General features: G+C 29.3%; 2 protein-coding genes and 1 long non-coding RNA gene across 3 annotated transcripts; 1 reads left to right on the top strand and 2 right to left on the bottom strand.

The window, feature by feature from the left end:
* Positions 1-9,091: 9,091 nt before the first annotated feature.
* On the bottom strand, positions 9,092-13,320 carry LOC110634799 (auxin transporter-like protein 2). The gene is made up of 9 exons (XM_058144141.1): positions 12,558-13,320; positions 12,056-12,270; positions 11,793-11,978; positions 11,528-11,640; positions 11,242-11,425; positions 11,051-11,148; positions 10,410-10,617; positions 10,071-10,328; positions 9,092-9,587 (listed from the first exon to the last, which is right to left on the bottom strand). Exons 2-9 carry the CDS (start codon positions 12,221-12,223, stop codon positions 9,348-9,350), a joined length of 1,455 nt encoding a protein of 484 aa, XP_058000124.1. The 5' UTR covers positions 12,224-12,270; positions 12,558-13,320; the 3' UTR covers positions 9,092-9,347.
* Positions 13,321-22,727: 9,407 nt separating this feature from the next.
* On the bottom strand, positions 22,728-23,656 carry LOC131178538 (uncharacterized). Its single transcript, XR_009147453.1, has 2 exons — positions 23,568-23,656; positions 22,728-23,122 (listed from the first exon to the last, which is right to left on the bottom strand). It is a non-coding gene; the product is annotated as an uncharacterized LOC131178538 (long non-coding RNA).
* Positions 23,657-56,229: 32,573 nt separating this feature from the next.
* LOC110652397 (glycerol-3-phosphate 2-O-acyltransferase 6) lies at positions 56,230-59,530 on the top strand. The gene is made up of 2 exons (XM_021807979.2): positions 56,230-56,991; positions 58,507-59,530. Exons 1-2 carry the CDS (start codon positions 56,368-56,370, stop codon positions 59,392-59,394), a joined length of 1,512 nt encoding a protein of 503 aa, XP_021663671.2. The 5' UTR covers positions 56,230-56,367; the 3' UTR covers positions 59,395-59,530.
* Positions 59,531-64,036: the final 4,506 nt, after the last annotated feature.

Below are 64,036 nucleotides of genomic sequence, written 5' to 3'. Positions count from 1 at the left end.
TTTTTTTTTTATATATAATATTTATATATTATATAAATTATAAAATTTTTTAATTATTTTTTAAATTGTGTAAATAATTAAAATTTGAAAATTTTGCTTATGTAATTTGAGAATGTTTACATATGAATTGAGTATGAATGGAAATGATTATGAAATTGAAATGTATGGATGAGATTTGAAATATGAGAAAATTATGAGAATGAATGATGAGATAATTATGATTAGCATGGATAAGATTTTATTTTAGAAATATTGTTGAATTTCAAACAGTGAAATATTGAATAATAAAAAATAATAAAAAAGGGAAAACTCCACTGGTTTCTCGTAGAAAAATAATTGATATTAAATTAAATGAAAAAAAAAAAAAAAAAAAAAAACAATAAAATAAGTTATAGGTAGTGAACCGAATGTAGCGCGCCGCTTGCTCGCTACTTGTAAGTCGAGTGAGGGTGTTCTGATTAAGATTTGAGAAATGTTGCGTTGTTTATTAATTTTGTGTTGTGTTTTTTTTTTTTTAAATATATAAAAAATTATCATATAAGTTCGCGTGTTTTTCAAGTTAGGTCCGTAGGTTAAGTTTTTGATAAAAATATATCTCGAGCTTATGCGCAGTTTGTAAAGAGGAGAAATTACCTAAATGGCGTTAGGATCAATTATAATTTAATCCCTAAGGTTTAGTAAAACTTATATATTAGTTCTTATATTTTTAAAATTTACTTATTTAATCTTTACTATTTTAATAAACCTACATATTAAGCCCTGCTTGGATGAATATAGACGTAAAAGTATCCATATTATTTTTTTTATTTTGTATTATTATAAAATAATGTAATACAATAATAAAATTTCTAATTAAATTATTTAAGTTGAAATATATAACATGCTTAGAATGATAAAATAAAATAATAATATTTAAACTAAATTAATAAATATTATAAAATATAAGGATTATTTTATAATAAATTTTATATTATAAATTTATAATATTGTTTTGATATTTTTAGTATAATTAATGATAATCTAGATAAAAAAATTACATAAAATGATCAATATATAGATTTATTTAAATGTCAAAGGCTAAATAGACGTATTTTATAGAATTACAAAAATTAATATGTAAGTTTTATTAAATCTTAAGAACTAAATTATAATTTATCATAACTTTTTTAATTGCATTTAGGCAATATCTCATCTTTGTAAATGTTAGCATAATTACAGCAATTAGCATGATTATAGGAGATTTATATAGCATAATTACAGTAATTATTATTCTTGTCTAAATTAGCTCATATTCTCATGTATAAATAGATGTAATATCTCTGTAAATAAGACAGAAAAATACACAATCATGTCCTTCATTATTTGTATTCTTTCTTCTACCATGGTATCAGAGCCATAAAACTTTTATTTCTAGTTTCTGGGGTCTCTCTTCTCTCTCTATAACCTGTTCTGGTTCATTCTTTCATTCCTGTTATTATATCTTTTTTTTTTTCTCCTCATCTTGTTATCAATGGAGAAATCTGATATTTCAAAACCTATTGCAATAGTGTTGACTAGTTCCAACTATAATATTTGAGTTCAAGAAATGAAAAGTTTTTTGATAGGTCGCAAGCTTTGACGTATTGTTACCGGAGATATCACTACGCCGACAAGAGAGAACGATGAAACTGATGCAAAATTTGCTGACCGTATTGAGGATTGGGATAGTAAAAATCATCAGATCATCACCTAGTTTCGCAATACCTCTGTCTCGTCCATCCACATCCAATTTGCTAATTATGACTCTGCAAAAGAAATCTGGGATTTTTTGGCTAATCGATATCAGACCACTGGACTTTCCCACTATTATCAGTTGTGGACTACTCTTCATAATCTGAAACAAGAAGCAGGTCAATCTGTGAATGATTTTCTTGCCCAGGTCCAACCCATTTGGAATCAAATATCTCAGGCCAAAATCAGTGAAGATCATCTTCATCTCATTCAAGTTCTAATGGCTCTTCGATCAGAATATGAGGCTGTTCGAGCGTCCCTGCTACATCAAAATCCACTCCCATCATTGGATACTGCTATTCAAGAGATTATTTTTAAAGAGACTCGTCTCAGTTTGGATAAAACTCCTCAATTTGAAACTGCTCTTGCAACTACTCAATCTTCACAACAGAAATTTGGCAATCAACTCTGTAAGAATTGTAATCAAATTGGTCATGCTTTTGCATATTGTCCTACTATAGAATGCAGATATTGTAATGGTTATGGTCATATTCTTAAACATTGTCCCACACGCCCTCCAAGACCAAAAAGAGGGCATTCTAAATTCAAGAATGTCTCAAAGCCTGGATCTTTCTCTATCACTGCTGTTGCTGCTACTGAGGGTTCTACTGCCATCACCATGAGTGATCTTGAGGCACTATTCAAATAGGTTATCTCTTCTAATTCTCCTGCTGCCATGTCTACCACTCCGAATAATTCTTATTGGCTTTTTGACTCAGCATGTTGTAATCATATGACCACTAATCTTAAATTCTTGTCTTTTGCAAAACCTGTATCTTCCTTACCACCAATCCATACTGCAAATTGTACTAAAATGAACATCACACATACTGGTCATGTGTCTACCTCAAATCTTCATCTCCCTGACACCTATTATATCCCTAATTTGGCACTCAATCTTATTTCTGTTAGTCAGTTATGTGAAAAAGGAATAAATGTTATTTTTTTTCTCCCCATGGTGTCCAGGTACAGGATCCACAAACGGGACAGATTCTTGGGGAGAGTCGCAGAGTGGGTCGATTATTTGAGCTTGCATCTTTGCATCTTCCTCAGAGATTTGTGTCAGCAGCTACAATCCCTAATTCCTCTATTCACCAATGGCATCTTCGTCTTGGTTATACTTCTGCCAGTAAAATTCAACCTTCAATTTCTCGTGGATTATTAGGATCTACTAAGTTTGAGTCATTTAATTGTTTAAATTGTCAGCTTGCAAAACAACCTGCATTATTTTTTTCTCATACTAATACTACTTCAGACACTCCTTTTGGTTTAATTCATTCTGATATTTGGGGTCCTTCTCCTATTTCTTCAACAAATGATTTTCGTTATTTTGTGATAGTTATTGATGATTATTCTCGGTTTACTTGGATATATTTTTTAAAATATCGATCTGAGAACTCAGTTCTCTTGAGACATTAAAATTCTCCGAACAAACAATGCCATGGAATATCAGGATTCTTCTTTACTTCAGTTTCTTAGTCAACAAGGCGCCATTGTTCAACGTTCTTATCCTCACACCTCTCAACAAAATGGGCAAGCCGAACGCAAGCATCGCCATATTCTTGATTCTGTACGTACTCTTCTTCTTTCTGCCTCATGTCCAGAAAAATTTTGGGGAGAAGTAGCTCTTCATGCTGTTTATATTATTAATCGTCTTCCTACCTTGGCTCTTCATAATTTATCTCCTTTTGAAAAGTTGTTTGGACAACCTCCTGACTATTCCATCCTTAAACCTTTTGGATGTGTTTCTTTTGTTCTTTTACAACCTCATGAACATACCAAATTAGAACCCTGTGCTCGTCTATGTTGTTTTCTTGGTTATGGCATTGAACACAAAGGGTATCATTGTTGGGATCCTGTTTCTAATAAGTTACGCATCTCTCGTCATGTTACCTTTTGGGACAATACTATGTTCTCTTCTCTTTTCAAATTTCATCACTCTGTCAATACTGACTCTCTATTTTTCACTGACTTCTCCAAAGAGCTGTTTCCAAGTCCTGATCCAGGTGATTATGATGTGCTTAATATTAGCCCAACTACACCTGCCCTTGATGAATCTGCACCAGTTGTTGATCCAGTACCTGCACCTGCGTCTCCTCCTAGCACTACTATTCGTCGTTCTACCCGTGTAAGAGAAACTCCTCATTATCTTTTTTATTTTTACTGTTACTCTACTATTGCAACCCTTCATGAGCCTCGTTCTTATCGTGAGGCAAGTACTAACCCTCTTTGGCAGCAAGCTATGACTGAAGAACTTCAGGCTTTAGAGAAAACTCATACTTGGGATTTAGTTGATCTTCCACCAAACAAGACCCCTATTGGTTGCAAATGGATTTACAAAATCAAGACCCGTTCTGATGGAACTATTGAACACTACAAAGGTCACTTAGTAGCCAAAGGGTACACTTAAGAGTATGGTATTGACTATGAAGAAACTTTTGCTCCAGTGGCCCGATTAACATCTATTCGCAGCCTCTTAGCTATTGCTGCAGTTCGTAAATGGAAACTTTTCCAGATGGATGTCAAAAATACTTTTCTTCATGGTGATTTAACAGAAGAGGTTTATATGCATCCTCCTCCTGGTTATCATTCTCCTCATAAGGTTTGCAAACTTCAGCGAGCCTTATATGGATTAAAACAAGCTCCCAGGGCCTAGTTTGCCAAATTTAGTTCCACTCTTGCTCAACTTGGTTTTCTCTCTAGTCCACATAATTCTGCATTATTCACTCGCTGAACTAACAGTGGTATTATTCTTCTGTTGCTTTATGTTAATGATATGATAATAACAGGAGATGATTCATCTGGTATTTCAGAGTTACAACATTATCTCAATCAGCATTTTGAAATGAAAGACCTGGGTTCTCTCAGCTATTTTTTGGGTCTTGAAGTTTCTCAAAATTCTGATGGCTATTATCTATCTCATGCCAAGTATGCATCTGACTTACTTTCTCGAACAGGCATCACTAATAGCAAAATAGTATCAACCCCATTGGAGCTCAATTGCAAACTTACACCTCTTGATGGCACTCCTCTTGATGATCCTACTTTATATCGACAGCTTGTCAGGAGTCTTATTTATCTCATAGTTACTCGACCTGATATTTCATATGTTGTTCATCTGGTTAGCCAGTTTATGTCTGCTCCTCGCTCAACTAATTTCTCTACAGTACTTCGAATCCTTCGTTATATCAAAGGCACTCTTTTTCATGGTTTGCACTTTTCTGCTACCTCCTCCCTAGTATTATCTGGCTACTCTGATGCTGATTGGGCTTGTGATCTGATATATCGTCGCTCTACAACTGGTTATTGTTTCTTCTTGGGTAATTCTCTTATCTCTTGGCATAGCAAAAAGCAAACTGTTGTTGCACGTTCTAGCACATAATTTGAATATCGTGCTCTTGCTGATGCTACATCTGAATTACTTTGGTTACGGTGGTTATTAACTGATTTGGGTGTCACTCAATCTTCTGCTACAATGCTTCATTGTGATAATAGAAGTGCCATACAGATTTCTCATAATGATGTATTTCATGAGCGTACCAAACACATCGAAATTGATTATCATTTTGTACGTCATCATGTTGCTCATGGCACCATATGTTCGATTCCTGTCTCCTCTGTCAGCCAAACCGCCGATATATTCACCAAAACGCATTCTCTCGCTCGCTTTCAGGATCTTTTAAGCAAATTCAAGTTGGCACATGTGCTATCACCTTGAGTTTGAGGAGAGATGTTAGCATAATTACAACAATTAGCATGATTATAGGAGATTTGTGTAGCATAATTACAATAATTATTATTCTTGTCTAAATTAACTCATATTCTCATATATAAATAGATGTAATATTTTTGTAAATAAGATACAGAAAAATATACAATCTTTTCCTTTATTACTTGTATTCTTTCTTCTAACAGTAAACAAAACTAAAATTCAAGATACCCTACAAATTAGCATTAAGATATTACCTACAAATGCGTCAAACCACAATATAATAAATTGTAATTTCATTTTTTTTGTTTTCCTAACAAAACCAATTGATTACATACTCATGGAATTCAGTATGGCCTATGAGAGAATCAAAAGAGGCCTAGGTGACCAAGCATAATGGGCTTGGAATAGAAAGTTTTGATTTGGTTGTGGGTGGATCCAATTCTATAATAATAATAATAAACAAATCATGCTTAATGATTACAAGCTATTGAAATAACTGTAGCTCCAAGTAATGAGGTAAAAGAATAACATCTCAAACATAATTACAAGCAACGTAAGAGTATTTAAAAATGTGATAAATAATGTATCAAGATGCAGATTTCCACGTGCTTGTGCATGATCTCGTAAGAAAAGAACAATCTTTTCTCAGTATCTGCGAATATAATATAGAAGGAAGTTTGTACGGTCAAGTTGCCATTTTCCTTCTCGTAGTCATACATTGAGATTAGATGCAATGGAACTTCCTGTAACGCTCATTGTAAGAATCTTTCCCAACAATAATCTCTTTTTTTATATCAACTTATTAATTCAAGCTACCTTTTCGAGGAAGATGGCCTTCTCAAATCTCGAGTCTTAAGTTAGCTTATTTTATTTTTAATTTGAGTTAAATTAGTGAAAAGAAAAATATAACACTTTGTTTTATAAATTTTTTTTTATATATTTTTTTAGTGTTTAAAATATTAATTAAATGAAAGAAAGGAAAATAAAAGAATATAATGATTAGAGAAAAAATAATATTTTCTTTTTAAAAGATACTTTGAATAATAAAAATATAATTTTACTTCTAAATATTAAAAAAACATAAAAATATAAGGATATTTTTATAATTTTAAATATTTTTCTCACTCTTTTTTTATTTTGGAGAAAAAATGATAATGGAATCTAGTATTTATTTTTCTCTCAAAATTTTCTTCTTATTTTTTTTTCTTAATCAAACGTAAATTGAGTAGAAAATAAAATTATTTTTCTTTTAAATTTTTCTTTCTCATTTATTTTCCTTTAATCTAAGTGAGTCGTTGATATTACAATTAAATAATATAAAATATTTTTATAAAAAATATATTTAATATATAAATTATTTTTTATAAAACAAATGAAATTTTAATCTTAATATAAAATTTCAAAATAACTTTTTAGTATATTGAAAACTTATATATATATATATATATATATATATATATATATATTGATTTCATCATTTCACTTCAGAATTTGGTTGATAATAGGCATTAATCTATAAAATTATTTATTAACATTTTGTTTGATAAAGGGCTTCTTTTATTATATTAAAGCATGTACGTGACATGCGTCCTTTTTATTTAATAAAAAAAATAGAGATTACTATTTAAGCTCTATTTATTTCACGAAAATATTTTTCATGAAAATTTTTTTTATATTTTTTAATATTTTAGAGCATTTAAAAAAATTAATTAATAAAAAATATTTTTCTAATTAAAGAAAAAATTAAGTCATTTTAAAAAAAATTACTTTTTTTAAAGAGAAACTAATTTTTGTTTTTTAGATTTTAATAATTTTATTAAAGTATGAAAATATTTATACATATATGAAATAAACATAAACTATTAATTTTAAATTGTAACATGAAAAATATTTTTCATATACAAGTTATTTTTTTGTGAAACAAGTAAAGTCTTAGTTTGAAAATAATTAATTTAACTAATATTTATGCTCCATTTATTTTACGAAAATATTTTTCCTGATCAAAGGAAAAATTAAGTATTTTTAAGAAAAATACTTCCATTTTTCAAAAGAGTAAGTCACTTTTTATTTTTTAAACTTTAACAATCTTATTAAAATGTGAATACACTTATATATATATGAAATAAATATATATATCATTAATTTAATATTATAATCAAATAAAAAAAAATATTTTTCACGTACAAATGATTTTTTGGTAAAACAAACGAAGTATTAATCTGAAAATTTTATTATTTTCATTATTGTTTCATTGATTTTTTTTTAATTTTAATTTACAGTGTCAAGATTTAAAATAATAAGAAAAAAACATCAAATCAAACACTTCTTCATATAGATGGTGTTTTCCAAACCTAATATCCATGTGAAGAAGTGCTTGTTTAAATTTTACTTTACATCTTCATCTTTACATTGTATAAGCAATGTCAAAGCTAGGGGTGAGCATTCGGTTCGAACCGAACCGAACCGAATTAAATTATAAAAATCGAATTGTAAATTTTAGAAATCGAATCGAATCAAAATAGGCAAAAAAATTGAATCAAACCGAACTGCTCTATTTCGGTTCGGTTCGGTTAGGTTTAAACCGATCGGTTTGATTTTTTATTGATTTTTTAATTTAGACTTGATTTTCAAGTTATTTAGTCTAATTTTAACTTTGGCTTGAACCTAATAACCATTAATCAATTAAATTAAACAATTAATATATATAAAATTAAATATAATTCATAAATTTTCCATAAAAATAAATCAATTCAAAAATTAATTCGATTTGATTTAGTTTGATTTGACTATATAAATCACTATTCGGTTCAGTTCAGTTCAGTTCGGTTTAATCGATTTTTTTCTCTTCAAAATCGAACCGAACCGAAATATCGAAATTTTTATAATTTAAAACTAACTGAACCAATTGAATTTTAAAATAAAACCGATTGAACTGAATTGACTCAATTCGATTTGATTTTTCGATTTGAACCGAATTCTGCTCAGCCCTAGTCAAAGCTTAACGACCAAATAGCATTGAAAAATATGGGCAGTCAGGCAATTGAGCAAGTGGCTTGACAACCAACTAGGTATTTATTTTTGTTATCGTAATTTTTCATTAAAAAAGGAAGAAAATTGAGTAATCCCTAATAAACATTTACACACATTCTGCACAAAACTTGAAAGGAAAACAACACCACCACACCCCAATATAAAGATACTTGTAAAATAATGGAATTAGAGTATTTATTAAGAAGATTGAATAACATATAAATATGATCGAGGTTTGTTCATGAACATTATTGAGTTCCCATGTGAGAAAATACTTAGGAGTAAAGATAGGCACGTGACAATCAGGTGAGACAACGTGCAAACCATGTGAATGTAGAGATGGGCCCACGGCCCACTATGAGAAAACAGAATCTATGGTCAAAAGGGCCACTAAACCATCTCTCACACATGACCTTTTAAGACCAACCCATGTTACGTTGTTTAAAAAAAATAAAATATTGGGCAGGGGAGACACACCCATTCCCTTTAAATTTATTTGGGAACGTGCCACTTGAAGCTATCATTACTCCCAACAGCAAAAATTGTTTTATAACATTATCCCAAGTGAAAAAAGAAAGGTGAAGAACACTATTTATATATTATATTAATTTCTGATTTAATTAGCCTATGCTTTGATAGCAGAGGAATCATTACAAATTCAACACACTATTTTATCAACTAATTTAAGGAAAGTGAAAAAAAAATAAATGGAAAAGCAAAGAGAAAGAAGGAAAATCCAGCACACATGAAGTGGAAGGGAAAGATACTGCAATCTCCCCATGTATGATACAAAATAAGAAGAGAGAATCTGATTTTCAGGTTGAAGAGCTTAGTCTCAGCGGTGATGGGTAGCAGCAGTAGTTGTAGAATTTGAAGTTGGTGGAGGTAGTGGAGGCTTGCATTGGTAGCATTTGGCGAACAGTCCAAATGTGTCTACTTGCTTGACAAAGTTGGCCATACTAGCCCATCCACCGAACCCAAAACCAACCACCAAAACCCACACTGCCACGAAGGTGTTTAAGATGTACATGGCAGCCCAGCTTCGTAAAAAGAAAGGAGGTTTCTCTGCTGCGTTCTGCAAGAAAAAAGTGAGAGAACAAAAATTAACCCAATTGAAAATGAACTTGGTTGGAGAGTTTCTTGACAGAATCTATGTGGTGACTAATTGGAGGATTTTGAAAAGGAAGCAGGAGAGATGGGCAATAGCAATATCCAGCTCATTCGACTGTAGCGTATAACTAATTGAAAACGACATGCCAACACCCTCAATATTTCCAAATCCAAGCCATAAATGGCCAATCTGGTACAGCTGCTACTTCCCTCAGTCAGGCTCTTAGGACACACTGCCACTGTGGAAGGTGGGAATCCCCATCAAACGCGGAGTATCCACTCACTCTATTATCATCAACATATCCCCTATCAAATCTAGATAATTACAACTTCACACACTACCTTTTTCTTTTTCCATTATTTTCACCACCCAATTTACTAAAAAAAAAGGTAAAAAGGATAAGAGATAGTGGCCTAGTGGGTCGACTATGGAAGTGTTCCTTTTTACCTGTCTGGCAGAGGCTTTTCTGTAGGTAAGCATATGGGCTAAAGACGGGATGATGTAGACGGTGAAGCTGACCAGAAGAGCACCGACTGCAGAGTTAATTGGACCAAAAAATGGGAAAATGATGGCCAAAAACCATATGGGTATCACCACCGGCAGCCTCGCAAGTGCCCTCAGGCACATGCTCTTGGTGTCGTGCATTCCTATCACCTTCTCCCACACAAAGTACAGAGGTGTACATGCGAACCCAAATGTTATGAACTGCACCATATTACATCTGTGTCAGATTCCAATTCAAAATTATTACTACAATGAAGAGTTCAATTTGTCTAGTAATCAGACCTGGTGAATAAGCATTAAGATAACGGCAGCATCGCGGAATCCAGATTTGGGGAGAAGTGAGAAGGCATTAGAGTGGTTAAGTAGCTCATCGCCGAAAGCCCAGTAGACGGCGGTAGCAGATGGAATTGTTAATGTAAAAACGTATACTGTAGCTAATAAATATATGTACTTGAACTTTTGAGGCTTCCACATAGCGTGCATGATTTCCCTGTAAAAAGATTAACACCCCATCATTCACTGTTTTCACAGGAATGGGTAAAAGTTGCATTGATTAAATGACTCCATTGACCTTTATGTCATTGGATTCTCTCTAGTTTAAGTTAATTACACCATTAGAGATTAGAGAATCATCATACTGATACTGAGTCAATGATTAGGAATCAATAATCATGCTGTTGGTTAAAGACAGAGAAGACTATATTATAGTTTTGGAGGTAAGCTGGAAGGACCATTTTCACTGTTCAATTATCCTAGACCTAGAGAAATGGATGGCGAACAAAAAAATATAATCTGCATGATTTTGTCTGTGGGTCTCGAACCCCAAGGAGACCAGCAAAAGCTGCAAACAGAAGCCGTGTAGAAACAAATGAAAGGATACAGACGAAAAGTAATACTATTGTGGTTAAAAAGTAAAAGATTACACTGTAACAGCGTGTCCACCGAAGGTATACAGAATGTTGGTTGCTCCGGTAAAGTAAAGCACCAGTTTTTTTGGACCCGTGTGTGTTACTCCTTCAACCTTCAGGCAGAAAATCGTCAGAATGTGTGACTAGTAGATACCAGAATTAAACATGGAGGGAAGCGTGTAAGTGTTAATTTTGTGGATTATTACCTGGCCATGAACAAGTGCTGCTATGGTGAGGTACCAGGCAGTGTAAGTGGTCATGCCAAGGCCAAGAAAAGACCAAATCCGGTAGTTGTGAAAGGAAGGTATGAAAACTGTAGTAGCACAGCAAGCTCCAAAAATGTATGTCCATGTCCTCTTGTCCAAATGGTCGTTGATGTAATATATGTTACTGTGTTATCGTCAAGGAAACAATAGTTTAAACAATAATGGAACAAAGCCCAGATCCGATGTTTACTGGTTAAAGACTAAAAAAATGAAGAAATGGACTTGCCTTGCACAAGCAATTAGCTGAATGACAGATCCAAAGAGGAGGAAAGTACAGTTGAAGGCAAGTCCTACTGCCTTCCAATATGGACCCAGTAACCCATCAAGAACTTCAAACCACTGTAAGCCAAAAATAGTGTACTTTTTTTAGTATGGTGGAGACCAAAAGTGGGGTATAAATTTCGTCACTGTGCAAATTAAGATATTGTTAGCCTTAAAGATTAGATATGAGTGGTGGGAGTAGTTTTGAGAAGAAGCAAGAACAAGCATACCTGTATGACATGGTTCTTGAAGTTAACGTTCTCTTTCTCCTTTCGGCTTCTATACTCTATGTACAGCACACTGATAAGATAAGCAGTCCAGCTTCCTAGAAGACCATAGAATATTTGGAACAAAATCCCTGACAGCAAACCCAGTTGAGAGAAGGAGTAAGGCAGTGTCAACAGTACTTGCGCTACCTGCAGCACAAATCAGAGAATTAGTCCCTCTTTCTCCAGCAAACAAGAAAAGGAAAATGGGTATTTTGTGTATGTACTTGATTGGAAGCACAACTGAACCAAGCATCCCAGGCAGAACCACCATGCCAGAGAAAGCTCTTGACGCTAAACATGGAATGTTCTTCTTTCTCTTCCTCTTTGCCCTCATGCTCCATCTCGCTGACGTTGGAGACTATAGCTTCTTCTGCTTGCTTCTGAGGCAACATTGTACCCTTTTTTCTTGTCTAAAGGCAACGTCTAAATTCTGGTGGATCTGAAACATATAAAAGACAGTAAATGAGACAAAAACTACAATCTAAGCAAAGTCCCAGAAAACGAAAGCCAATATGTATAAATATAAACACACATATACACAAGATCCAAGCAAATCACAGGACTCCCCTTATAAACTTTATAAATAGTTAACCTCCACAAAATTCAAAGAAATGCCAAAAAGAAAAACAAAAGAACAGTGTTGAAAACAAAAAGAGCAGAGTTTGAATATGATTTTCACGAACAAGATTAAAGAAGAGAAACGTAATACGCCACTATCAAACCAACCTCGTTCTGAGACGTCTCTTTCGAGTAAAAGGATTGAGGAAACCGATCACAGATCCGTCTATGACCCAAATGACAGACTAAGTTTTCAAAGCCTGTCCTTTGCTATGCTTTGATTTATCAACTTTTTCTTCCTTGTTTCCAGAATGGAAAACAGGCACGCTGGCTATCAATTAAGTACAGTTGAGGCGAGAGCGAGAGAGAGAGAGAGAGAGAGAGAGAGAGACTATTTAAGATTTCTCAATTATAAGATTCTGCAGAGATAGCCACAAATGTCTTGAAACAGCAACGAAGCATAAAAAAAGTAAAAAATCTCCAGCTATGGATCTCTTCAATTAAAGTAATTCAATGCGCCACCAATCTCTACAGACAAAAGGCAGTGCAGAACGCCAAAGACGGCTAGCCCTCAAAAGCAGGAAAAGAGATAAGCAAACCAAGAAATACGCAAAAACAAACCAATATATTTATACATATATAGAGACCACTGCTGCTGCTACTGCTGCCAACATTAATATCCAGTAGTGTTTATATATATATACATATATTTGCTTTATAATTCCTCTCTCTCCCTGCTCTCTTCTTTCCAAAGTGGTAGTTGAAAGGGAGAGAACAAACCCAAGTCCCCTGTATTCCACTTCCGATTCGATTCCCTTTGGGTCTTCGTTTTTGCTCTGTTACAACTTAGAAAAACGAATCTAGAGATCTAAGAGAGAGACTCTGTTCTCATCACTAGGGACTGAACCTAACCATGGACCTTCCTTTTTATAGCCCAAGAAAACTTGCTTCAACGGCTCCTATTTTATGATGCCATCGTTCACATTTAAATTCAATTTTTTTATTATTTTTTTTAATTTACTGAAAAGTTGTATTCCGATCAATTTAGTTGCATTTTTTTAAAAAGAAAATTACAAATGAGTTTAATACTGCAAATTAACAAAACACAATGCCTAACATACATGACCAAAAATTTAGTGTATTTTATTTAATTGCCATCCCGTGAGTAGACCCGCCACTGGTCAGTTTGGTTCATGAACCGAATCAGGATCGACTCAGGTTAAACTTAAGATTCGACTAAATCAATGGTTCCGAGCCTTAAATCATCTTGGAATGGGGGGGAAGGGTCCCACCACTAAACTTAAATTGAAATCGGCTCAAATCCAACTAGTTCGAATCAACAATTCTAAACTCAAATCAATCGATTCAAATTAGCGATTCTAAATTAAAATTGACTTGATTCAAAACTTTTTCAATATATATATATATAATTTATATCCTATTCTTTTTAATCTTTTTATATTAAAAATTAATATCGTGTACAGTAATAATTTTTAAAGTATCATTTAGCATTTTGACCATAGTTAAAATATTATTTCTCTTATTTATATTATTTAGTAATATAGTATTTATATTAGTGTTTAGAAATTGATAGAATTATTCATGAAAAGCTATCATTTCTAACTTTTAAAGGTTAAGGAAGCATTTTGATTATAGTTAATAAAATTTTATTACTATTTTTATATTTAATAATAAATTCAATAGCTATTTTTATCGAACACTTATACTTTAATAGTTATATAAACAGTTAATCACTATCAATTAATAGTTAACGATTATTAAAATAGTTGAGTTAATATTACGAAATAGAGCTTAATAAATCTATTTAAAATTTTATTATAATTTGATAATACCAAGGTTCCAATAGAATTGAACCAAAATTATTTCAAATTGAAAAACTAATATATGTGTCATTTCAGTTACATATATATAAAATACACTTTCCATAATTTATAATAAATGTGCATTTATATAAGTTTAAGAAGTACTAAAATTAAGTACTTCAAATTCATTAAATAATTTTTTAAGTAAATATACCCATCAAATTCAAACTTAAAATGTTAAATACCATTTATAAAAAAAAATAATAAATAGCTATTATATTCAATAATATTTTTTAATATTTACAATTAAATCGTATCAAATAATTGATATAAATAGGAATAAGATAAATTACTTAATTATATATAAATATTTTATTGATGATTTATCATTGTTTTTATATTATACTCCACAAAAGCGTATTCTTTATGAGAAAAGGTTTGAAAGAAGCTCATATCCAAAACCCACTTGATAATTATAATTTCATGAATTTAAGTTTCCAATTAATTCATCTCTCAATATACAGAGTTTTAATTCATATAAAAATGGTTTTATTAATAATTAAATTAAATATTTATATATAAATAAAATGTTAATTCATCGAGGCTCCATCAAAGCTCCGTCCATGTCCCCCAATCAATACGTAGATTCCATTTCCACGCTTTTCTAACCATACGTGCAACTCACTCTTCCCTTAAGGACCCCATACCAAGTGGCAGTAACACCCACTGATTTAAAGACGCAGTAGGATTTCTCAATCGCGGGCCGCCCAACCCAACAAACATTGAAAATGGAGGCCCATTATCATGATCATTTTTCACTTAATCGGCGCAAGCGGACACGTGTCTTTATATAATAGATTTGGCTCGAGCCGAGCCATGACGGCCCTAGGCCAAAAGATTTCTCGCACTGGCACGCTTCAAAAGGAAACACAAGCGCAATCAACACCCCACTTGCCGCCGGCTCATTATGGAAACAAATGTAGCCTTTTTACGGCTGGTGTGGCCCAACGTCGGCGTTCCAAATCTAACCCACCATTTTTTATCCTTTCTTTTGTTAAGAAAAGAAACAATGAGAAGACAAGATAAGCTTCATCTGGGAACAAACCCAAGTGGTGGTGGTGGCCGTGGTTGTGTTGGAGGTGGAGCCAGCTACTACGCCACCAGGAGCATAGTTTCTGGGGTGAAGAAAATAGAGAATCTGAAAATGGTGTACACATAATCCTTCCAAAACGCAGAGGTTGTCCCGTTGAAACGGGGATTTGTCGGGATCTTAGGCCCGGTTCACAGCCAATGAGAGAAGCCAGATTTCCACTTTGACAAATAAAAGGGTCCAGGGTTCAGATTTAGTGAAAACTGTTGATTAAGAAGATAATTATTATTGTTAAACAATGTGGGTTTAGTGGCAGATATAATGATTGGCGGATGGATTTTGAAGCCATCTCTGCTCTTCTCCACGAGGACGAGGATAAAAAAATCGGCTTCTGTTCCGTCTATGCTCTTCACATGGGTCCCGCGATTTCCGTGGCCCACTTTCACTGACAGAATCTTTACTATATTCACGGCGTCTTGCAACTAGCTGCTCAAATCTCTAATATGATATGAAATTTAAATAATAACGAGATTAATATTTTTAAATTTAATATTTTAATTAAACTTTATATATTTATTATTCTAATTATATATGTAAGTTTAAATATATATAATTATTTAAATATAAAATTATTTATATCAAAATAATTTATTTATTTATTAATTAATTTTAAATCTAAAAATTAATTTTATTTTATTAATTTGATTAATTAATGTCCTAAGATAATTAATTGATAAATATCTTGATAGTAGTTATCTAGGGTTAGTTAAGGTAAAGAAGGTTATCAACAGTTTCAAGATGTTATAAGAACACTCTGGTAACTGTTAACACCCACAGAATGTGAAGATAGTCTTTCAGAAATTTTCAGATATCTACAAAGAGATCTATAAATATCAGATAAGCAACAACATAAAAACCTTAACCACCTAAAAACTCAAGCAAACAATCAGTTTAATCAATCAACAAATCAATAACAATCAAATGACTGCAGTAATCCAATCAATTTAAGACTTCAACAGTCGATTTATTCTTTATATTTATTGTCAATTTTAATTTCAAGTAATTTTTAATTTTTAAACTGTTGTATTTTACTTTTTAAATGTATTGTAATTTCATTCAGCAATCAACACAGTCTTACTTTTTAATTCTAGTTATCTTTTACATTCATATTACATTTATAGGTGAAACTGCATTCAATGTAATCGGTTCTCACAATTGTTGAATTAAGAAGTTAGGAAGCACAAATCTCATGGTTGATACACTCAATATCACTATCTGACATGTCCGTATTCAATCTGTCTGTCAGTCAAATTGTTTTCACAGCAGACAAAAACTTAAAAGGTGAGAGACTGTCTTCTTTGATTTTGAAAATACAATAATTAAGTTGTTAATTTCGCTAAAATGATAGGAATTTAAAAAGTGAGAAACTAATTTATTTGATTTTGAATATATATAAATTAAGTTTTATATTTCGCTAAATATTAAGTCTTGATATGTAAATTACCCAATAAAATATTTATTTTTAAAAAACTATCATCATACCCTTTAAAAAATTTTTAAATCTCAGGGGCCAGAGCCCTTCCTCGCCCTAAGCTCCCTTGTCCGTGGCTACATGTTATAAAGGTTTATAGGTCTAGTCCAGAGATTTTCTATCTTTTTTTGTGAATAATAGTGTTTTATTTGCTATAGCCACTCATACATAATGTAAGAAGTTCTCTCTAGCTTTAATTAACCTGGTATAACTGTGAAAAATCTGAACTCTCCCAGTAAGAATGTTTCTGCACTAATGTAGACTTGTATATAGACTTTATTTGGGGTGAAGACAATGGAATACGAGTCTCATTATCTTGGTTTGCCTGTGATGATTGGTAAATCCAAGAAATTCATTTTTTCCCTTATCAATGACCATGTGTGAAGAGTTAGAAGGAGCGATTCTTGTCATATGCAAATAAATAAATTCTTGTTAAATTAGTTATTCTGTCCATTCCTACATATAAAAATGAGTTATTTTACTCTACTCTCTACTTTTTGTGAAGAAATCCAGAGTCTTATTTATAGGCTTTGGTGGAGTAATATGGGGAATGATAACAAGTTACACCAACCTTCTTATGATAAAGCTTTGCTCCTCCAAGAGCGATGGTGGAGTGAGTTTTCATCGTATGCACTTTTCTATTTACTTGCTAAACAAGAATGACCTTTACTTACTCAACCAAATTCACTTTGTGTATGACTTCTGAAGGCGAAGTATCTTCCTTGGACTTCTTTCTTACAGGCTCAGATACGCTTTAATTAATTCTAGTTATATTTGGTGCAGCATTCTTCAGGGTTGGATAGTTCTTGATAAGGAAACTTTGTTGGAGGGTTGGCAACGGGACATCTATTAGAATGTGGCAGCATAATTGATTACTTAGGGCTCCCTCTACAAAGTCTCTAGTTCCACGGGTTTTACATATTGATGCTAGGGTTAATGACCTTATTCCTATGGATTTCAAATGGTGGAATGTGGATCTTGTTCGTGAAATTTTCTTCCTTTTAAACAAAGGTGATTTTGCAACTGCCCGTTAACTCTCGCCTGCCTATTGACTCACTTTTTTAGAATCATACAAAGAATGAGGCAACACATTTTGCTCTGGCTATTATGTGATTCAATCTCATTCTCGTTCATCTCTGACAGTGTCATCCTCCATTTCCCATGTTGATAATTGGAGGCAAGTATGGTCTTCGGCTCTTCCCTCTAAGGTTAAACACTTTTTGTGGCGCCTTCTTTCAAATGTGCTACCTTTTGTTATATGGTATTAAGATCGCAAGGGATTGATGCCTCTCCATTATGTTTGAGGTGTGGAAAGGCGCAAGAATCCTTGCTTCATATTTTTGAAGGAGTGTACTTGGTTGAGGGGTTTATGATTTTTGTTTTGTTAGGACTCTATATAGATTGTTCTATAGTGAAATTTATTTTGGAATTTTTAAGTGGTCCTCTTTTATTATCTCATAAAATATTTTTTTTATCATCCTTGAATATTATTAATAAGGCAATTAAAATAATTAGATATCATCGGTTATTTAATATACATATTTTTTGTGATCATAAATTTTAACTTGTCTATTATTATGATTCTATATTCCCCCAAATTTGATATTGTCTTCACATCTTAAGGTTAATGTATAATAAAATTTATGTTTAATTTCCATCTTCCATCGGAAACGTAAGTGGTGGTTGGGTGTAAACCTGACCAATTTCGACCCTTGAATCAGATTGGGACTAAACCGGCTCAAATCCGAAATCAGTCTAGATCAATGGTTCAAGGCTTTAAACTGCCCCGAATTGGGGCCCTCCCCCTTAATCAAGCTTAAAATGGGGTGGTTCAAACTGGTGATTTCGAACTCAAATTGGTCCGATTAAAATATATTTTTTATTTTTTTAAAATTTATATTTAGTTTATATATATATATATATATATATATATATTAACATTAGAACTAAATTATTTAATTAATAAATAAATATCTAAATATTTATTTTAATTTGAGGCCAAATCAAAATCATTCTAAACAAAAACCGGCCGAATCAACAGTTTTGCTCGAAATCGAACCATGGCCAGGTCAGGCAAAGTATGTAGTTGGAAATTGAAGCTTGTCAAGATTGTTTCCTAGCATACAAATTCTCTAAGTAATTCATTTTACCACATCTTTTTTTAAATGAGGCCATATATAAATAGTATAAAGTGAAGCAGTCAATTAATTTTAGTTTAGAAGTGAAGGATGATTTATTAAATATAAAATTTTAATTTGTTATTTCCATCATGATGGGACTTATTACTGCAATCAATGTACCATAATTAAAAAAAAAAAAAGAAATATCCAAAATTATTGGGAAATTATGAAGTTATAAGCATCAAAGGTAGAGAATGCAAATGCATGTGCATTTGTTGATCCACATCCCTATGAGCTAACATTGGAATTGCCTAAGGAAGGTAGGCGTTTGTGGTCTGTGGTCCACCAAATAGCAATAACTGGTGTGGTGGGTGGTCAAATTGATCAGAATAATAATCCTATCAATTAGGCTACCCAAGCTTTGCAACATGGTGTGAGATAAGGGTCCACCTACCTTCAACTCAAGTCAAAGAGTATATATAGTGGTTATACCTAGATTGTGTGTTTAAGACTTTAGCCTTGTTTGTTATTGAGTTTCAGAGCGTGAAACTATTTTTCTGAAGAAAAACATAATTTTAAATATTGTTAAAAAAAATAATTTGAAAAAAGTTATTTTGTTATTTTAACATTCTTATTACTAAAACTTATCAATTTAATTTTTAATTATTTTTTAACACTCTCTAACTAATATATTTAAAAAAATGATTTTCTCATAAACAGTTTCAACAGCAATGTTAAACAGGTCATTTATCTTCATTAAAAAAAATTGTAATATAATAAATATTGTTAAATTCACATTTTTTTAATCTAGAATTAATGAGGTATCTAAATTTAAATTGTGAAATCATCATAAAATCATAAGATTTTAAGAATTACATAAAATAATTTTAAAAACCAATGCTATTTATATTTTTAAGTAAACTATAATTTAAACTCTAAAGTTTGACAAAACTTACGACATAATCTATATAATTTTGAAAAACGAAGCAATTTAGTATTTAAGATTTAAAAAAACTTATTATTTAATTTCTCTATCTAATTTTTCATTCAATTTATCATTAATTACAGCAAAAATATCAAAATGTTCTTACCTTTATATATTTTTTACTTAAATAATTTAGTCATTAGGATTTTATATTATAAAAAAATAATTTAAGTCAAGAGACTATTTTGTTTATAATATAAAACCTTAGGTACTATATTATTCAATTAAAAAATATATAGAGTTAACAACATTTTAATCATTTTTACTATAATTAATGGTAAATTGGATGCAAAATTTGACATATAGACTAAATTATAAGTTTTGCCAAAATTTAGAGACTAAATTATTTGGTATTGAAATGTAATAACTAAATTGTAAGTATTGTTAAATCTCAGGGGCTAAATTATAATTTACCTATATATATATATATATATAAGACAAATTTTTTTTTAATATTAATTCAATAATTATAACTAGTTATTTTTTATATTTTATTTTTTAACATTAATTAATAATATGGAAATATAAAAATAATAATTAATATTAATATAAATAATTAATATAAATATTTTTATGTTTTCAATTTTATTTAATTATAATTTTATAATTTTAATTAAAAACATGAAAATATAAAAATAATATTTTTTAATTTAAAGAATAAATTATTCTGATTTAAAATTAAGTATAATCAAAATTTTTAATTTTAATTAATTAAAATATTTATTTTTTAATACTTTCCAATTTAATTAAGTATAATTGTTGTAATTTTATTTTTAATTAATTATACAAAAACAAATAAATTTTTTATATTTTCATTTTAATTAATAATATTAAATTACAAAATATTATTTTTATGTTTTAATCTAATTAATTATAAAATATAAAAATAACATTTTAATATTAAAAAATAAAAAATAATTAACTTTTTGGAAAATGGCACGTGCATACAAAGGGAGATTGGGCTAAGAAGGATATAAATCAAAATTTCTAGATTAAATCAGACAAAAAGTTGAAAATAAATTATATTAAACATTCCCAATATTGAGTTTTATTCTAATTTTAATACATATTTAATATATATTTATTTTAAAATTGACTTCAATTAGTGTTCGAGCTTAAAATTTTATAATTTTAAAGAAAACTCTAATATCATTGAATTAACTCATTAATTACGAGTATACTATTATGGTTTACCTCAAAAATGAGCCAAATTAAGATTAATATCATAAATCTTTATACATTGACGAGTTGCTTTTTAATAATTGCATGCTATTAATTAATTTTAATAGATTAATAATTCAGTAATTAAATATTGTTAAAAGATGAGAGATTAATTAAAACCTTGATAATCTCTTAGGAGCTTTCATTGTATTAATTTCTGAAATATATAGTTACTTAGGAAAAATATAATTTTGCAATAATTGGTGATAAGTGGTCTAATTCTAAATTCGGCTTAGTTCAACCACGATTTTAATTTTATTTTTAATGATTTCAATATCAGGTTTTATAATTTTTTTATATATTTTACTTTTGTCCAATCGTTCACAAACTTATTCTTCTAATGAGTGGGGACTTATATCAAATTAGGGTTCATCTAGCATTCTCTTACAGACGCTAGAGGCTTGATCCACCATGACAATTAACACTAGAATCGGGAATAATATTTCTTTGGCCATTTTTGCTAATATTGAAAATTTTCACTCATGATGTTTCCTCCTGATGAATGGTGCAAAATCAGAATCATTGCTATTATCAAATTCAAAGTTAATAGATAAATATAAATCAATTTCTAAAAGTTCACTAATATCTAATGGTTTTTTTTTTTTTTTAATAGCATTACATTATCAATTATGAACCTTTTTTTAAATTTTAGATTAAATAGATGTAAGATAAAATATATCCATTGTGAGTTTATCTCTGATAGAAGGAATGTGAGTAGGTCCGATCGAATGGAATTTTGATATCAAAATATAATCAATTTAAATATTTAAGTTATGTCATTCGAAAAAATGGAGTAATAGATGAGGATATAATTCATATGATAAAAACATGATAAATGTAATGGATAACTGCGATGTCACGACCCAACCTATGGGCCGGACCGACACTAGGACCTGGGCCAGCCTAAAGCCCCCGAGGCCCGTAGTAAGCCTAACTGTTCATTAACCCAACTCTAAGGCCCATTTGGGCCCAATTTCAAGAAAACAAACGGACAGAGTCCGGCCATAAAATGGACTTACCAACGGGGAGTTTTCGACTCACCCGACCTGTAAACACAATATATAGTCAATTGGGGAGCTCAGCTCACCCTCCACATACTCATCAACATAATAATAAATGGGAGCTCAGCTCCCTCATCCAATCCATCAAACATGCATAGCATATTAAGTTTACAGGTCCCAAAATAATAATTTAGTTTACAGACCCAAATTAAATAACATTTCTAACACATGCGGAAATTCTAAGATTTAACAAGTTTATACAAACAGTAATAATTGACCTGCGAGGGAGAAAAGCAGGTTAACCAAAATAAAATCCTCCTGTAGCCTGAAAAAAATATTGAACAGGAGTGAGCGTTCGACTCAGAGAGTAAAATATCAATTTTAACCATAATCTCTATAACTATCTAGAACTAATGCAACCTGTGGAGTGAAATGCAACATCAACACCATTTTCACATCATAACATCAAAAAGGTAATTTGGAGCACTCACACACCCTGTAGTATCAATCATAACATATGGGAGCTGATCCCCTATACAACTCTCTTAAATCCAACCTGGTGCCAGCGAATTACTCAAGCTCGGACTTCCACTTAATAACCAAATCGAGGGTCCCAGCGAATTACTCAAGCCGTGACTACCCCTCGAAGGATCGGGTCCCAGCGAATTACTCAAGCCGTGACTGCCCCGTCCTATCCATAGTCCACACCACATCACACGCACGCCAACGCACGCACACTGCTCCAAATTACCACAACAACATCCATGGCACATCAACAGTTATGAATGCAACATAAATCGTGCCTAGAGTTTAACTACATAAATATATGCATATAAGTGATGCATGGGCATGCTTGAACATATAATAATATCGAAATTATAATTAAAATTAATATTCTACTCACAAACTTGACGATGGTCACTGAGGCGGCTGGGCGGAGGAAGAAGGCTGTCCCGGCTCACCTGACAATTTTATTACAATCATTAATAAATTTGACTTAATACAAACAAAGAAAAAGACCAATACGTCCTAAGTCGTGCCGAAAATCCAGCAGAGTCTCCCCTATACCTAGGACCTACCCAACCTGCAAAATGGCTCAAAACACACTTCTATATTCACAATCCATATATCCACAGTTCAATCTTATCACACCCCTCTCCCGGGCCCATCAAATCAGGCATCCATCACAATACGCAAAATTTCAATTTAGTCCTTATTATTAATCATTTTTGCAAAAACTGCCCAAACAAGCTCTAAAAATTATAAAACTTTGCCCCGCGGTCCTTAGCAATATTACTAAGCTATTGCAAAAAGAATCGTAATTTTCTAAGCTACCACGAATATTTTATGGATTTTTAATCCTATTTAAGCACTAGAAATTTACGAAAAAACAAGGTTCGGGTTTACCTTTGCCGATTCCGACTTCGGGAACGCGCTCGGGACGTCTGACAATGGGGGGCTAGCCAAAACCTCGATCCAATTCGGAGACTTTTCCGTGAATGTATGTCCGCCCGAAATTTGCGCATCTTGGCCAATCGTTGAATTTCCGCGAATTGAGGATACTTACACGAAGCCCATAATACGGGGGTTAGTACATAAATTTTTCAGAATTTTCTAAGCTCATTAAATGCTCGGAAAAATACTGCGAAGTTCCGTGGGACCCACCAAAAAACGGTGTCGGAAAAATTCGAAATTTATGTCGTTGCGAAGCTCTCGACGAATGGAGCGTGCTGGTGGCCTCGGTTTTCTCGTGGGATTCACGGTTTTCGAGAAATCTAACCCAAAAGTCCAAATAGGCTAAAATCTTCCCGAGCAAAAATCGGACAATCCGCTCGATGGATTTCGGCGTTCTTGGTGTCTATGGAAAGCTCTCGCCGAGTAGATGATTTTGGACACAAGACCCGGTCCAATTGGTGGCCAGATCGGCCGGATTTGGCCGGGGAAGTCGAAACGGCGCGTGGGGCGTTGGGCGCTTTTTCCACGTTTAGCGGCGGCCGGGAGGGCTGGCGGCGCCGGCCACCGGGGCAAGGTGGTGGCGTGGCCGGGGTGGGAGGAGAGAGAAAAGAGAGAGAAAAGGGAGAGGGACGACGCGCGCGGGAAGAAAAAGGGAAGAAGGAAAAGGCCGGTCCGATTCGACCGGTCTGATCCGGTCCTGTTCGATTCGGCCGGTTCGATTCAGAATACAAAATTTTGAATTTTTACTCTACCTCGGGACCCAAAACGAGGTCCAAAAATTTCGAAAAAATTCCAGAAAACTCAGAAAAATACGTAGACTCCAAATATATTTTTAGTTTTACCACGTGGTCTTTAAATTAATTTTTAAAAATCATTAAAGTTTATATTTTCGGAAAATCTAACCCGATTTTTAAAATCCGAAAAATCTCAAAAAAATTCCAAAAATTTAATAAAAATTAAAATACTAAAAATGCTCATAAAATTAAAAATTTTGGGGTGTTACATGCGACATGTATGTTATACAACTATAAAACTTTTAATAAAGTGGAAGATAAATTTTATAAAACTGTAATCAAGCTAATCATTAGCGCGAGAGTGATTGCTGAATGTATAAGATACAATGTATTCATAAGATGATTATGATCGAAATGCAAATATGAAGATGAATATTTAGTATTATAATAATAAATAAGATTAGAAAACACATATAAAAATAAAATAAAATAATTGATTATAATAATTTGGTCATGTTTGATATAGAGAATGAAAAATTTTTTTGGTCTAAACTTAATTTATTATGAAAAAAAATATAAGATATGTAATAAAATTCATTTATTAAATATATAAATTTTACATATCTATATTTTAGATTTATAATGAATTAAGTCGAGGCAAAAATTTTCCTAGAATTGAATATTCAACTAAGTAGCATCTTGTCACATTTCTGGAAATTCCATATTTCTTCTTGTTGCACTCATTTCATATAGGCATTTTAAGATAATTTTGCATTTATTTTACCCTTATATTTTAGTATAATTTATGTTTTTAGCTTTATTTTAACTTATTTGTTAACTTTAATTCCTTTATATTTGATTTTCATAATTTTGTTGTTTTTAATAGGTTTTTGTGGTAAATTTAAGGTCAATAAGTGCATTAGGAAGTGATTTGACTAAATTTAGAGCCCATTAAGCATGGAGAAAAGTTGAAGAAATCAAGTTTTGAAAGATTAAGTTGGCCAAAATTTGCTTGAGACTTTGCTTATAGTGTTGCACAGGGTATGTCATATTGCTTAACTTTAAGCTTGAGGCAAGCTGCAAATCAAGCACAGCTTAAATCCAACACATTCAAGCTTTTTTCCATAAACTTGCCAAGATTTGCTTAGGGTCCTGCTTGAGATCCTGCTTAGGGTAAGCGACAGTCCTTAAAGTGCAACTCAGGTCAAGCTGGAAGTCAAACATGAGCAGAAAAACTAATTTTACTCCCAAATCTATCGAGATTTGCTGAAAGTCTGCTTAACCTTAAGTAGACAGTGCATGTAGACGCCGAAAATTGCTGAAGATGTTGTTTAGGGTAAGCAGCACGCTAAGCAGACTACCCAGAATGTGAACAGCTTTGCTGACCTGAATATTTTTACACCTCATTTCCTATCCACTCCTTGGCTCTTATTTATTTTTAGGTAAACTTTTGGGGCCATATAAAAGCATCATTTTCTAGTTTTTACAAAGAAGAAGAAGTGAGGAGAAAGGGAGAACAACGAAAAGAAACACAAGAAAAGAATAAGAAGGAGAAGGACCACGCCATTTCTGCTGGAGAGCTGCTGCCAAGTGATGTCCACCTGCAGTTTTTCAGAGTTTTGGGCTCTTCTTCCTCTGGATTTTTCTATTCTTAGTCTATTTTTATGTTTTTTTTTTTGTTAGTTTTATCATTTCCTCTTATAAATTTTATCATGATAGAATAATTTTTCTAAGATTTCAGAGTTGGGTTATAATGTTTTGAATTCATTTGTGGATTTGGATTGAGTTTTATCTATATTTATATAAATATGAGTTTTGATTTTTTTTTTCCTTATGTGCTTTATGACTCACCTAATGTTGGATCCCATTGGGTCTAGTTTTTAATCTTTGATTGAAGGATCGAAAGGTAAAAATCATTGATAGATAATCAAGGATTAGAACTTGAAATCACCTATATTTAGAAATAAACTAGGGTTTTAAGAGGATTCATTGATTGGTTACAAAACTTAATGGGTTTTAAGTTAATCAAATATGGTACGAAAGTAGGTTTAGTTTTCTCAAAATACTCTTTGGTTTACTTGAAAAAGATATCAAAGGATTTTAGAATCAATCACCTTCAAACTCTATTTTCTTTTAAAAATTGGATGACCCAAGACAAATCCCAATAGATTTAATTCATAAACTCCAACTCTGGAATTATTTTTACTATTAATTAGTCTTTATTTTTGCTTGTCCATTATTAATTTAGTTAATTTTTGCTTAGATTAAAACTTTATTTACATTACCCTTTGCCTATTTTCTTTATTTTCCATTTAAATTATTGCATTTAGTAAATTTAGTTCTTATAAATTGCTATTAGTTTAAATAATCGAAACAACCATAGTCTAGTACTCAAACACAATTCCTTGAGAGAACGATACTTTACTTATCACTTTATCACTTGATACGGTCTGCATACTTGCAAAAACACTGTCAAGTTTTTGATGCCGTTGCCGGAAAATTATTGTTTGATATTAGATGATTTGGTTGTTTGGTTAATTTAGACATTTTCTTTTTAATTTTCTTTTATTATTACTTTACTTTGTGTTTTTCTTTTTGAAAATTTTCTTTTATATTTCTAATTTTATTTCCATTTGCTTATCTTGTGAGGTATTTCGAAATGTTTCATGAACAAGTCTTCACAAGTTTTGCTCAACTGCACTTGGAGCCCTTTTATGTTGCTTGGGGAATATTTAATGATATGGTAGAGAGATTTTTCAACCACAATCTTTCAAATCAGTCTCTAATTCTTTGTTTCTATGATGGTTTGGATAAAACGACAACAAATTGGGTGGATTATGGAGCTTGGGCAACTGGTGATCATGTTCTTCAAAGAGGTCATGAGGATGTTATTCATTTATTGAATGACATGGCAGATTTTAATTACCATTGGCATTAGGACCCTTTACTGCAAGGCTGGAGTCACCAATATCCCCCATATGATAACCAATCCAATATTTCACACCAACCATTTGAGTTAGAAGAAGAGAAGGAAGTAGGACATAAAGAGGCAAAAGATAAATTTGAAAATCTCTTTAACCAATTATTGAATATTCAAGAAGACCAAGGAATGAAACTTAAAGAGATTGTAGCTAAATTGGATGATCTCGAAACATCAATGAAGAAAAATGAGCTATCAATCAAGATGATGAATGGACTTTATAAGGAGGAACTAAATAATCAAGGTGGGGACAATGGGTTAAGCTATGACAATGCTTCATGAGAATTTGAATCTGCAGAAGAAGTAGAGTCTCAATCAGAAAAAGAAAAATCCCTTGAAGATGAATTACTAATAGAGTTTCCACAAGAAAATGAGTTACTCGAAGAAAAAAACTTAAAGCTGAAGAAAACAACTCTTTTATCCTTGGAGGGTCATTGGAAGAGGGCTTATATGGAAATAAGTCAGAAATGAAGTTAGTAGTTGAGGAAATTAATAAAACCATCAACTTGAGCTCGTTGATGGATCATTCACATACACCACCAGAAGACCCTTTTCTCTCATGGATACCTCCTTCATCATTATATATCCTCCATGAGCTAAAGCTTTCTTTAACCCAAGCATGTGATTCAACTCCAAGTGTTGTTCATGCTACATGCAAATTTGCTTCAAATCTGGCCAATCTTAAGGGCACTTTACATCAAGACTCATATGTTATATTATATGACAATTATTATGGAAGGAAGCTGCTTTTTTATTAACATATCTGAAGGGGTCAAGCTAAGACCTTAAACAAGCGCATCTTGGGAGGCAACCCAAGCATATCCTTTTACAGTTTATTGATTTTCTATTTCATTTCATTTTCATTTTTACCCTCATTAAACTCAAGAGTGACATTTAATTATCTTTTGTAAGTCATTCATGAAGATTGGGCAAATTGAGACTTGTAGCAAAAAAGGAAAGAATTGAGAGGAAGCAAGTATAAAGCAAATTTCTACACTTATCCAGTCCCTATGAACAACAACACTTTTAAACTTGTGCTAAGTTGCTGATATTAAAATCTACTTGATAGCACATGTTTAAAGATGTTTTTTGTGTAAATTTTGTGAAATGCAACTTTAATGAGGATCAATTTTGATATTTAGGACTGATGTGAGCTTTATTGAAGTGCAAAAATGGTGTTTGTTGAGTTTTATGTTTTAGTGTATCTATAGTTTTTATAGTTTGTTAGAATTTGCATATTGTTGTTTATGTTACTATTCATACTACTGTTCATATTGCTTAAGAAGTCAATTTCTATATATTTTCTATAATTTTTGAGTGTGTAGAATTTGTTTCAAATGCTGCTGAAAATGTGTTTTGGGTATAAGCTTTGGAATAAAACCATTTCATTAAGTTTGCAAGGATAATCTATAATTTGTACCTAATTTGAGCTATTTGTCTTTCAATTCTCACATGCTTATATCATGCTTGATAAGTTTTTTTGAGAGATGATGAGCTTAAATTATTAAATTTCTGATGTTTATGTGTATTTGATAATTGCTGAGAGTTATTATAGCATTCTATAGCATTTGGACTGTTTTTGGTAAGTGAAATCACAATTTTTCCCAATACCTGCCGAAACTTGCTGATGATATTGCTTACCCTAAGCTGTATCCTATGCAAATCTTGCTTAACCCTAAGCAATTTTGTGCAAACCCTAAGCAATACTAGAATCTTTAGTTCAGTAATTGCTATATGCTTAACCTAAGCAGCTACCCTATGCAAGTCATGCTTAACCTTAAGTAATTTTGTGCTTACCCTAGCAAAATCCCTTGTGCCACCAGTAGACCCATTAGCAGCAGATTGAACAATAGTAAAGCCTTGACAGCAAAGTTTGAACAGCAGCAGTAGTTTAGTACTAGTTTTAGTTCTTCAATTTAGTTTTAGTTTCTGTTTTAGGCTTATTTTGTAATTTGTTTATTTTCATCTTCAAACTTTAGTAATAGTTGCAATACTTTGGTAATTAGTTTTTATGATTATATTTGCATTCATTTCCTTTATTTTAGTTTATTTTATTTTATCTTCTAATATGAATATAGTTATTTTATGAATGTTTTTTGTTTAATTCCTGATTTAACTGTTCGATCTTATTTCATTATATTTTTTCATCTTCTTGCACATTATTTTTATACTTTATCTTTTATTCAGTCCTAATTTTGTTGATATTGATGAGCTGCACAGTTTACTTTGAGCTGCATATGTTTAACATCATTATGAGGTAACAGCTTACTCTTCTACTATTTATGCTTATGGTATGTTGCCAATGCTTGCTTAACCTGTTACTAAGTAACAGGTTAAGCAATATCTTAAGCAATTTCTTAAGCAATATAAATTCATATATTTAGAATATTTTTTCACATTTTTCTCTCTAAAGCTTCATTGTTAATATCATTTTGAGCTTAATTTTGAAATTCTTGAGCTTATATTGATTTAATCCCCAATTGTATATATTTTATTAATTGATTAGTTTACACAATTTTGCCCATCTTTGCATTCATTTTAGACATTGAGGACAATGTCTCATTTAAGTTTGGGGGTGAGGGCAAAATTTTTGCAAAATTTTTAAAGTTTTGTTTAGCATTTTCACTCATTTATTGCATTTCATTCATTCATACATGGTAAGCCCATACACTTATACCACACATATGTCTATACTCATACACATACACTTGCATATAGTTTTCTTATACATTACACTTGGTTTTAATTTGATTTATTCATTCATTTTAGGATCATGCATATCATAAAAATAAATTTTTACCTTATCCTTAAAGGATTGAGAGTTGCTTTGAAGAGTAATTGAGCTTACTTTTAGAAGGGTTTGATGGATTGAAAGTTCTGGATAGATGCAAAATTAATAGATTCTTGCCTTAGTTTATATTTTCTTAGCCAAGGGCCACCCAATTAATTGCATTGACTTTGAGTGCCTAGAGAAAACTCTAGGGTAAGAAGCAGCTAATTGATGTCTCACCAATCCTAGAATAATTCTTTTAAACCTTTCAAGGCGAAATCATAGCATGCACTTGAGAAAGAAGTGATCTAGGTATTCTTTGGATTTTAAACTCACATTTTAACCTTAGCCAACCTCACTTTAAAATTTTTCTTTGGAACCAATTTGAACCTACATTTATCCCTTTTATTTCTTTGGAACTCACATTAATGTCTAGCCATAAACCTAAACACTTATCGCCCTTCATGAGAATAATTCTTTAAGTGATAGATACATTAAAAAAAAAGAAAAAGAAAAAAAATATATAATAATTAGTTGGGAGAAGTGACTAAAGTAAAAAGGCTAGCCAATTCAATTATAGTATGTAAAGTAATTCACCACCCAAGTACACAAAGAAATGAGTTTGGAGGTGAATTAAAAGGGACAATTAAGTCAATGTTATTTATATAGTCTCTCTAAAAGCTTCAAATTTATATGCTAGAATTGGTGAATAGTTGTAAAGTTCCTTCTCCCATTTGATAAAAAAAAAATGGTTGTGTGTCTTGATCTTTTAATAGTTTGATTATTCTCATGCTTTGTTACCTTTATCCTTTCCTTTTTAGCCACATTATCACCCCCTTAGCCCCATTATAATCCTTGAAAGTCCTTTTGATCTTTTGATGGTGTTTTGCTATTTTAGTGGAGATTGGAATAGGAGAATTACCTATGAGATTGGGATATCATTCATCCATTCATTTATTTCTATCATTATTTAAGACACTTTAGTTTATGGATTGTTCTAGAGTCTATTAGGTATGATTATTCTTTGTAATTAATTGGTTTGGGCTTGATGATATAGATTATTGACCCAAGGCTAAGAGGTGATAACTTTGGTAAGAATTGAATTCTTTGTACCTTGAATGTCGGTATATGGTTAGTTGGTGGCTAAAAGTAAGCTTGGAAGCTTGTATAAGTAGTTTTCATAAATTTAAGGGAATGTACCTCAAAGTGCATTAATTGTTTTTAATTTGCTTGAGGACAAGCAAAGGTTTGAGTTTGGGGGAATTTATTGCACTCATTTCATATAAGCATTTTAGGATAGTTTTGCATCCATTTTGCTCTTATATTTTAATATATTTTATATTTTTAGCTTTATTTTAGCTTATTTGTTAACTTTAATTACTTTAAATTTGATTTTCATAATTTTGTTATTTTTAATAGGTTTTTGTGATAAATTGAAGGTCAATAAGTGCATTAAGAAGTGATTTGAAGAAATTTAGAGCTCCCTTAAGCATGGAAAAAAGTTAAAGAAATTAAGCTTTGAAAGATTAAGTTGGCCGAAATTTACTTGAGACTTTACTTATAATGTTGCTCAGGGTATGTCATATTGCTTAACCTTAAGCCTGGGGCAAGCTGCAAGTCAAGCACAGCTTAAATCCAACACATTCAAACTTTCATACATAAACCTGTCGAGATTTGCTTAGGATCATGCTTGAGATCCTGCTTAGGATAAGCGACAGTGCTTAAAGTACAACTCAGGTCAAGCTAGAAGTCAAATATCAGCAGAAAAACTCATTTTATCCCAAATCTGCCGAGATTTGCTGAAGATCTACTTAACCTTAAGCAGACAGTGCATGCAGAGGTTGAAAATTGCTAAAGATGTTGCTTAGGGTAAGCAGTACCCTAAGTAGACTGCCCAGAACGTGAATAGCTTTGCTGACCTAGATATTTTTACACCTCATTTCCTATCCACTCCTTGGCTCTTATCTATTTTTAGGACAACTTTTGAGGCCATATAAAAGCATCATTTTATAGTTTTTACCAAGAAGAAGAAGTGAGGAGAAAGGGAGAACAATGAAAAGAAACGCAAGAAAAAAATAAGAAGGAGAAGGAGCATGCCATTTCTGATAAAGAGCAGCTGCCAAGTGATGTCCACCTGTAGTTTTTCAGAGTTTTGGGCTCTCCTTCCCCTGGGTTTTTTTTATTCTTAGTCTATTTTTATATTTCTTTTGTTAGTTTTATCATTTCTTCTTGTAAATTTTATCATGATAGAATAGTTTTTCTAAGATTTCAGAGTTGGGTTATAATGTTTTGAATCTATTTGTGGATTTGGATTGAGTTTTATCTAGATTTATATAAATATGAGTTTTGATTCTTTTCCTTGTGTGCTTTATAACTTACCTAATGTTGAATCCCATTGGTCTAGTTTTTAATATTTGATTGAAGGACCGAAAGGTGAAAATCATTGATAGATAATCAAGGATTAGAACTTGAAATCACCTAGATTTAGAAATAAACTAGGGTTTTAAGAGGATTCATTGATTGGTTACAAAACTTAATGAATTTTAAGTTAATCAAATATCGTACGAAAGTAGGTTTGATTTTTTTAAAATACTATTTGGTTTGCTTGAAAAAGATATCAAAGGATTTTAGAATCCATTACCTTCAAACTCTATTTTCTTTTAAAAATTGGATGACCCAAGATAAATCTCAATAGATTTAATTCATAAACTCCAACTCTGGAATTATTTTTACTATTAATTAGTCTTTGTTTTTGCTTGCTCATTATTAATTTAATTAATTTTTGCTTAGATTAAAATTTTATTTATATTACTCATTGCCTATTTTCTTTATTTTCCATTTAAATTGTTACATTTAGTTAATTTAGTTCTTATAAATTACCATTAGTTTAAATAATCGAAACAACTGTAGTCTAATACTCAAACACAATTCCTTATGAGAATGATACTTTAATTATCTTTTTATTACTTGATACGGTCCGTATACTTGCGGAAACACCATCACTTCTCATATCATTTCATGTTTGATGCATCGAATGACGATTATTTACAATTTGTTGGTTTTTTTTTTTTTGTACTAAATCATGGATAGATGATACAAATTAAAGTCGTATTAATTTATTTATTAATTTATTCACAAACAAGAAGAAAATCGATTGGAAAAAGTTTACAATTTTTGGGTTTCTAATAAATTCCATAATGATTTCCATATGCAAACAAATAAAAGTTTAAAGTTTTTCTTTTCTAAGTTTTATTATTATTATTATTATTATTATTATTATTATTATTATTATTATTATTATTATTATTATAAAATCACATAACAACTCAATTTTATCCATCATTTAATTTTATATATAGTAATTTATTTTATATGAAATTTATAGAGAAAATAAAGTTTTAATAATTTAATTTAATTTTGAAAATTGAATTAAAAAAAACTCACTTGTTGATTTAGCTAATTTCTCTTTTGAAATTAATTTAAATTTACTTTTTCTTACTAACTTTCATTAGAAATTTACATTTTAGAGATACTTCTAAAATTTTTATATGTTACAAAGAATCTATTTGGCATTATTGTTTAAGATATTGTCAAGAAAATTACTTTTTTAAATATTAAAAACATTAAAATTAAATTTAATAAGTTTTAGTAATTAAAACGAAAAAATTAAAAAATAAGTTTTTTCTAATAATATTTAAAATAATATTTTTTCCTTAAAAATAGTTTTATGCTCCGATTTCAATACCAAATGGGCAAAAAAAATTCACTTGTGGAGTGAATTAATATTTGGTGCTAATTAATAAAATTGAAAGAATTATTGAAGTCATATTTTAAATTATAAGGTGTCAAATTTAAATTTCAATTAAAATCTATTTAAAAAGGAAAAAATTGAAGTGAAGGAGATACTACTTGACTCCTTTTTTTTTTTCTTTAGAATTTTCTTTTATTGGTGGGCAGGGAAGAGGCCTAGGACATGATACTCTCCTCAAGTTTTTCTCCATGGAAGAACTGCAATTTCAAAAGCAACAATACATCAAAGTATGCAGATAAATTATAACAAAAAAGGGAAAAAGAACAAAGAGTAGTAGGACTTTTGTAAACTGCAAAAAAAAATCTTATGTAAATTAAAAAAAATTAAGGCCTACTGCACTCTCTCACAGGATAACTCATATTCGATTATTAAAGAAAATATTATTGTGAGAAGTAGCCACAAATTTAAAGAAATTAATTTTATATGGATCATAAAATGAACATGAGGATTTCTTGATAAATAAAAAAAAATAAAAATAAATCAACAATTTTAACGGTAATTCTAAACAAATCCATAATTTGAGAGGAAGTGGGTGGTGAAAGCAGCTGGAAAGCATCGAGGGGGAAATGGTGCTGCTATTCAAACCAAGAAGCATTGCTTGCGAAAAAAAAATCAGTGATTATGAGAGGCATTTGCATTTCCGTGGGCCAAGACTTCCACTGGGGGAATTTTCATCCCATGTTCGTCGCAAAGATTAAGGCGGATACGGCAATCTCCTTCAATTTTCAACCATCAAAACTTTTACAAACTGAAGTGATTATAAAAGCCATTCGTGGACATTCTAGTACATAGAAAATAATACCTTTTAGTGGATGAGGATGTGGTGCACTACTGCAAAATCCCCAAAAAGCAATTCTTGCCCCTTTCTACTCATACCATATTTTCACTCTATGGGCCCTCTCCTAAACTGTTGAAAAATAATTCATATCAACTTATATGGAAAACAGATCCTCAACATTTGAACTGCTCTCTTGTATTACTTAACAGTGCTTGATTACTGAGTTCAATCAAAGAAATCCCAAACAGTCAAGCCTGTTGGCTAACTTGAAGGGCTTGTTTAGCCAGAAACTTAAGTTCTCAGCAAGTGTTAAAATTTCACTCGTTTAGTTAATTTTATGTCTTGACTCAGGGCTCTTACTTGGAAGATAAAAGGAGACTAACGGAAAGTAGAGTATGTATGCAACGTTAGACTAATGATGTATGCAACGTTAGACTAATGATGTATGCAACGTTAGAATATGTATGCAACGTTATGTATGCATGCTGGAGATTAGAATATGTATGCCACGTTAGACTAATGATGAGCTACTCACTATCTAGCTAACTAGGCTTTACTGCTTTGCGAAGTATAAATTGTTATTAGTTTATAATTAGAAAGTTTGATTATGACACTAACATGGGTAGGTTTATATTATTGATTATAATAAAGTGCACCAACATTTGCCAGGAGCTTCTGCATTATATATACGAGCTAGTTGGCATTGATAATTAAGTTTCCATCACAATTAAATCAGCACTTAATATGGACACAGATTAATTCCAAGACTTCCTTATGATTGAATTGAATTAATTAGTTGGAAATTAGATCTCCACCTTTTAGGCATTTAGGCCTTCAATTATGAGAATTTTATAGGACTATGAGTAGTATCATAATGACCATGGACTGTTCAGGTACTACTCCATGTTCATCTAATAATAATTATTATTATGTGCATATATAAATAAGTATTGTTATGTTATTGTATTTCTATGGATACATAGGCCACTTGTTGTCCATGTGGTCATGTCCTCCTTCAGTGAAATGGTGTCTATTATTGTGTGATGTGACCCCAAAGTTGCCTCTTTGTAACTTGATCGATCATTCCTCCCACAAGTATGTTCAATAAGTAGGCCACAACTTTTATGGTGCTCTTATAAATAAAAATCAGAAATTTATTTTTTTTATTATTTTCTTTTTTATAATAAAGAGAGTGAATATTCGAATTGATCCTGTCAAATGAGTAACATACTTTTAGCTATTGAATTAAAGCAGACTTAAGAAGCAAAATGATTATATATATGTATATATATGTGTGTTTGCGCGTGCATGTGTGAATGTGTGTGTGTGTGACACATGCTAACGTGAGGCTTACATTGGCTGCTTTTTAAATACAGGTAGTCCCTACATGGAAGAGTTTGAAGTAGTAGCTGCTTCTTTCACAGTAATGCAAAGCTTGACCCTCATGCATCCACTTTCTTCTTTGCAAATTGCAATAACAATGAGGTCTGTCTCTCACCTGTCTGCTTAGAGGGGAATTCGATACACATCCTTGTCTATTGAAGAAACAACCATTGGTGGCTAGGAGATAACATTCTCCAGGCTTATTTGGTAAAATAAAAATAAAGAAAAAGAATGGCTGGATTATTTGGATCTTTCAATTCCCAATTTCCCATCAATCTTTTCAAAGTTAATACCTTCTCCTATCTTCTATTTTCATCAATGGTGGTGGGTTATGAGGACATATTGATTTTTCTTTTGGACTCAGATCATGAGGCTATGAAAAACTTTTTGTATTAACGAGTATTAATTCAGTAGTAGTATTAATGTAATCGTTTTCAAACTATGAGATTTTAAGTTTGAGTCATCGTAAGAATCAATTATATCAAAAATATAATTTTTTTATATATATTATTTTTCATATTTTTTAATTTAAAATTGAGAATAATTATATTTTTTATTTTAATACTAAAAGGTAATAAATTTTCTAATATAATAAATTTTTTATTTAAATTTATTTATTATAAATTTATAATATAAAATATATAATATGACTCCCTTATTAAATAAAAGTCATATCTTAGGTTATAACGAATTAGCTCTACAAAAATTTCTCAAGAATATGCCATAAGGATGGAAAGAAATCCCATTAACATTTGGTACCTTTAGTCAAAGATTGTGGGGTCACATTAATTGTCAAAACCTAGCCATTGATGGAACGGATGGTAGTGACTGGGGGATTGGGTAGGGCCCATGATCTTAGGAAGGCATAGTGTCTAGTGGGATCCATTTGGATATGGAGGATAGAGGCCATTTTTCTTTGAGTTTAATGCTCCCCACTCACTTTGCCATTTACTCGCGGCATGTTTAGTTTAACAATATAATTATTAATTAATAATTATTATTATTAATTAATAATTATTATTATTAATTAATAATTAATAATTAATAATTGATAATAGTTATTTTATGTTAAGTATTTAATAAAATTATATTTAATACTGTTGATAGGTGAAATGATTAATAAGAATATATATCATATAATTTATTTAATTTTTAAATAAATATAAAATTATAAATTTATTATATTATATTATTTATTTTATTATTAAATTAAATATATAATTATTAAATTAATATATTATATTATTTAAATAAATATATAATTATTAATCTATTATATTATATCATTTATTTTATTATTGAAATAAGAAAATAATTATTTTTTAAGATAATTAAATAAATTTAAAAATATAAATAAAATAATAAATAATTATTATTGTTAATAAAAAAATTTATAATTAATTTTAAGTTTTTAGATATAAATAAATATTTATATTTTATGTTATTAATAAAAAATATTTTAACAAAATTAAAATATATTAATTAAAATATTAAAATTATAAATAAAAAATAAAAATATTAATAATATTAATTTTCAAGTTAAATAAAAAAAATAATATAATCAAAATAAAACATAAAACCAAATCAGCTATTAGCTGATGAGAAACAGTTCTAAAAATAGAGCTAATACAAACTGCTGCTGATGAGTATCATATCAGTTGCCCATCAGTTATCAGCTCTATTTTTTTAAATTTATCATACACTATAAAGTGTCTATCAACTCTCAACTGTATCTAATAGGTAAACTAAACACCCCCTTAACTCAACTTTTAGTCATTGCCATAGCTTGAAGGGTCAATGGTAGCCCATCCTCTCCTTACCAGTAAAAGGACGTTAGGACCCATTTCCAACACTTAAAATTACCAAACAACCAAAACCCATGTACAAAATTACGAATTTAAAATTTTATAATTTTAATATTACTAAAATCAAAATTTATTAACGCTAATTATTATGATAATTTTTATAATTCCTAAATTTTAATTAATTATAATAAAATTACTCACTTTTAAATTTATTTTAGAAAATTTTGTTTTAGAAAAAATTCATCTAACATGAGATAATAAATTTTCAAGCTAAAAGAAGTGAAATTACTATTTAACCCCTCTTCTTCAATTGTTTATCATTGTTTTCAGGTTCATCGCTGCTTTTATAATTGCAAAGGAAAGAGTGTGTAGAGTAAAGATCACATATGGCTTGAATATTTGATACTAATCTGATTTATGTACTAACTGAACACTTTTAATTCACAATTCGACTTTTAAGTTAAGCTCAAAGGCTTAAATGGTATGAGAGCCTAGGTTCTTTTCAAATGGCGGCTGAGCATGTAGAGTAAAAATTTCACATCGATTAAATATTTAATGCCAACTTAATTTATGCATTAATTGAACATTTCTAACTCACAAGTAGAGTTTTAGATTAGCTTCAAAGATTTAAATTTCTGAATCTTTTCTTAACAGACATTGGATGAGTTGCCAATTGAAGCTGAAATAGTTGAAAGGGGATACTGTTTGAGCTCTGATCCAACCGGATTGCCAAAGATCCATGGATTGCCAACTTCATCAATGTATTCTGCTAGTAGTGGTTCTAGTGGCTACTCAGCTTTCCCAAGAACCCTAAGTCCTGCAAGTAAAATAATTAATTATATAATTAATAATTGTATTAATAAATAAAATAAAATAGTTTTATTAATAAATAATTATAAAGGTGAGAAAGAATGAAAAGGAGACAAATTGCTAATTTTAATTTTGAAAGAGAAATATATTATTAGAAATTAGAAAAAAATTTTCTAAAACAAAATTAACGTTAACTGACTTTATTATAACAATAAATTAAAAGGTGGGAAAGTGAAATACGCTGTGGCTACCACAAATTGGAGTTAGGAATTTACGATCAAGGCTTGTCAAAGCATTAATGGTGCCTCGGAGACTAACTGAGGATCATATTATGAGTTAAGAGATGAGTTTAATTACTTGGAGGTATCGAAGACAGACATTCGAGAGGGGGTCCTCGTGCCTGTCACCTGCTATAAGTCCCGAGACAAAAGACAGCTGCGTAACAAAACCCAATCCTCTTCAATCTTCCCTGCACCTTTTATCCCTCATTTCATGCCACGATTCACACCATTGGATCCCCCCACGTGACCCTGTCTTGATGTTTAATAGATAAATTTTACTCATTAATATATTTTTAAAATATTACGGTAGAAAAATTAACTTTTCCCTTCTTAAAAGAGAAAATATGCACATATAAATAAATTATTATTAAAATTATAATAATTTTAGTGAAGTATTTATTTTTATATAATTTATATACATGCACACTTTATATTCTATGTGAGATCTTAAAAAATTAACTGCTGAATACTCTCAACTTAAGTAAATAGATTTTAATTAAGTCTATATTGAAATTTTAAGCTCTCTTTTATTTTTATTCAAGCGTCTTTTTTTTATTAATAAATAAAATATACACATATATAGATTAATGATAATAATAAATTATTATTAAAATTATAAAAATTTTAATAAAATTTTTATTTTTATATAATTTACGCACATGCAAACTTCATATTCTATATGGGATTCGAACAGTAGAAAAATTAACTTCAATCACATATTTTCTTGGCTATATACTATAACTTCTCCTCCAATGAATCTTTAATTTTAAAAATGTTAAATGATGAGAACAGAATTGATCTTTCTCTATACATACACATAACTAAATATTATCATTCATAGAATCTCTAAAATTTAAAAATTGTAAATTAATCCAATGAATGAATTGATTAATTAATGATTATCATCAACTCGATTTGTCTCTTCAGATTATATGAACCATCGAATTTGTAGCATCTTTTGACTTGGGCATAGGTTTTTGTTTTCTCATTCCTTTTCTTTTTGGAACAAAGTGAGCTTTTCTTGAGAGACATGGTCCAATAACAGTAGACGGTGAACAAGATTTGATATTGAAACAACGGGGTGTGGGCTAGTAGAGTCAAGCACTCAAGCTCCAGATACAATGCCTTTACTAGCTTTGCTAGCCTTTTTCATAGTTTCCCAGAGTTAAAAAAGAATCCAGACTTCACATTATTGTGGCGCTTTTGTCCAGTGTAGGGTTGAAAGTTGAAAAATCCTGTTACAAAAAGAGAACTACTAAAGGACATGGGAAGCACTTTCCCTTCCCTTTTACACGTGAAGAACTCTTTCCTTTGTGCTTTTTTCTCCCCAGCCAGCTCAATCAAGCCTCTCACTTAAGCATTGCAATGGCTTGGGTATATATTTAATTTTATGTATCTGACTCTATCATACCCTAATAAAACAGATTTAAATAGTGTATAACCGATTTAGGACGGGTTCAAGTTAAGTAACAATGCCAACCCTACTCCCACTTCCCAGCTTGTTGCCGATCTTTAAAGCAGAATGGTGACTTTTATGGAGAAATAATACATGATAATAAGAGAAAAAGGTCTATGATCTCCGCAAATCTTGTTTGAAACTGAGCCATTTGGCAAGCAAGGTGTCACGCAGTAGAAGAAAAGAACTTGTGAAAAATAAAGAGCTCATGAGATATCGTTTTCTAGCTTAAAGGCTAGGGTTTTGGCATGGGAAAGACGTAACATTAATTATGCATGCTTATTGTTCTAAATCCTTTTTTGTTTTCTTGTTTTCTTTCCCACTTGCTTTTGCCCCCTATTTCCATTGCACAAATGGATTGAATGTAGCTTGTGGCAGACATCAAGAAACCCATACGAAATAGCATTGGAGATTTGCCATGTAAATGACCCCCCACACCACCACCACCACCACCACCCACCACCCTCTCAGTGGATTCCGGCTTCTTCCACTATATTCGGTGGCCAAACTTTCAATTATTTATTTTTGACTGAAATATATAAACCTATGTCACTTTATTGGATATTTATATAAAAATTAGATTACATTTTCTTATCACATTGTAATTATAATTTTTAAAAATATAATTTAAGATTATATTAATGTTTTATGACTTTCACTTAAAATATAAATTTTAAATATATTCTTATAAATTTAAATATTTTTTTTCCAAATGTATCATAATTTTTACTATATTAATGAACACTCTTAACATTCAACGATAGATTGATAATATTATAAAAGATTAAGAATTATAATAAAGTATGTAGAGTTAATATTGTGTTAGCATTTTAAAATTTTTTGTTAAAATATAAATTTAAATAAAAATTTATTCAATTTTCATTAATATAACATCCTAATTATATATATATATATATATATATATATATATATATATATATATATATATATATATATATATCAGCCATTGGGCTATGGGGTTGCCCATCTTGGGTTCGGTGCACGTTCCTGTTGGATCCGGACCCATATGGTTAAATCATTGTAGGCTGTGATCTTATTTTGGATGTGGGCTTGAGGAGTAACAAATCTAAAATAAGTATTCATTTTAATTTATGAGCTCATTGTAATCAACCTAATATTGAAGTTTGTTTTAACAGTATGAAGCATCAGCCCATTTGAGAACAACATCGGCTCGGCTTGTCAACTGTATTCCTAGGCAAATGGACACTCCTTTTTGTTTTTCAAGTAATTAGAGATGTTTTAGATTTATAAGCATTAATTATTTGCAAACGGGATTTAATCTACTGGTTAAAGTTCAAAAATAGAAAAAAAAATAAAGAAGAGCAAAGACTATTTTAAATGGAGTTGTGCCGAGACAATTTAATTTTTATCAGACCCCTTCAAATCGTATTTTTTCAACCATGGAACAATCCATCATCTTCTTCAGCTTCAAAAATAAGATATCTTAGGACAAAACATAAACACAATTTCCTTTTTAATCGTTTACCAAATTAAGAATATTGTATTTGTTCTTTATTTTTGATAAAAAAAAAAATTAAAGAAAGAAAAATTTTAATCTAGATCTAATTAATTAATTAGAGACTCAATATCCACATATAAAATTAGTAAGATCTATATATATTTATATTTTAAATTTATAATGGATTGTATTTAAATAAAATTTTTTCTGACGTTACACCTTGCTTTCTTTGTTTATGTTTTATGCTTTTTTTTTTTTAATAAGCAGTTAATTTTATTAAAAATAAAAAGTCAAGAAAAACTTAGTAAATTCCTACCAAAGTAAAATTCAGCCAGTACGCATTCTCATACAATACAACCCAATTTAAGGTTGAGGATGCTTAGTGAAAAAACCTGACAGAAATTTAAAAAAAAAAAAAAAATGAGGCACTCCACCAAAAGAACCACAAACAGAAACTCTTGAAGGTGCATGATTTTGTATGATTCTTTTCTGAGTCTTGTTCAATTGGAGGTAAGTATAACTAAGTAGTAAAACTTCTTAGAAAATATAAAAAAGAGTTTTGTTTGATTTGCATTATCAAACTAATTTCTTGGGAAGTAAGCCATTCCAATTACCTGTGCAAGGTAAATAATTTATCAAGATGAAATTTGACCAATTATATTTTCCTAATTAAGATCAATTCATCTTTTAATTTGTTATACTTTAAATTATATTATGGACATTTTTTTTTCTTACAATTTAAAAGCAAATTTCTACTTTTTAGGATGTTAATTTATATATTAAATATATTTGTATCATACTTTTTAAGAAGTAAGTTCCTCTAATAAAAAATAAACTTTTTAAGAAATATAATATTTTGAATCAAACAAGGCTAGTGTAGAATGAAATTGAGAGCTATTTACTTTGATTGAAACAAAGACAAAACATTTGTATAATTTACACTTTGGCTGCTTGCCATATTGAAAATAATTACAGGGATGCCTTCTTTTTGTTCTTGTTACTGCGAGATGCATTGCTATACTAATTGTCTTGCTTTGTTCATTTTGGCAATTTGAACCTATATATTTGCAGAATTTTTTTTTTCTTGCTTTTGGTCTTGTCTTCATTTTGGCAATTTGGATTTTGGTCTAGAAGCTTTGGGACATGTATTGAGTTTAAAGAATCCCAGAACAGTCATCTTCATTAGCTTGTACATGATCAATGCTATTCAATTTTGAGTTTTTTTTTTTTTTTTTTTTTCTGTCAGGAGGTGTATCTCAACTGTTAGCCAACCAGACTAATTACCCTTTAGACTCCCACAATAGCCTAGAAATCACGGGAGCCAAATAGCGAGCTGAAACACCCTGGGTCAAACGGTACGCCCTCAAACTTGAACCTGAGACCTCTCTCAAGCTCATCTTATCATTAATCACCGAGTCAATGAATTATTGGTAATTTTGAGCCTCAAGTTAAGTGCTTATTCATAATTGAATTTTGTCTATCACTGAGCCCATAATCAGTGTATTTAAAATTCAAATTTCAAAATCTTGGGAGATTATTTTTTTGATAATCCGTATGCCGAAATACCACTTACTAAAAATTTGGGGATAAACTTTCTTGATGAGAAGTATAAATATATATATATCTTATAAGTTTCATACTACATTCCACCTTAAATATTTTTTTTTTTATCTCATCTCTTTTCTATGTAAAAATTCTAATACTTGAATATTCTTAACAATATATACCGACTTAAATTTATTTTCTAACCATGCATGCTCAAAATTGACTAAATGCTATTGGTTAAAATTGAATTACCGAGCTCTGAAATATCAATAAAGTTAGGTGAAGGAACAACAAAGGGACCGTGTATGTAGATGAATCAAAAAGACCTCTAAATCAATCAATTTAAGAGCATAACCCACGAGGTCCAGTACCAAAGGACGTAAGCCCCAGTGGTTTAATATATATATATATATATATATATATATATATATATATATATATATATATAATTGCTATGGCATGAAAATATAATGTTTTCTTATTTGGGTAACTTCTTAGGTTACTTGAGAGAAAATCCTCTCAACTGGTCATCTTCTGTTTTTGGGCATTTAGAGTCTCTGTGTAGATTGCGGCCTTCTCTTGCCCGAAAGCTCTCCTCTTTTGCCCAATGTGGATTTTTCTCTCTCTCCACCTCAAGCGAAGTTGTAAATAGGTATTGGGTTGTGTTACTTTTTTGTTTCTCTTGTAGGTTGAGTACTAAATAGTGAAGGAGTCTTCTTCTGCAACTTGCAACGTTGTTGAGTTTGGCTAGAGAACTTTGAGTCGACTTGGTTCGTCTTTTGGTTTAGCTCGTGAGAGGATGTACTGATGCTGTAGGGATGGGCATCTTAAGAATCGTATAGCCAGCTCACTGCGATGGTCATCCGACCCTCAAAACAAAGATGTTGTTCAAGCTCTGCCCATTGATTCTCCACACAAATCATTGGCGCTAGGTTTTCTGTCTCATGGAGGCATCGCTTTGATTTCTGGAAAAGATTTATTGGGGTGGCACTTTTCCATGTGATAGCCGAATGATCCCTTCTAGGGACCCGTGGGGAGGATGGCGCTGTAGGTGTTGGTTTCCTCCCTTGGCTCCTTGTGTTTTTCTAGCTAGGGCTTTGAGTTTCTAGACCTTTAGGCTGGATTATTTTCTGCATGGCTAACTTTGTTGGGCCTTTTTTTTAATCTGTAAACTGGTGATCTTAGACCTAGCATGTTGGGTTATCATCTACGCCTTGTTTTGTACTCAACTTTCTCTTATGCCCAATTAGGGCCTCATAAATTTTTTTTCTTTGAAAAAAAACATCTCTAACATTGTTAGAGATCCAAGATAATTTTAGAATTTAATTTAAAACTTTTTAAATTTAATTTGTATTATAAATGTCAACGTCTAAAATTAGATAATCTCGAGAAAGGTTATAATTTTGGGGAATGTTTTGTCCAATTGTTTAATGCGATCAATAGTTGATATATATTTAAATAGCTACAGTTTAATTAAACTTTTTCTCGTTAAGCTATTAGTTAATTTGAGTTTTTTTTTTATTTAGATTATATATATTACCCTTTTACAATAAAATAATTATAAAATTTTTATGTTTTCAAATTATTATTTTTTATATTAATAAATTATTTATAATTATAAAAAATAATCGATAAATATAAAAATACTATAAACAATAATTAAACAACTCATAATGCTCATTCTCATATGACAAAAAGATGTATATACAATAACAATAAATATAATTTAAAAAAAATTACATTTAAATTTTTATATATGTTGTGTAATATACTAATAGTTATATATCTATTTCAATAATAAAATAATATAATATATATTCTTATTAATTATTTTATATATTAACAAGATATAATTTTACCAAATATTTAGAATATATCAATATTACAATAAGCTATTAACTACCAACTATCAACAATAACTATTAAATGTATCATAGGGCTAAATCAAACAATTAATCTATTTATTAATTTCACAATCCTTCTGGGAAAGTGTAAAAGAAATAGGAAAAATGATATGCAAATTATTGGTATATGTCCTGCTTAACTGAGAATCGGTGATTTATTATCCATGACAACAGGGATTGGGACTCATACTTTATTAATGAACAATGCAAGGTTGGAAAGATGATTTTTCAAGCCAGTCACTATCAGTGGCATATTTCTATTCATGATTTCAGAGAGACTACGCAATTGTGGCAGTATAAAACAGCCGTTAACTAAGCAATTCGGTGGGGTTAGGTACGTTTGTGGGTGTTAAAATTTAAGTGAATTCAAGAGTCGGATAATCAAACCGACTAATTAGGTGCCAATGACATATAATTATTAGGGGTAAGGACGTGTGCCCTTTATTTAACTTTAGGTGTGCCCTAAGAACGAAGGGACACATCATCTTTTAGGTTATCAGTCTCATTTACATTGAGACCGCAGCCTGTATTTCTACAATTCCATTGCCTATATTAAAAGTTCAGAAAGAAACTAGCACAATGTATCTGCATGCGAGATATATAGGACCACAATTTATTCAAGCTATATTATAGATTGAGAAATGTGAAAAAATCTTATCATCTGATTCAAAGTTAAGCAGTTTATTAATTAAAATATTAAATAAAAAATAAATTAATTAAATTAAATTTTCTATAAATTAATATATTCAAACAAAATTACTTATAAAACTGGAATTTGTTGAGTTAATTGGTTTTGTTGTTAAATTGGATGGTTAGGTGCTTTTCCTGTTGCACTACAGTTGTTATTTATGGCTCTACCTGAGGGAACCCTAAAGCATCTGGAGTCAACACCTTTTCACATCCTACACATTTAGCAGTTATCCTCCATCACCTACAACTGCTCATAACTTCTTAATAACATAATATAAAAAAAATTAATAGCAGAATATATTTTACTAAAATCTTAAATCTTTTATATTATGGTCTATAACTTTGTATAAAAAATATTTTATTTATGGTAATATTTTTAATAAATAAATAATTATAAAAAATATTTTATTTATGGTAATATTTTTAATAAATAAATAATTATAAAAAATATTTTATTTTTCAAGGAAATATTATACAAAAATGTTCATCTTTATATGATCTAATATAATTATTTTGACAATACATAATCATACATAAAAGATTTAAAATTTATAAATATTCTCAAAAAATTATATTTTAGAAAATTATATTTTAAATTAAAATTTCATTTCAAGCAAATTATTTAATTTTCAATAGAGTTAGTGGTCAATTTGAATAGCTAGGACTAATCTTTTAACAAAAATACTAAATTTTACTCATAAACAAAGCAAGGACTGATTTGTAATTTTTGGCATACTTTAAAGACTAATTTATAAATTACCCTTTAATATAAAAAGATAGAGATCAAATCCTTCATTTCAATCACTATATATTTATATCTACTAGTTTTTTCTGCATCGTGCATTACATATTGTTATACCCATTACACAGACTCATGATTTAATTCTTTTTTATATAATTTTTTATTATTTTATATATATATTATATTTAATTATTTAAATTAAAATATTAATTTTAATATCATTTTAATTAATGATATAAAAAAATATTTATCAATTTAACAATTATTATTTTTCATTGATCATATTTTTATAAAAGTTATATATTATATTATTAACATATAATATTAACTTAATTATAAATTTAATTGTAATACAATAAAAAATTTAATAGTAAGTTTTAAAAACATAAATGGGCCAAGATGGTCAAAATTAAAATAAATTATAATAATAAATATGAGTTAGCTCATTAAATTAAATTCATTCATACTCCGTTATTTTACTTTTAAAAAATGAGATTTGTGTATATTTTATTTTTTTCATAATTTAAAATAATGTTAACTTATATAATGAGGTTATATAACTAAATTATTGTGAAATAATTTATTTATAAAATTAGAAAATAGGATAATTTTTAAAATCTATTTTGTATTTTAATAATAATAATAATTATTATTATTATACAATTTTCATTTTCATTATATTGATATATTAAAATTTTATATTGTTATATTGTTTAATACAAATAATTTTAAAATTTATTTAATATATAATTATTTAATACGTATTTTTATTTTTTAAATTTTAAATTTCTTATAAATACATTATAAATTAAAAAAAAATATAAAGTTAATAATGTATTTTCAATTATTTTATAATAATTATATATAATTAATACTATCAAGTAATCAAATTGTTTTTTTCCTCCTATTCCATTGCGTGTCTTGTAATTATTTATATTATTTTAAAAATCTAAAACACATCAACTTGAAATTTTTATTGATAAGAGAATAACTTTTCACATAAATATATAAAAAAATATAATTAGACTTTTTTATAACTTCATAGTCAAAATCAATAACCTAACTAAAATTGAATAATAGATAAAAAATGAAAAATATATTCATTCACATAAAGATATTAATATATTATAATTAATTTTTTATTTAAACTAAGTAAATCCAAGAAAAATAAAATCTCATACAATCAAATCTAAAATATACTTTTATGTACAAATGATATTAATTATCATAAACATTATTGGATGCATCAATATTAAACATGAAAAAAAAAATAAATCTATCTTAACCTATATAAATATTATTGAATTTTGCAAGAATATTGGTTTCATTTAGGGATGACAATAAGTTAAATTTTTGCGAGCATTAGATCTGACCTAACATTAATAGAATGAGTTTAAATAGTATATAATTGGGTTTGAGACAAACTCGATTTAAGAAATAATTCATGTGTCAACTTCGGGTTGATTCAGGTTTTGCATGTTGGGTATTTATTATTCGAACTCATTTATATAAATAAATAATTAAATATAAAATATATATTTTATATAATAATATTTATACATTTTTATATATTATATTTTATATAAATAGAATTTAAATATTTTATAGAATTATTAATAAAATTTTTTATGTAGATTATTAATTAGAAATATGTAAAATTAAACAGATTCAAATATTTTATAGTAATAATAATAATTAGATTTGAGATAAATTCATGTATTAAGAATATTAATTGAGTTTGGGTTTAGATTTGGATTCGAGCAAGGTATTCTTTGTCGGTACCCTACCCACTTCCCTAATTTCATTTGATATTAGCAATAATAACAAAATCGTAGTCATCACATTTACATGCATTACTTTGATAAAAATGATATCTGTAACATGTATAAAAACTCAAAAAATGTAAAGATTTATAAATAAATTTTGCCCATTAGAAAAAAAGACACACAAAAATATAGTAAAGAAAAAAAAAAGCATATTATACGTCAAAGTTAATTAGTATTGAAATATATTGCACAAAAATATAGTGTTTATATGTAAATGATTATTTGTTAGTAGTTTTTTTTTTTAAAGCAATAAATTTATAATAATAAAATATTTATCATTAAATATGATTAAAACTTCATATCTAATGATAAACATACAAATTTTTTTATTTAATTATATAGTTAATTTTTAATACTAATTTTATAATTATGTTAATTAAATAATTTTTAATAATAATTTTATAATTATGTTAATTAAATAGTTAATTTTTTTATTGTAATTTTACAATTTAATATTATAAATTTATAAATATTTAGAACAATTGAAAAAATAAATTAATGGAAATGAGATTTGGTGTTTAAGGTTGTATATTAATTTTATAATAATAAAAAATTAAATAATTTTAATGAATTAATAATACTTTTACAACTAAGAATACACAATAATAATAAGATTTTTTGGTGTAAGTAGAATTATTATTAAATAATATTAAAATTTTAATTTATATTAATATTAGAAACGAAAATTATTTATAGATTTAACGATAAATAAGCTGTTGCTAAAACTTGTTAGTGACAAATTGTATATAATAACTTGTTATTACTAAAAATATTAACAACAGATATGTTGTCACTAAAAATAATTAACGATGAATTGATTTAAATTAATAACGGAGTTTTGCCACTAATGTATATTATTAACGATAAATATATATGTTTATCGTTATTGATATGTTTTTATTAGTATTTTCATAAATAATATAAATAGCATTTTTTGAGAAAGTTATTGTCCTCCCTTCTCACACACACATTATATATATATATATATATATATATATATATATATATATTTATGGGGGATCAACTCAATTGAGTCCCTTTTAATTAATAAAGAGCTTAATAATTAAAATTATAGTGTTAGTTATTGATAAAAACTTGAAAAAAAAATATATTTATAATGAAAAAGACATATATAATCCTATCATTTACGGAAAAATACTTTGCAGAGAAAGAGAACATAATTTTTCCATTGATTTTCTCTCAGTAACCATAAGTCAAGAAAATCAACGCAAAATAAGCAATTTTCTGTGAAGCTTTGTTCTCCAAATTGTTATTTGAATGTTCTTCCTCTCTATAAAAATTTCTTCTAGTAATTCTTTATAAGTTGTTTACAAAGCAGGTAATTACTCTTAGGCTACGAAAATATTAATTCGTCTTTAATGTGATTATGTTTCAACTAGTGATTCAAGCATGATTATACATGGTTGTATATATTTATTGGTTAAGATTCATTGAGCTGTAGTTTTCCAACATTAGTATTTTTTTTTTTTTTTTTTTAAGCATATCTGCCATTAAAATTAATTAATTTTGCAATCTTAAAAACATGTTCTTGTGGCTTACTTTGATACAAGATTAATTAATTAATCTTAAAATTAATTAATTGTGCCATTAAAAAACTTTGTTGAAAAGAAAACGTAAAGTTTCTTCTAATTTTCTATCTATGACTGTGGATAGAAGATAATAAAAAACTAAATTTTTATAGAATTTTATGGTTAAAGCTATTATCTGATAAATTTTTAAAGCAATTATTTATGAATTTTCTGTAATTATTAATCCATAAAGTTTTAATTTTTCCAACAATATCATAAAGAAGTTCCCTGCTGTTCTTTGATATTATCTGCTTACAATAATGACTTAGCCATGGCTTTTCCACCACATTGAATTGAAAGGAAAACTAAAAATCATGCATGGTACGTAATTGATGAAATTCAGTTAAGAACAACAATTATGCAAAATGAATTAATTAAGCATTGAAATGTACACACAAAAACAACGCCAACAAATCAACGCAGAAAATAGAAATGAAATTCAAGAGAGTCAAATTAAAGTTCCTAACCACAGCAACAAAAAACAGAGTGGATAGTAAAAATGAAATCCACATGGTAATTTCCCAAGATTTGATTATTTAAAGAAAACTATTATTGCTTATATGGTTGATGGGAAGGCTCGTTGACATGAATGAAATATGGAAGAGAAATTTAGAGAAAGGAACATTGGAATTGGAATTTGGTTTTCCTTGAAAGCTCTCGAATTAAAGCGTCCATTTGGTTAGATATTGCATTAATTAATTCAATTTAATATCAAATATATATTTGGCTCTCCGCCAGCTCCATCTCCATCTCCAGCTCTATCTCCTTTCTTTTACAGTTCTAAACCTCAATACTCTGCTGTTCTAATTAATTTTGTTATCCATCCCTCGTTGGGAACGATTAAGTTACCTGCGAAAAATTATTATATTTGAATTTGATTAATTTTTTATATTAAGTTCATCTAAATTCAATTAAAATTTATATTTAATTATTTAAATTCGTTGTAAACTTGATTATTATTATCTGTTTAGTTTTATATATTTTAATTCATAATTTACATAAAATTATTTTTCTATTAATAATTTACATTTTAAAAATTTAATAATTTTATAAAATATTTAAATTCTACTTATTTAAAATATAATATATATAAAATTTGTAAGTATTATTATAAAAACATATATTTTATACTTTATTAATATTCATATCTAATATGTAAAATCTAAATCAGACACAAGTATATATTATTTATTAAACCCAAACTCATTCCAAATCCAATTATATAATATCTAAAATATTTTATTATAATTTTATCAGATAAGATATCCATAAATATTTTATCCATTACTATCCCAAATTTCTTATCTTTTTCACTTTATGGCCGATGAAAACCACAATATAAATTTATATTTTTACAGAATCTATTTCTCCTTTCTATATATTCAAGTATTGGTTAAATAAAATTTATCATCCATGTCCATAATTCTTGTGGTTTGATTTTGGAATTAGAAATACTATTACAGTGATTTGATAAATTTTATCTAATCTGTCAATGGAACTAGAACTTCTGATCCGATTTAAACTATCCTGTAACACATTTAAATGCATACAAAACCTAAAATAATATAAACTTGAATAATTCATAAAATTAAGGGCTCTTATGAATTATCCCGAAATCGAAGCATTTAAGCTTAATTGATCTAATTAGAATTCGTTCTAAAAAAATTGATATTCGAAATGACAAATTAAAATTCGCCAAATTTGATTCATTTACCACCACTAAATATAATTAATAATACAATTAAGGGTTTACGGACAAAATCAACAAATTGAATATTATCCAATTCCAAAACAGAAAACTCAATCCTAAGAGAAATTAAGTTAACCGAACAGATTTAGCTGAATCAATTAACACTTATTGTTATTATTATTATTATTACATTTTTTTTTATAATTAGCTCCAATTAGAATTTAAACTCTATATTTACAGTCTTGAAAATGACTCAGTAAAGGTCATTGGTATTTTAATAATATTTTTTAATATTTATTTAAATAGTAAAAAAAAAATTTTCTTTTTGGACTTAATTGAATTTAATGCAGCATGTAGCGCAAAAAATGATCGATATCTGATCAAATCATTGAAAATAAATAAGATTCAATCCAAAATCTAAAGGTAAAATAAATTAAAGATAGTTTTATAAATAAGAAATTTCATTGAATAAATTTAAAAACTTGTACATAATGAAAATACAATAGGTATTTATAAAATTTTAAATCCTAATTTAGGTAGGAATAAATTAAAAAAATTTTAATTTAAATAGAAATCATATCTAAAGACCTAGATTAAATAAAAATAATATTTTAGAGTTCTAAATAAATTAAAAAATATGAATAAAATCTATTATTAGCATTAGGAATGCTAATTTATATAGAAACCGTAATATATTTTTAATTGAAAAGAAGATTTTGAAAAATAAATTACGTTTAGAAAAGTATTTCGTTTCTATTTCCAATTAAAAATGGATGTTAATTTCTAGAAGGTAAAAAAAAAATTGTTTATTTTAAACCATTTAAAAAATTAAATTTTGAATAAAATAATAAATTACTAATAAAAATAAAATATTAAAATACTATTCATAAATTTCTCCTAAAATAAATTAGCACTAAAAAATGATAAAAAAATTACTCTAATAAAAGTAAATTAACAAAAAATCTACTATATATATATTATAATAAAAATTACTAAAAAGAAATAACAAATAAAATATTTTTAATTAAAAATTAAAATAATAAATGTTAATTTTAAAAACTACTAATAAAAAATAAAGTGCTATCAAAAAATAATTATAGAGCAACTAAAAAAACAGATTACTAATAAAAGTTAGTAAACATTACTAATTTTATACTAAAAAAAATTAAATTAAGCAAAAAATTACTATATACATATTATAACAAAAATTAATTAAAAAAATAAGTAACTAATGAAAATATTGTTTATTAAAATTAATAGTAAAATCACTATAAAAACACTTAGAAAAATTTACTAGTATGAAATTAATACTAAAATTACCATTAATATATTATAATAAAAAATTACTAAAAAAATAAAGTAATAATAAAATTAAAATAAAAGAGAGAGTTAAAAAAAAGATAAGAGAAAAAGAAATGAAATATAAATGGAAGAAAATGAAGAAGGGAATGAAAGAAAATGGAATAAAGAGTGAAATGAGAGAAAATGAAATGGAAAAAAATTAATGAAAAAATTAGAATGAAAGATAAAATGAAGAAAATAAAAGAAAATGGTTGAATGATTGAAATGAGAGAAGAGAAGGTCGCAAATTAAAAATAGATTTTAAAATTCGTTAAGAATAAGCAGAAAAAAAAAAGAAACTTTTCCTTTCACAAATTAGAAACACATTTTTGAATTTGTTTTTAAATTTAAAATGTAATATTCAGATAAAAATCATAATTCTTAGAATGAATTAAAATTCCCTAGCTAATAATATTAATTAGCAACAAAAAAAATTTACCGATTCATGGCTAATACTTTTCCGGTATAGTTTTTCGTAACGCATTAAAATCCATTGCTAAAAATTAATTTTTTAATTACTTATAGATAAGTAATGAATTGTATTTTTTGTTAAAAACCTTATCGCTAAAAGGTTTTAATGATGGATCCATCACTTATTTGTATTATTAGTGATGATTTAATGTGGTTCCATCAATTTGTCGCTAAAGGTCTGTTTTTATTGTATATGAATTTTCACGTCTATTACTAAATTAAAAAAAGAGATGTTTTCCTTCATAGTTTTTAAGGTTCATAATTTAGACTTAAATCATTTTCTAAATTTTGAAATAGATTCAGAGTTTATTTCTAAATTTACATGAAAAAAATACTTTTTATTTTCCTCCATAATTTTCATACTTTATAGTTTAAAAATGAAATGAATTTTAGAGTCTGTTTCTAAATTTTGAAACTTTCTTGCAAGTTTCGTTTATAATTTATAAATGGGTTTTGGAATCCGTTTATAAATTTTGTAATTTTTTCAAGCTTTATGGTTTAGAAAAGAACTTTAAGTATAAATTTGGAGTCCATTTCTAAATTTTAGATATTTTTCTTCAAATTTTACTATTTAAAAATAAATTTTAAAATTTATTTATAAATTAATTAAAAAATAAATCGATTCCGTTTCTAAATTGTAAAGTAAATATTTTATCAATGAAACTAGAAATAGAGTTGTTTAGCTCTAATTTTTTGGTACTAAAATTAGTAACACATTATTATTCATTTCCAAGATTTGTTCGTAATCCATTGCCAAATTTAATGCATAAATTTGGTTCCTGCAACTCTTTGCAAATTAGAAATGGGCATAATCTATTTTTAATTGTATTTGCCATTCCGACAATTTATTATAATGATATTAATTTATTACTTATATAACTTGAATTTTAGATAAATATTTCAATAATTCGAATTATAACTTGACCCCAAAAAATTTCATATTATGGCCCGAATGAGATATTTTAAAAAGTCGGTAGTGAAATCGAAATGCACAAGCTTTGGTTTTGACTTCTTGTGCTGATGAAGTAGCTTAATTTTCCAGCCGCAAACTTTGCCAAAATTTGCAAGAGGATTAATTGAGCTGAGAAAAGGAGGCGTGGCCGGCGCCCCAAAAACTAAAAAAGTAGGCCAATTGAATGTTATGTTATGTGGGATTGATATTTCTGCTTTCTTTTTAATTTCTTATAATAAATTTTAATAAAGTAGTGAATGATTTCAATTATATATTATAATTAAATCTATGAAGGGTGAAAGTTCAAACAAACCTCTTTAAATTACTAAAATTGATTAGAACATAATAAACAAACTAAATTTATTTTCTGTAAAATAAATAAAAAGTTTGGAAGAACTTAACACTGTGAGCAACAAACTTATAATATTGATTTGCCATTGTAATTTCTAAACAACATGTTGAGTGTATGGGGAAGGTCAAGTTAGCTTAGATTTAGTTGGATATGATTATGCTACGTTTTTCTTGATTTTAATAATAAAAATTATTTACTTATAAAAAAAATTCTAAACAACATTTTTATCCATTCAATTTTTTTTTACTGATCTAATACTATATATATATAATTATTTTATTTACATTTGAGTTAATAATTGGATTAATCATATCATAACATAAACTTTCATAAAAATATGGCATATATTATAAATATAATAATTAATTTCTAATTCTTTTATAAAAGATAGATTTCGAATTAATAAATATTTTTATTTATAAAATTAAATAAATTAACATTAAATTTTCAACTTAAATAATGACTATAATAATTTCGAGTTGCAAATTACTATTTAATACAAGTGCATTAAACAGTTATATATATATATATATATGTGTGTGTGTGTGTGTGGTTATTGCTTGAAGGAGAAGCAGCAGATGTAGCCCTTTTGCTTAGAAAATAGACGTGTTAATCATGAAGAAAAGTAATTAAAACAAGTAAAACCAACTACATGGGGCTCTCAATTGTAATTTCCAAACCTAATTCACTTTCTGATGTACCAAAAAGAAAAAAAAAATTAATCACTTGGAAGTACGAGGTACAGTGTTTTTGTTGTGTAGGAAAATCTTTTATCAGTTTTCTGCCCTGAGAAATTGAGATATCGTCGTAAGATAGATAAGATAGGTAAGAAATCGGTTTAGCTATGCCTGGAAGCCAACTGAAATTTGGCTTTGGCTTTGGCTTTGGCTTGTTATGCTAATGAAGTAGCTTAATTTCCAGCTACAACAAACTTTGCCAAAATTTGCAAGAGGATTGATTAAGCTGGGAAAAGGAGGAGCGCCCAGCGCCCAAAGAACTAAAAAGTAGGCTAATTGAATGTTATGTAGGTGTTGGTATGGACTTCCAACTACTCCCCTTCACAACTGCCCTAATTTATATGTCAAAAATATGTACAATAAAATAAAATTAATTTGCCTTTACTTATTGCATTAACCCAAGTGACCCATAAATTAAAATAGGCAATTTTTTTTTTTTTTTTTAAATAATGGATATAAGTCTATTAGTTCCCTTCTCTCTCAGCCACATAATATTTTCATGACCATGCTTTCTCCTCTTCTTTTATAAACCCCTCATAACCTCTCTCTTCATTTCATAGCTCAATACTACTGCTCACAAGCCACAACACAAAACGTCCTTTCTATCTCTCTCTCTCTCCCTTAAATGGTCATGGGGGCTCATCGACATTTTGAGCCAGTAATGAAATGTAGCACCGAGAGACGATCAAATCAGACGGTGGCTGCAGACCTTGATGGCACCCTTCTTGTGTCAACAAGTGCTTTTCCCTACTTCTTGCTTGTTGCACTTGAAGCTGGGAGCATCTTAAGAGCGCTAATCCTTTTAGCATTGGTTCCATTTGTATATTTTGTATACGTGTTTGTATCGGAGGCAATGGCAATCAAGACCTTAGTGTTCATTACCTTCGCAGGACTTAAAATAAGAGATGTTGAGCTTGTTGCGAGGTCGGTGCTGCCCAGATTCTATGCGGATGATGTTCATCCTGAAACTTGGAGGGTGTTCAATTCCTTTGGCAAAAGATACATAGTCACTGCTAATCCTAGGATTATGGTCGAGCCATTTGTCAAGACCTTTTTAGGTGCTGACAAGGTTCTTGGCACTGAGTTAGAGGTTACAAAATCTGGCAGGGCAACTGGTTTCGTCAAGAAACCTGGAATTCTTGTTGGAAAACATAAAAGAGACGCCATCTTAAAAGAATTTGGCACTAATTTGCCTGATTTAGGCCTGGGGGACCGCGACACTGACCATGACTTCATGTCCATATGCAAGGTTAGATCTCAAGACCACTGTAATTTCTTTATCTTCTTTTTTTATTATTATTTTATTTATATATCTTCTTTTCGAGCTTGTTAATGAGCTGTTTCTTATCTCGATATAGCCTGCGAATACAGTCCAGCATTTACTGAGGGTTTGGTGAGAATGTTTATGGCAACGCTATTTTCTCCATGAACCCTTCCCTGATTCGTGTCCTAGGAGCGCCGATCCACCAATGTGCTTTTGTTTTTTAAATTTGCTAACGGCTTCTTTTTTTCGGACTCTTTTATCGCTTTCCCTGTTTTTCTTTATTAATTTCTTAACTAAGATTTAATTAAGTGTAAATTACTCTAAGGTCCTTATAGTTTGTCAAAATTAATTATTTAATCTTTATTTTTTACGATCTAATCAAATCATTTATGTATTTTATAAAATCATACTTTTTATTCCTTTTGTTTAAAAAAAAATTAATCAATTTATTTTAACATTAAGTATTTGTACTTATAATTTTATCTATATATCCATATTATTTAATTCTTATAATTTTAATTATCTATACTATTTAGTCTCTCTCTAATCAACGCTAAAACAAGTTGAATAATATTTTCTTCTACAGAAATCCAACAGAAGGATTGAAGAATTTAATTTTACAAAATAAAATGATATTTTAATTGGTTTTAAAAAATAAGAACTAAATAGTTCATTTTTATAAACTATAAAAACTTGATAGTAATTTATCCCTTTAATTAAATGTTGTATAGATAATATTTATTTTCACTAGTGGATTTTAAACAAATTATACTTAAATTATTTTTAAAATTGTGAGATTACAAATTTGGACTTGATCATGAAAGTCCAACCACATACATTCATCATGTCTAAACTACTCTTTATTCCAGATGAAACTGTAATCATGGACCTCATGTAAGAGACATGATTCATGAGTTGTATTTTCTGCTCATCTTTGGTTCACTTAGCAACACTGTTATATATTTATGAACATAAAGATTCACAGTATATTTTGATGGACATGAAATTACAATTTTCTACTTTACCATATTCATTTTATAATTTGTCTGTTCATGAAGCAATGTTTAGGTTCTATACGAACTTGGAATTGTATTATTTAATAAGCCAGACTGAAAATTGATGAAGTAAGATATATAACACAAAAAGGGGACAATAAACTTGATTTTATTATTATCTGTCACAAATGAAACTGCAGGCCTTAAAATTTTTTTATTGTAATAGAAAGCGAGAACACACAATTTTGGTGCATGCCTATGTATATAGAAAAATACTATTAGCTATATTTATACTTCTGCGATCCTTTTGCATGGCTAGAGTTGATTGGTAATTGCAAGAACTGGGTCCATTTCATTTAATGCACAAGTAAATGATTAGCTTGTATTAGTTTGATCTATTAATACAATAAATAATGCATGCTATACCCTAATAATAATATCATTTGAAGAGGAAATCAATAATTGCTTCTAGTTTTGACATATCAATTTCTTTGGTAAACTGCAGGAAGGATACATGGTGCCAGCAAGCAAGTGTGAGCCACTGCCAAGAAACAAGCTGCTAAGCCCTGTGATATTTCACGAGGGACGATTAGTTCAGAGGCCTACTCCTCTGGTTGCCCTCTTGACATTTCTATGGATGCCAATTGGAATTATTCTGTCAATCCTCAGGGTCTACCTTAATATCCCATTGCCTGAGAGAATTGCCTGGTACAATTACAAGATCCTGGGAATTAAAGTTGTGGTTAAGGGCACTCCTCCACCACCTCCCAGGAAAGGCCAAAGTGGAGTTCTCTTCATTTGCAACCATCGTACTGTTTTAGACCCTGTTGTGACTGCAGTAGCCCTAAGAAGAAAAATTAGCTGTGTGACGTATAGCATAAGCAAGTTCACTGAAATAATTTCGCCCATTAAAGCTGTTGCTTTATCAAGGGAGAGAGAAAAAGATGCCGCTAATATCAAGCGTCTGCTGGAGGAAGGTGACTTGGTGATCTGCCCTGAAGGGACCACCTGTAGAGAGCCATTTCTTTTAAGATTTAGTGCTCTTTTTGCTGAACTTACAGATAGAATAGTGCCTGTTGCAATTAATACAAAACAAACAGTCTTCCATGGCACTACAGTTCGAGGGCACAAATTGTTGGATCCTTATTTCGTGTTCATGAATCCAATGCCAACTTATGAGATCACCTTCTTGAATCAGCTGCCCACGGAGCTCACTTGCACAGGTGGGAAATCCGCCATTGAAGTTGCAAATTACATACAGAAGGTGCTTGCTGGGACACTGGGATTTGAGTGTACTAGTTTGACTAGGAAGGACAAGTATGCTGCGCTTGCAGGCACAGATGGCCGAGTTCCATCTAAAAAGGAAAAAGAAAACGAAAAAGAAAAGGCTTAAGATAGAAGAAATTGGCATAAATTTGCAAATTTCTTTATCTCCTTATTAATTGTTTTCATATGTTTGAAACTTTATCACAAAAATAAACATTTATCTTAATGATGTTCAGTATAAATCAAATAACCTTTTTTTAAAATTTTCTAATCTATATTATATATTGCTTCTTATTTTTTATATACATTACATATTTTATAATCTAGCTAGCTATTTATGTGTTCACATGTAAATGTAATTAATTTTCACCTCTAAAAGGCGTTTCATTAGGAGGCAACCCTGGTGATGGTGATGTTAGTGGCAGCCGCGGCAGCTTAGTAGGGGCCATATAGTAGCTAATGGCTGGTGAGATGTGATGAAGGCTAGCTTCAGCTGAGTGGATGTTTGTAAAACTGCGTTAATTGCATTGCTGTTTTTTTGGCTTATAAATGCCATTGCATTTTAAACAATCGTCCAACACAAAATAACAATAATACATTTAATTTATTATAAATTAAGACATAATTTGATGAGTCTGACATATTTTATATGAAAGTTTCATTATATATATTGTGTTATGAAATGAGATGGTTCTGCTCTGATTAAGAATTTTCTGGATAGAGATGATAAGCGACTAGCCATATCGTACATCTTAATTAGCATTATATCATCTGTCCTGCAAGTAATTTATTGGGGGAGCGTCAGCATGGACCATTGCCTGCAAAATTAGTTAAGGCACAATTCCTTTAAATTCACCGACATTTTGACTTTATGTAATCCATAGTTTGCAGACCTATATTGCCAGCTTCAGAATAACTCCTTATTTATTACAGAATAAGGTTGAATAGATGCAGGCCAATTAGTTCCATTTTTGCGCTGATTAAAGTACAGAAAGAAAAGAGATTTAAAATTTGAATTTATCACTTTATTTATTTATTTTAAATAGAGGGAATGAAAGAATTGAGATTCGAATTTGTATTTATTAACAGAATGATATGCCTTCAATTATTGAAATAAATTATAAGCCTAAGCATTATTTTATTTTAATTAAAAAAAGTGCTCTCCTGTACTTCTGGTTAAGGACCTGATCAAAATTAGAACCAATCAAATTTATTTTTGACTTAAATAGTAAATAAATTGAATCGAAATTGAGTTGAAATCAAATTGGATGATCCAAATCAAATAACCTTTTTCTCATTTGAAAAATTAAAAAAATTTGTAAAAAAGTTCTTGACCAGTTAATTTAAACCTAAATCAAATGAAACTGAAATCTTGAGTATTCACGATTTCAGTTCGGGTTCACCCTTTTAGTTAAATCCAAACCTACCGGCGGCTGGTCTACTCTCTGGTTTTTAGGCTGTCTTGAAAGTTTGGCAGAGATTTTTTTTTTTTTTTTTCCTTATCCGGAAGAGCTTGGCAGAGTAAACAGTCGTATAAATGGTTAGTAGTTAGCTAGCGGGCCTTGAATTTAATTCGACAACGTATAAATCAATAAGGAAGCTGCCAGTTTAGCTGAAAGAATAGAAAGTGGTGTTGACGTCACACGGGATTCTTCAGAAAAGACAAATGCCATTTTTGCCTGGAAATTCAAAGTAACAGGGGAATGAACAATAACTGGCTAGAGTTTTCATTGTCAAGTTGATGTGGAACCATGCAAGTTCAGGGATAAAATGGTCTCTGCGTCTGCTCCAGCCTCATCTCCAGCTAGACCTGGCCACAGGTTTTAAATCTGATTGGATTCTGCCATGTTCAAATTTAGGGCTGGTCCCTCATGTTCGATTTCTGCGTTCAAATCAGCTATGAATGTTATTTAAATTATCTGCTTCAATCTTTTCTTTTAGTTTTGAATTAAAATTAATAGTTCAATTCAGTTTCAATCACATTTAAAAGAAAAAAAATTGATGTAAAGGACATTAAAAAAATACTGTATGAAATGAATTATTTAAAATTAAAATTAAAATTATTGTTGAATTTATCCATTTTATAAAATTACTTTAGTTCGATTCATTTTCTTTTTTAAATATAAATTAATAATATGTCTATGCATTGCAAGCGTTTACATTATTCATTTAATTTAATTTTTATATATAAAGATAATTATATATATAGACAAAAATATTTTTATTTATTTTAAATATTATTTTCATCATAAAAAGTTTAAATATGGTGAATTAGTTTCAGTAAATATTTTATATATTTAAAATTTCACATATTAGAAATCACAAAATGGAAAATTAGAAATATACAATGAATTTTTAATAGTTAATAATAAATAAATATTAATTTTTAAATTTAAAAGAAATATGTTAATTATTAATCTTATCAAAATATAGAAAAAAAGAAAAAAAAAATTCAAAACGATGCAATACTGCTCACCACAGTTCTGATAATCAAAAGTTGTTGCAACAATTTCTTCGCTATGAGAGTGTTTAATTAATTGATCTTAAACATGTGAAAACGTGATGAATTATTCATTTCAATAATCAAACTTCACATCATCCGTTATGAATATTGAAAAATTTTGCGCCATAATTTATTATGCAAAATCTTAAATTATAAACTTTCATTCTCTGAAAGATTATTAGATAAATCTAAGTTTGTCTTAACATTCATTGCTTAAACTATAGCAATTTCAGACTTCAATTTCATAAATTGAAACTCTAAGAGTTTAGAATTGTTGGTAAAATTCCAATTTCACATTTGAAATCACATTCATACTAAGAAAATCTAAATAGTATTATAGAATGTAGGAAAAAAAGAAAGGGAGATATCATAATGTAGAAATTCAAATAAGATCATTGACATACCTAACGGCAAGAGAACTGTTTGGTAATTTGCTAGCAACACCTCTGGTAAATTCATATAAAGGAAAATCATTCAATTTAAATGTAATCTTTGTGGCTTTCTTAAGCCCATTGAAGTTATTTTCATTTCTCAACAAGAAATAACCATTTTAGCAGTCTAATCACCCTATGCATAAATAAAACAGCATGCACTTCAACATCTTGTTAAAAAACCTAAAATGGTAATGCCAACTACCTATTGTAATTTTCGCAACTTCTATGATGCATACATTTTGCATAGTCATTTAGGTCTAATTTCATAGCTATTTTATTCTATTATTAGTTATTTTTAGCTAATTTCATTAGTTAATTAGTTAGTTTTCCATAATTGTCGATTTTGGATTAATTTGTATCTTTTACTTTGTTTTGTAGGAAAAATGGTGTTTTTGAAGGACTGAAGAGAAATTTTGCCATTGAGGAGTGACTTCTACAGCCAAAGATGTCAAAAACAAGTTTTCAAGCTGAAATATGCATTGATCAAATTGTGCATAACTTGCCGCATAAGCTATGCAGATCTGCATAAGGAGAAAAATCATGCCTGTAACCAACCGAAATGTGCATAAGGAGATCGCATAGCTTATGCACATTCTCGCCTCCCTTATGCACCTTCACGCAATTGTGCATAGCCTATGCACCAAGTCATGCGCATAAGTGAACCAGATCACGAAATCGCATAAGGGACTGCATAACTTATGCATCCACTTATGCAATCCCATAAAGAGTTCATTAATGAGTCGTGAAGATTCCTCGATAATTCCTCCTAGAACACACCATTTTAGGGCTCCATGTCAGAAAAATGCTATAAATAGTCTCATTTTCCCATTTTAAAGAAGGGGGAGGAAAGAAAGGAGGAAAGGAGCAGGAGCAAGGGCAGCTGAAGAGTCACATTTAGTTTTCCACACCATTTTCCAACCAGATTTGGGATTTCTTTCTCTTCTTACCTTTTCCTACATTTCTAGTGTTGAGTTTTTTATTTCTTAGCTTAGATTAGAGTTTTATTTCCATTTAAATTCAGAATATCTTGTAGACATTATGGGTAGTGAGTAGTTTCATTTTGATTCTGGAGTAAGGGATGTAATATTTAGTTATTTTTGTGGATTTGAGCTGGGTTAGTCCCAATTTAATGAATTTATGAGGTTTAATCCATTTCTTGTGTGCTTATTCACATGCTTAATGAAGGGCCCCATTAAGTTATGTTCTTAATCCTTGGTTGAAGCACCGAAAGGAGAAAACCAAGTGATAGTTAATCAAGAAATTGGACTTAATTAACTTAGATCTAGAAATAGACTAAGGGTTAAGAGGGTTTTAATAGATTGATTAAATAACCTAATGGGTCTTAGTTAATTTTAACTCCACGAAAGTAGGATTAAGTTAATTAAGGCACTCTTTGTCTCACTCGAAAGAGTTTTCAAAGGATTTTAGAATTAATCTCCTTTAAACTCATAAATTTCATGGATTGGGCTAGCTAGGAAAAATCCCAAAATGACTTAAATATGAACCCTTAACTCCAGAATCGTCTTTCATCAATTATTGCTTGGAATTTTACTTTTGAGTGTTTAGCTTAATCTCATTTTATTAATTTTCATTATTATCAATTTCTTTATTTTGCGAATTATTAAATTAGTCATTGTTTGAATTTAGTTTTGCATTTTCATATCTTCTGCTTCAAATTCCTAAATTTCTTTTATTAATTTGATTAAAATACAATTTTAACATATTTTATTTTACATCAAAAATTCAATCATTAACACAACTCCTCGTGGGAATGATATCTTTTTCTATACTACTTGAATGACCCGTGCACTTGCGGTTGGGACACATCAAGT

The sequence above is a fragment of the Hevea brasiliensis genome, chromosome 3 (assembly GCF_030052815.1).
Source record: "Hevea brasiliensis isolate MT/VB/25A 57/8 chromosome 3, ASM3005281v1, whole genome shotgun sequence".
NCBI classification, from domain to species: Eukaryota; Viridiplantae; Streptophyta; class Magnoliopsida; order Malpighiales; family Euphorbiaceae; genus Hevea; species Hevea brasiliensis.
This window is presented reverse-complemented; position numbering and strand designations above follow the sequence as displayed.

Excerpts from the sequence above, each read along its gene's own strand:
- LOC110634799 (XM_058144141.1), bottom strand. The coding sequence starts at position 12,223 with ATGTTGCCTCAGAAGCAAGCAGAAGAAGCTATAGTCTCCAACGTCAGC. Across the intron at positions 11,426-11,527 it reads CAGCTAATTGCTTGTGCAAG|TAACATATATTACATCAACG; the intron begins GCAAGTCCATTT and ends ACGATAACACAG. Across the intron at positions 10,329-10,409 it reads TCTTAATGCTTATTCACCAG|TTCATAACATTTGGGTTCGC; the intron begins GTCTGATTACTA and ends AATATGGTGCAG.
- LOC110652397 (XM_021807979.2), top strand. The coding sequence starts at position 56,368 with ATGGTCATGGGGGCTCATCGACATTTTGAGCCAGTAATGAAATGTAGC. Across the intron at positions 56,992-58,506 it reads ACTTCATGTCCATATGCAAG|GAAGGATACATGGTGCCAGC; the intron begins GTTAGATCTCAA and ends GGTAAACTGCAG.